This window comes from Aptenodytes patagonicus, chromosome 4, assembly GCF_965638725.1.
Source record: "Aptenodytes patagonicus chromosome 4, bAptPat1.pri.cur, whole genome shotgun sequence".
NCBI classification, from domain to species: domain Eukaryota; kingdom Metazoa; phylum Chordata; class Aves; order Sphenisciformes; family Spheniscidae; genus Aptenodytes; species Aptenodytes patagonicus.
Window position 1 is genome coordinate 11,894,045 of NC_134952.1, and position 60,948 is coordinate 11,954,992.

Genomic DNA, 60,948 nt, shown 5'->3' on the forward strand with positions numbered 1-60,948 from the left:
AACACAGAAAACTCAGCTCTATGGAATTAAATTATTCCTCTTGTCTACAGCAGAAAGGTTGAAGCTTATCTTAAGCTAAAGCAGCTTATATTTTGTCTTTGCTCTCCAAGGCTTCATACTACAAGGCTCCGCAGAAAGGTCTCGATGACTTGCTAGGATCCTGATCAAGCACCGTTGGTTTGGGATTTTCTTCGAAAAGGCTTTTCACCTTCCCAAAACGGAGGAAATCTGAGAACAATTATCAGAGGAGGAAATCATCCACAAACTTAAAAGTCTGCAGGCTGCTTATTAAAGTAGTACTATACATTTGAGGAGCAATGGTTTTGTAGTAAGGCTGTAGGCTAGATTGAGGTGATCTGGGTTCAGCCCTTGGTTTAAACGGTGTAGATTTAAGCAAGCCATCGAGAGCTACAGCCAGTGAGGAACTTAGACCACAAAGAGAGGATTTTGGTAAAAAGAAGGTACCAATGCCCAAAAGTCTCTTCCTAGATGCTGCCTGCCCTGTACCCATCTGGGATACAGGAACAAACCGTTCCTTCGGTTGTGCCCAAAGAGGTCCAAGCAGCTAATTTAGAGAGATTCCTAATCTCAAGAAAACCCTAATTTTGAAAAAGACAGAATACTGTTTGTATATTTAGCACAACTTTTCTTCACATATTCTGTTCAAATAATTTTCAGTGCGAATTTTAGCTGTGCTAGAATGGACCGAAACCCAAGACTCCCCCCTCCACACTAGCCACAAGTTGCATACCCCTTCTGGCTTTGTTCCCTGCTGGACCTTGGACTTCTTTTGGCATGGCGGCAAAGGAGAGGGAGAGCTCCAGTTCTCCGCAGCATAGCCCAGGGGGCCAGGGCACTGGAATGAACAATACTGTCGAATGCCTACATTCAGTGCCTTTCTGGACCAGCTCTTTCCCTGGTAAGTACTTAAAGCATAAAACTGTTATATAAAACAAGGGTACCGCTTTCGTCTTCAAGAGTCCTATTTTTAAAGAAAAGCATGAGTGTTATTATTCCAAAAAACAGATGTAAGTGTCTAGCCACAGCAGACCCTAGGCTCTAAAATGAATGGATACACCATTCTGTAGGCTTGAATCCAGAGTCTATACTCTGGAGAGGGATAGTATTCATAACATATAAAAACCCCGTTCTTAGTTTTTCCTCTTGGTTAGCATTAATCTTCTCCCTGATTAATACACGTGTTATGTATTTTCCAAGACGTCTAATTTTCCCCCTGCTGTTCAAAGGGAGCCTGTGTACTTCATACACACTTATTCTTTGCACTGAAAGGATCGATGAACTAAAAATGCTGGTGTCTAAAGGCATCAAAGTCCTCTTAGGAAACAAAGTCAGAGACCTATGGGATAGGTTCATATCATCAAATTTCTTGTCTGTGTATGTAACAAAATTTGGTATCTCAGTTTACTTGGCCTATCCGAAATATCCACAGACCACAGACTTACCATCAAAACCGAAAAACAATTTATTAGTGTGACAACCAGAATATTTACAAAGCATACTACAGAATCTGAACACTGATTTTTTTGGACACAGAAATGGAGGCATAAAGGCCCTCTGTAGCAGAGTCACAGCAAACCACTGGCTGGAGCATTGCCACTTTGCAATTCCGATTAAACACTTTTCCATCCAACCACTGAAGCCATCCAGCATATTCTGCTGAAGTCTGTGCAACTGATTTGCTAATACAAGTGGATGAACTAGCTCAAACTATAATCACTTCTCCTTAATGTGAACGGGACTACAGAGACAAATACTATTACACTGGATTCATCCATATTTTCCAATTACTGTCCTAAGTGTTACAAATGCCTCACTACAAGAAATGAAATTTCTATTTCAGATTCCCTCAACCACATCAGTTATCACAGGGTCATAGAAATGTCGACTGGAAAGGACCTCTGGAGGTCATCTTGTCCAGCCTCCCACTGAAAACAGGATGGTCACCAATGCTGGATCAAGCCACCTATAATTTTGTCCAGACTGGTCTTGAAAACCTCCAAGAATGAAGACTCCACAACTGTGCAACCATGAGTCAATCTAACCAAAGAAGCCAAGCAATTTAAGGCTGAATGGAAGGTACCATCCCAAAGGGAGAACCAGCTCTGGTTTTGTTAACCAGCATTTTGTCTCCGAGAATACTCTGCAGATGCTTAGGGGGAATATATTAAAACAGGGAGTATGTAGACTGATCCTCTTACAGCAACCAGATAAATTAATGAAAGGGAAGTCTTTTTAGGAATATTATTGCACACAAAAATGCAGATACAACCTGAAGCTCAGATTCCTGAAGTCACAGAGGAATATTTTGCTGGGAAAATAATACAAGGACTACCTATCACTGATAACTTGCATTGTTCTTACTCTCTTTCTTTATAAGATGTTACTGGCCACTCAAAAATACAGGATACTTGGCTAGAAAGACCGTTGTTCTTTCTGTACCCTCTAAAATTCATCATCTGGGTTCTTGTTCTAAAAAACAACAGATTAACCACCACCACCACCACCACCATTTGGATCACAATCTTTAATCTCATACTATCAAGAAAGCTAAATGTTCCAAAGTATGACATCTTAATCATATGGATCAAGACAGAAAAGGAGGCTTAGACATTTAAGGGGGCTGCATATTTTCTGGCTGTCATCAGCTTCAAGCTACTACAATTTGGTTGTTCTGGGTTGTCTTTAAATGTCTCTGTGCCTCTGCTTCACAACCTCAGTAATAAAACTGCTTAGACATGTTTCAAGAATATATACCTAATATATAGTTAAAACACTCAAATATCATACTAATAGATGTCATTAATAAGTATCCAGGTAAAAAAATAGAATTGCATCGTCACACATTTGAGATATACACGTTAAAAAGAATTGCCTAGATCAATTTACACAGTAGAGAATTACAGAAAAAAATAAGATGCCTAATTTAACACCACTTTTAACATGGAGAAACAATAATTATTTCACCTCCAAGACTCTGAAAGGCAAATAACACCACTTTGACAGTGAATATACTGTGTGTTCATGTAAAATTTTGAAGACAACAAATTCCAGTAGATTCTCTTGCATCATTTTCATCTTTCTGCACCCATATTGTTTATACACCCTTTGGTTTCTCTGTCCCTGACTCAGACATGCATCATCTCTATTTCTGGGAAAATATTATTGACATTTTGTCCTTGGGTGTCTGTCACTGGTGGGGGGCAGGGCAAGACTATCTAATGCATGGAATGTAGGTCATGAAAAGCTGGGGGCACTCAAGATGTTTTTGAACCAGAAAACAGGCTTTACTGGAATGGGAAAATAAGAAATTAGACAGCTTCATGTGATTTAATTTTAGATGCTTCACTGAAACACCACAGCTGCTCCGCTGGTAACGTCTTTTCTGGAGACAATGAGACAAGTGTTCTTATGATGGCTTAGTGCTGGTAGGCAAACTGAGCAAAATTCAGCAATTAAATAGAACTTCTTTTTTTGTCTGCAGAAATACTGGGGACTCATCTTTCCTCTCCTCCAGTTCAGCTTGCGCATGCGCAAAAGCTGCTAGGTACATGCTGAAGCTTAGACACTACCTCACCAGCTCCAGCCCCATCCAAGGCAACCGGTAAAGAACATTTCACATTACTAACAAAGGAATTTGGGACAGTTGGAAAGTGCTTCACAAGTTTTTTCCATTCCAGTTCTTCTTTCTGGGTGGTCCTTACCAGAGCCTGCTCTGGGTTTTGGCTCTTCTCTACCCAAAGCTGGCCAGAATAATTTCAGTTATATAACATTTGCCAGACTCTCCTCTATTCTTCAGACTGCTCCTTTTCACCACATTACCCCAGATTTCCAATTTGCCTAATAGCATTTCCTCCCCTACCTACTTTATCAAATTCTCTCCTTGGCTGTCATTATCTCTGGGAATCTCTATGCAGTATTTAAAATTCTTTTATAACCCTAACTCTTACTTATGGACTCCAAAGTTAAAGCATAATGCTGCTCTTTCCCTGACCACACTCGAATGGGTACCTAACAACAAGTTACAAAAAGGGAGATATTCATATCTCAGCCATTGGCACCTATCTTAGGAAGCTCTCATTTCCCACAGAGTCAGTGGAGAATAATGCTTTTCCTAACTTAGGTACAGGTACTAGCTATAGTGAGTATCCTTAAACAACCCAAAACATGCGACACAGAAGCCTTAGAAGCATTCATGTAGGAAACATAATTTCCTTCTAGGAAAGCAGACGCCTCTCTTTTGTGGTTCTGTATTCCAGCTAAATTTTTAAGGAACTAAAAGGAGTGATGACTTGCAAGGTATAAATATAATGTTGTGGTCCTTGCTATTGGTCCTTTTGATGTCCTGCTCCCTCTCTCTGCCCTTATCAAGTGATGTGTGAGGAGCATCTCTTTGGCTGCCAGCTGTCATGCCAGCTTAGGTGTTGGTCATAGCCTGGACATGATCCTGAACCCACATCTCCCAAGTGGTCACTCATGTCCTGAAGTCAGGCTTGTACGTGTAATTTCTAACGGTAGCCAGGTGGTTACTGAGGATTTTGAAGACTACTGGACCTAGTGATTTCCAAACCAATGTTTATATAAATGGGAGGCACAGGATGTTTAACGTCTGTCTGCTACACTTCAAGTGCAGTTACCAGAAACCATGCAATCCTCTATCATTATTTAATAGCTCATTTGAGAATAACAGGGTGATTCCCTTTTCAACAGTTGTGGCCCAGAAAACACAAGATTACATAACTTCAATCACCTATTGACAGCTTTCAAGAGAATAAGTTAAAAAGGTCTTTTGGGGGTTTGGAAGTTTCTGATTGCAGGAGCCTAATCTTAAACGAAGCAGCATAAAACATTATCAGGAAATAAGAGACATTCTTCCAGAGTTACAGGCAAATGTATATTGCAGGTAATTTCTCAGTAAAAATGCCCACTAGGAATCCCCAAGTTTGTCTGCAAATGTAATAATGTCCAAGAGAGGATGCAATGACGTAGATAAATGACACAGAAGGATCTCTGCACTGGCAGTGAGAAAAATGATACCATTTAGTCATTTGAAAATACGTCATGTTTCTCCACCTGATTTTTAACAATAAGGGGAAAGAATTAAGAAGAATAAATTTTAAAGTGCCAATTCAGATGTACATATGTTGTAGTAGATCTAATTAGCCCTTATAAAGACTCGAAGGGAATTGTTGCAAAGGGTAGATCAGATTAGAATGTTATTAAAAAGGAGAAAACAAATTTGCATATAAAAATCCCACCTGAAAATAGCATATCCAAGGCCTAGACATTTCAGATTTTCCTGTAATATCCAAAGTATAAGACAAGAGAATGTACTAAACTGACATTCAGCCCGAAGGAAAAAATTTGGATGGATGCACTGTTTGAACATAATGTAACTCCAGATATGAATGAGGCTGTCAGGATAAGTTTTCCTTGGTAATTAATCCACCGAGAAGAAAAGTTCAGAGGTAAAGCAATTAGGAATGACTGCACCAAACTGGAGAGAGAAGTTAAATCAGACGTTTCAATTACTGACATGGCTGTATTTCATGTGCACTTTATTGCTCGGTTTACTACTATCAATAAAAAATCTAGTAAATGAAACAATGAAGGCCAATACAGAATGCAAGATAAACCTTGATTAAAAAACCCCTTTAAATCCAATTCAGCTAAGGCATAATATTTAAAACTCTCAGCCTGCTAACTTCTATCCCAGTTGTTCAGTTAGAGCCTGAACTGTAACCTTTGAAAATTAACAGACTCCCATAGGAATGCAGAATTTCAAAATATGGTGCTGTTGTATGTCTTTTTCCACTCATCTACCTGATATAAAACTAGTAGATTAAAGTCAGATTGCATAGGAGTTTGAATTTAAAAAATCTGGATATGGTATTAAATGCAGACAATAAGCAGTAGCAAGCACATAGGGAAAATTCTACACTTCAAGCCATGATTTTTCTTTTCAATAACATTTTTGCAGCTCTGCTACAGACTGAGACTCCTCAAGTTCAGTCTGTCCCCTCTGTAATTCTCTAGTGATACAGTCCGCAAACATGCTAAGTACCAAAGCCCTCAAATATACATACCAGTACTTCAAACCCTTTGAAAACCAAGCCTCTTTCAGCTTTTCCCTTGACAAGAGCTAGTGTGACAGACACACCAGCTGCTCAGACCTGAATAAGGGCTTTTTGAAGCAAAACCCATGAGCACACCAAACATTCAAAATGAGACTGTAGCAGATACATACTGCCTGAAAATTAGGGATAAGTCAGAGCTGTGACACCTATAGTGGTATTTGTATTATATAGGTAATACTAGTAATTGGCAGCGTCTTGGCTTAAACAATAAATCAGCCATCTCTTTGACTTGGCTCAGTATCAGGTGACCTAGTGAAAGAAAATAAGTGCCTGCAAGACTGAATAATTCTCAAAGTGATAAGAGGTTTACAATTAAAACCATTTCATGCCAGATTTTGCCACACAATGCTTGCAGTAGATGATAATTTGCACATCTGCTAATAGCGTATGTCATTCCTTGACTGTTTCAGTTTATAGTACACTCTCCTCTGAAGAAAACAATCACAGATTTTTAAGGCTTTATCTCTAGAAACTTTCCCCTTTCCAATGGCTTGATTTCTGAAGAAAACAGAAATCTGGTTTCCACCAGAGAGGAAGGCAGGTGGGACGTCAGTATATGTCTGTGACTCTAGAAAAGACAGGTAACAGTCCCTGAAAGGTGTTGCCTGGTCAGTATTGTAGTTGCTCTCCATTTTTACATGTTTTCTCCATAATAAGACTGAAAGGCACTGAGAAGATTTCTCCCTGGCTGCTTGTTGTATCTATCTGTGCTACAGAATGAATACCATCACTAGAGCAGTGAGATTGGCCACGGCTCTCATGCTGATGCTAATGAGGTTCCTGGTGTAATTTCCATACCCCCTCTAAGCTGATGCTATAAATAACAATCAATGCAGCCTTACATGGCTAAGTCTTGATAAAGTTTCTGATGGTGCCAAAATATCCCATTTCTCTGTGTGCCAGATGCTTTTAATAAGGCGACTTCCATCTTATGGAACTGTGTTTGCATTACCCTCGTCCCCCTGAGCTGCTTACAGTGATGCTTACAGTTGGGTCAACTTTTTTCCCCTGTCTTGCCCTTTTGCCTCTTTATAAGAAATAGGATCATTATTCTCCAGAGCCACCCACGAAGAAGAAAGGATGTGTATGGACAACCTTTTTCTGAGAGCATTTCACATTCATTTAAGACTTAGTTCCATTAGGAGAGCCCATTCAGGGCTCACTTCCACTGCTTTTAGAGAAAGCTCTCTAAAAATCTCCAGTAACTAAGCACAACTGAAAAAAAAATCATGTCAAAGGAAAGAACTCTAAAGCTGACAATAACACAGGGACTTTGTGTCCAGGTGACCTGCTGTGAAGTACCTGCTCCCACAGCTGAGTCCAGAACTCTGTGTTAGGTCCTGAGCATCTGAGCAGCATTCCATTAAAACTGTCTTTGGATAAAATTCATTAAGACCCAAGGACCAAGCCTACGTCACTCTGCTAACTAAGCTAAGGTCATGCTTGTTGATATGCCCTTGTTCAGAAATTACATTTCTTAAATCCTTTTTCTCACAGAAACACAGTTTTTGCCATTTTCCCCAACAGTGACTTAGTTAAGCCAATTTACTAGGAGATGAGAGACGTTAGTTTGAACTCCCTTAACCAATGAATGCAATCGAAGCCTGATTCCACATTTCCTGGGTAAGTGGCAGAGTCACAAGTCTGCTGTATTGAAAAGGTGTATTCCCTCCTAAACATGCTTTTGTTGTTAGTTTATAGAATCATAGAATCATAGAATACTTTGGGTTGGAAGGGACCTCTAAAGGTCATCTAGTCCAACCCCCCTGCCATGGGCAGGGACATCTTCCACTAGACCAGGTTGCTCAGAGCCCCGTCCAGCCTGACCCTGAATGTTTCCAGGGATGGGGCATCCACCACCTCTCTGGGCAACCTCTTCCAGCATTTCACCACCCTCAGCATAAAAAATGTCTTCCTTCTATCTAGTCTAAATCTACCCCCTTTAGTTTCAGGCTATTCCCCCTTGTCCTGTCACAACAGGCCCTGCTAAAAAGTTTGCCGCCATCTTTCTTATAAGCCCCCTTTAAGTACTGATAGGCTGCAATCAGGTCTCCCCAAAGCCTTCTCTTCTCTAGGCTGAACAACCCCAACTCTCTCAGCCTTTCTTCATAGGAGAGGTGTTCCATCCCCCTGATCATTTTCATGGCCCTCTTCTGGACCTGCTCCAACAGGTCCGTGTCTTTCTTATGCTGAGGGCTCCAGAGCTGGACGCAGTACTGCAGGTGGGGTCTCACAAGAGCAGAGGAGAGGGGCAGAATCACCTCCCTCGACCTGCTGGCCACGCTTCTTTTGATGCAGCCCAGGATACGACTGGCCTTCTGGGCTGTGAGTGCACATTGCTGGCTCATGTCCAGCTTTTCATCCACCAGTACCCCCAAGTCCTTCTCGGCAGGGCTGCTCTCAATCCCTTCATCCCCCAGCCTGGATTGACACCGGGGGTTGCCCCGACCCAGGTGCAGGACCTTGCACTTGGCCTTGTTAAATCTCATGAGGTTCATACAAGCCCACTTCTCAAGCTTGTCCAGGTCCCTCTGGATGGCATCCCATCCCTCAGGCATGTCGACTGCACCACTCAGCTTGGTGTCACCTGCAAACTTGCTGAGGGTGCACTCGATCCCACTGTCTAGGTCACTGATGAAGATATTAAACAGTACTGGTCCCAATACAGACCCCTGCAGGGCGCCACCCGTCACCAGTCTCCATCTGGACATTGAGCCGTTGACCACTACCCTCTGGATGTGACCATCTAACCAATTCCTCACCCACCGGACAGTCCACCCATCAAATCCATACCTCTCCTGTTTAGAGAGAAGGATGTTGTGGGGGACCGTGTCAAAGGCCTTACAGGGGTCCAGAGGGACAACGTCTGTAGCCCTTCCCATGTCCACTGATGTAGTCACTCCATCATAGAAGGCCACTAGGTTGGTCAGGCAGGACTTGCCCTTGGTGAAGCCATGCTGGCTGTCTCAAATCACCTCCCTGTCCTCCATGTGCCTTAGCATAGCTTCCAGGAGGATCTGTTCCATGATCTTCCCAGGCACAGAGGTGAGACTGACTGGCCTGTAGTTCCCCGGGTCTTCCTTTTTTCCCTTTTTAAAAATGGGGGTTATGTTTCCCCTTTTCCAGTCAGTGGGAACTTCACCGGACTGCCACGACTTCCCAAATATGATGGATAGTGGCTTAGCAACTTCATCCGCCAGTTCCTTCAGGACCCACTGATGGATCTCATCAGGTCCCATGGACTTGTGCACCTTCAGGTGCCTTAGATGGTCTCGAGCTTGATGTTCTCCCACGGTGGGCAGCTCTTCGTTCTCCCAGTCCCCGCCTTTGCCTTCTGCGCCTTGGGCGGTGAGGCTCAAGCACTTGCCGGTGAAGACCGAGGCAAAAAAGTCATTGAGTACCTCCGCCTTCTCCATGTCCCAGGTAGCCAGGTCTCCCGTTTCATTCCGGAGAGGGCCCACATTTTCCCTCTTCTTCCTTTTATCCCCGACGTAGCTATAGAATCTTTTCTTGTTGCCCTTGACATCCCTGGCCAGATTTAATTCTCTCAGGGCTTTAGCTTTCCTAACCTGATCCCTGGCTGCTCGGACAATTTCTCTGTATTCCTCCCAGGCTACCTGTCCTTGCTTCCACCCTCTATAGGTTTCCTTCTTGTGTTTGAGTTTGTCCAGGAGCTCCTTGTTCATCCATGCAGGCCTCCTGGCGTTCTTGCCTGACTTCCTCTTTGTTGGGATGCATTGCTCCTGAGCTTGGAGGAGGTGATCCTTGAATATTACCCTTCTTTCTTGGGCCCCTCTTCCCTCCAGGGCTTTGTCCCATGGCACTCTACCGCTTAAGCAGATCCCTGAAGAGGCCAAAGTCTGCTCTCCTGAACTCCAGGCTAGTGAGCTTGCTGTGCACCCTCCTCGGTGCCCTCAGGATCTTGAACTCCACCATTTTGTGGTCACTGCAGCCCAGGCTGCCCTTGAGCTTCACGTTCCCCACCAGCCCCTCCTTCTTGGTGAGAACAAGGTCCAGCGTAGCACCTGTTCTGGTTGGCTCCCCTACCACTTGGAGAAGGAGGTTATCATCGACGCATTCCAGGAACCTCCTGGATTGCTTATGCCCTGTCATGTTGTCCCTCCAACAGATGTCGGGGTGGTTGGACCAGGGCTTGTGAGTGTGAGGCTGCTCCGACCTGTCTGTAGAGGGCCTCATCCGCTCAGTCTTCCTGGTCAGGTGGCCTGTAGCAGACCCCCACCGTAATGTCACCTGTCCCTGCTTTCCCTTTAATCCTGACCCATACACTCTTGGTCAGCTCCTCATCCATCCCCAGGCAGAGCTCCATGCACTCCTGCTGGTCATTGACATAGAGGGCGATACCCCCTCCTCGTCTCCCCTGCCTGTCCTTCCTAAAGAGCCTGTATCCCTCCATCCCAACACTCCAATCATAGGAGCCATCCCACCACGTCTCCGTGATGCCAATAAGGTCGTAGCCCTGCAGGCATGCGCACGTCTCTAACTCCTCTTGTTTATTCCCCATGCTACATGTGTTTGCATAGACGCATTCAAGTTGGGCCCCCAGTGAAGCTGTCTTACTGGCTGGTGTTCCTTTGTGCTGCTCCAGGCGCTCTCCTGCTGACCTGTGTTCCTCCTCCAGGCTCTGGGCATCTATTGCTGGCCCTGGCATCAAACTGGTAGGAGTCAGATGGATTGAGGTTCCCCTCCACCAGCATCTCTAGTTGTTCGTTTTTTAAAGAAAGAGCAAACCACCACAAGGAGCCAGAAAATACCATAGCATAGCACCCCTTCAAGAACACCTACAAGAGTAAGCTGTGGAGCAGAGACTCCGACATCCTGCAAAGGTTGTGGCTTAACTACAATGCTTAGTCTCATCACAACTGCATTGACATAGGATAGGTGCAGAGATGCAGGTGTAGGTATGCACATCTTTGGAGTTTAGATGTTTCTCAGCATCGATGGCACCTGAGGAGAGGCATTTCAATATTGCAATATTGGACCTCAGTACCTAATCTCCGTTAAGACTTATCTGAGATAGCTTCTCAGACCCTAGTCCTTATAATCTAATCCAATCAGGTCTTTGTTTTTCCCCTTGGGGCAGGAATCACACAGCATTCACAGGACACTGAGTAAGAAATTCCATTTTTTGCTATTCTTGCTTCCAGTGCAATTAGCTAACGTATTTATTGTGATTCATGAAATGGATCTGTTGAGAGCTTAAAGGTCAACTGGTCTGAATCCATCTCCTATGTGGAAAGGCAGAAATAAAAGACATGGAAAAAACCAACCAACCAAAAAAAAACCTCTTTCTATAATGTTCATGTTCCAGTAAGTACAAAAGTGAGGCAATTGCTTTCCCTTCTTGCTCTTAATGAGTAAGCACATTGCTGACTGCAGCACATCTGCTGTATGGGTTGGACTGACAGATACTGCCCGTAGCCCACACTGGGATAAGGTCTTCAGCAGAACATGAAGGAAGCTGATGGAGATGGGGGCTTACATGCAAGCCGTAGGACTGATCCCAGAACTGCTCAGCCCATGACTACTTACGTTCACTGACTTCTACCTCTGTGGCTCCACTGTTGCACACTGGTCTACATTAGAAAATTTCACAGATGAAGTCTTTTACTATTGATGAGGGAGAAGTAGAAAAAAAAGTGTATTCCCACACTCTTGCTTGTGCGTTAAGCCATATGCCAGGCACGCAAAAAATCTAGACTAAATTCTCGAAGCTTTTGGGAAATCTATCAAACCACAAACCCAGGCTAAGTCAGAGTGAGTGTGTGAGTCAATGCACTTATTTAGAGTTCAGCAGTAGCTGGGCTCTGACTGTAAGCTTCGGGCTGTGCACACACAGAGAGAAGTCAGTTGTTGCTCTGAAGAGGTTCCAGCCCGCAGTAGGAAAGGAGACCCAAATCACTGCAGTACATGCAGCAGTTAGTTAGATGTCTAGTTTTCAGGAGGGATATTTGAATTCCTTTATGCCCCAGAAAGGAAAATCCTAATAATAGTCATATCAGAACTAGGTCTATATTATTTAGAACTGGAAAGTAGGGTTGTAAAGGTTATTTTCTGAGATCTGATAACTCTTTACTAAAGGACAGAATTTTATTACATGCTACTGAGGATCGGATTAAAGCTATTCTATGGGAGTCTTCTAAATCTTCCATTATTGGTCATATTACCTTCTGCATCACCATAAACAGATTTAGAAAAGTAACTGGAAAAAAAGCTGATCTATTTGAAGAAGTAAATAAGTACAGCCTTAAGATTCAAGGCAACAATAAGATGCTATGGGTTATTTTTTCAGTTCTCAGCCAAAGATGTAAGAAGCCTCATTTAAAAAAGTATTCTTACAAAGGGCCTCCACTAATTGGGAGATTCTCCCAGAGGAACAAAACATCTGTTGTAAAGAAACAGTTGTCACAAGTTTGTAGAGTTAAAAAAAATATCCATTTCATATTCAAATCCTGTTTGAACAATAAGATACTGTTGCAAAAGATGTCACGAGAATAATTTCATTGTGCACCAAAAAATGTGTTTCCGGGCTCTAAGAGACTAAGAGTAATCACTGAAGTTAAATCTGTCTATCAGTATATCCAGCTCCACAACAAACATTGTGAGTCTGGCTTTAGCGTTGATTCAAATTTTGTCCTGCTTCAGCATCAGTATTGAAAATCCAACTTTGTTAATTCTGTATTTATGTAGCTGGGGTAGACCAACAAACTCGCACAGTATTAGAGACTAGGACCAGATTTTGCTGTTGCATCTTATTCTAATTATACATTGGATCTGGTATTTTGAATAGAAGCGTAATGATTTTGATTACTGACATATACCTTCGTTAGCCTAGAAAAAAAGAAGACGACATCTAGGCCATTTCGGTGGACCCGTGTGTTCTGTTTCTCTTTCAAGTAATCACAGTTACTTGTGCCTTTGTATTTCTCACTTCAAGAGCAGCAACGGCTATCTATTTAGTCTAAAAGCCTTCAATTTAGGAAATGTTAGTGCAAAATATTGTAGCCCATGTCTTCAGTGACAATTTGGGTACAACTCTGGTTCCTCACATACTTTGAATGAAGCTCAAGGTCCTAATCCCTTTACTTCACAATGGTCAATATCTGAGCTCCACAATGGTCAATATCTGAGCTCAGTATATTTAAAATTCAGGATACACCTAAGCTGTTCTGGAATTCATCCTGATCAGGGTAAAACTCCTCTGATTTGAGGGCAACATTTTCTTAGAGGTTAAACTTACTCTGTTTTATTTAGCTAAAAACTACAGACCATTACATAACCAAACTACTTTTACTGACTCTATGCACCCCTTGAGAAGAGTATCAGAGAGTAACACCTCATGACTGCATAGTCACGTTTTTATTTATTGCCACATTAAGGGCAGGGCAGGACAGGACAAAACATAAAAAAGAATAGAATAGAATAGAATAGAATAGAATAGAATAGAATAGAATAGAATAGAATAGAATAGAATAGAACAGAACAGAATAGAACTGTCCTCCATTTGGTTTGATGTATCTGCAGTTTGATTCTTGCAATGTTTCAAAGGGATCTGAACACTTTTAGCTTTGTTTCTTCATAAGGAGTCAACATAGTAATTTATACAGATCCTAAAACTGTCTGTATATTTTCCAGCTGGCCACTTGGCTCAAATCCAGGTCACCCCTTCACATAAAATTATAGCTGTTTCATGACAAATGCAAAAGGAGTTTGTTGCTCTTAGTCCAGTTCTCAGCAGCTTGTAATTGTAATCACAAAGACTAGTACCTTGTTCATATTTGCAACAAAGATAAAAGTGATTGACTGGTGTCTGGATTTACTCTTTGCCTTCTTCACATCGCTTCTCTGTGTCACCACTGAAAATAGAGTTCATCAATATTTATCAGATAATGTTTTTTCCCACAAAAATAAAAGTTTATTTTGAGGAAATTACTATTTTCCATGCTATAATGAAGATTTCTTATTTAGTATCATTTCATGATAAGCTAATGGATACATCTTGCCTCACTACATCCCCCCTCTGATTTACAATATTTTATATTGGTAATAACCATGTAGGAACTCTTGTTAAAAAGTTAGAATTTCTCAGACATTTCTGTTCTTAAATCCTCCCTTTCTTTGCCTGACGTTTCCCCAAGCTTGTCTGCTGCAACTATTTGGAAAAGACAGTTTGGCAAAAAGCAATGGATGGGAGTGGAAAGACAGGGATCACGAAGCTAGAGGTTATTTAATCTGACAACCTAACCTAAGTGGTGAAGCACACAACATACAGCTCTAGAGTGATTCCTAATGGGTCTTCTGAATGCTTTAGTAGCGGAAAGGCTGGATGCTTTCTTGCATCTTGAGGAATCAAAGAAAGTGGAATAAATCTCATCTTCTATTTTCCTCCTCAAAACTGGCTTGCTCAGAAGCCTTGCCAGTATCAAAATAGCTGCCTGATGAGTTTATACTGTATAATGTGCACAAAGTACTTGCCTTATATTAAAGTCACCTGCTGCTACATTATTCCAGGCATAAAAATAGAGAATACCAGCCAGTCTATGCATATTCTGCTTTCTAACAGGTTTACGAGGAGGCTGACAGGTGACTCGTAGTTAGCCACTTCTAGCGCACCTTAAAACCCTCAGCTGGTTTTCATAGCGCAAATACTCCAACAGCTCCCAGATGTTTCAGACCTTCCAGAATCAAACGCATTGTTAATGTGCAAAGATGTTTATGGGGATTTTTCCTGTTCCTGGTTGTTCAAATGTTGAGTTACTTTGCAGCTGGCTGATAATGAAGGCTGTTTTCAAAAAAAAAAACACCTTTTCAGACAAATGTCTGCTGTCATTGTGCAGATAAGATCTGTCAACACAGGCACAATTTTTGCACAGTAACACATTACTCCACAGCAGAGTCAGTCAGGCCAGTTAGCTGCTGACCACAGGCTGAATTCTACCTGGTTGAACACAATTTGGGAGATACATCACCTTTCGAGCACTGGATACAGCTTATAGACATGAGTAACACCATGGACTTCAAGAACCTGCCCTTACTTGTTACCTTTCTTTTTTTTGTCTTGGATGACAACAGATCAGATTAATGAGCCTATATGTCTAAGTATTAATGCAAATATCTTTCATAAGTTACTTCAAGTTTTTCGTATCATATAATTAAGAGAACAGCAGGTCACATTTTGCAAAGTGTTTCCCATTGGAAGCAAACTTCATTTGGGATTTTTTTTCCTCCAAACCCTATAAAAAATGGAGAGCATCCGTGCCCTTTGACTTCTCCCAGTTTTGACATAAGCACTGGACATTTCATCTCAAAAAGTTACAAGAAAGTGGAAGATCTTCTGGCAAGGCTGAATTTATCTCATTTGATATATTAGCTCTGAGGTTTTCCTATGATACAAAGTATGGCATTAGTTTACAAAGGTTAAAAAAGAAATGTTCTAAGGGATACTTTAATTTTATTTTTACTATTCTGTCTTTAAGTTATAAGAACCTTAATATGCTATGAGAATTTTCTAGTTGAGACTTGACACACAAAGAAAACATATATAAAAGATGAAAAAAAACAAAAAAAACCACCCCACCAAAATTGATTCTTTCTGATAAAGGGGAAACATAGCGTATAAATTTGAGCAAGGAAAACAAAACATGTTGGAGAATGGATGGTGACTTATCAGGATTAAAAAATAAAAAATCATTGAAATTTAAACTTTCAGCTGAATGCCAGTCCAAATTAAACATTAGGATGCTCAGAGACTTCACCCTGAGTAATCAGGCACATTGCCTTTACCCTGCTGAGACACTGAATTCAGACATCTATAAAAGCACATATTCACAGCCATGAACTAAGGTGTCAGTGAAGTGACGGAACATCAGAGAGGAGGCAATGTCCATTTAGACATCTATCTTCTTGCAGACTATGCAGGCTCGTTGAGCTGCTTTTTTTTTAATCACATAGAGACAGCGTTGCAATTTGATAGTATAATCTTATTTGCCTGAGATTTCAGAGTGCTTTATGTTAGGCATTGCTATCAGTTACATCTAATGGATGCAGGAACTGAAGCAGAGGAGTTGAACAACTAGTCCAGCACCAATCACAGTCTGGAATAGATTTGAACTGCAAACCCCTTACTTTTCAAATAAGTTGCAGAAAACATTTTATCTGTATTAAAGTCAGAGCTTATTTACCACAGCCACCTCCTCCCTCACCCTCTTACTGCCACGTGACTCTCATTCCTGCAGTCTGCCCAAAATGCAATCAAAATCATCCTTTTTTCCCAAACATTTCTCATTTCCAATTTCAGTTCATTTTATCAGCTGCAAAGTTACTGGTTTGACTTAAAAATCCCATCAAATTCTACCCTTTGATGCTTATTTTTATGTTCATCAATTAGAAGCCCTTAAAAACGTCAGAGATCTTCCAGTCTCACTTGGAGCTATTCATGGAGCATCACCACAGTGCTAAGGTTTACAGAAAGTTAACATGAACTATTAGACAGTTTAGACAGCTTTTAAAACAGCAACAAGTTATCTGAACCCGATGGTAAATGTATTTACCATAGCAGCTGAAAAATGATTTTTCAAAATACTGTTGCTGCAGCCATGGGATTAGATCTTGGGTTTAACGCAAAACACCCTCTATGCCGCTAAGACCCCCTTTTCTAATCCTCCTAATCTCTGTGTAAGCACACAAAAAAATGAGTTAAATAGCACACCGACTGGGTTTTTCTTTTCTGTTTTTAGGGGAGAATTTCAATCTAAACCAAACCTACGCCGTGTAGTACATTACAATCAATATTGCTTTCTATTTGTTAATTTTGGCACAAATAGAGGTGGGGAATTATCAGTGAGAATGAGCTGAAGTATTTTTGGTACTAACAGCAGAAAGACTTCTGCTACACATCATTAAGCAGTAAGTTTTAATTTCATGCAGCTCTTTCCTATTTTGTATAAATTTAAAAACTGGACATGAAGCAGATTCTCAAAATGGTGCGATTTTAGCTTAAGACGGCTTACTACAGAGTGAAACCGCATTTTTTTTTCTTACTATTAATGTATAGCTGCCATTAAACATTTGACAAATTGTGTACAATGTCAAAATATGCTTGTGATGGTTGTCTTTTGCTTGCCAGGTGTTGGTAAGATTTCTTTGCCTACAACTCATATGGAGTGTGGGATTCGGATATATCATGTACTTAATAACAAATTTCTGTGCTTTATAATATGTGAAATAAAAATGTCATGTCTCGCCGTACCTTCTATCCAGGTTCTCTGTGTGCTCTGTGATGTAAATTATTTTCTTTCTGGCTGAGCTGTTGCTGCGTTTTATGAATGAATATTAAATGAATATCAAAATGTGTCACTGTGATTGGAAGCGTCAAGATAAACCTGCAGGAAATCTTTGCTCCAAGAAAGATGTTTACATTCTGACTTTTTCTCCCCTAAATCGGAACACAAACCAGTGCTGTGGTGCCAGATATTGCCACAGGCATATAAATTTTGTCTTATGGTCAGTCTCTAGGAAATATAGTACCCATGAGCCACACACAGCAAATCACGTAATCTATAAGGTATTCATGGCATACCACCTACGTCTTCTGAAGAATCTGGGCCTCAAACGCCATGGGAATGGGACTGTATAAAGATATAGATAGTTAAATAAACCTCTGCATCATCCAACCACTCCTAACCTCAGGAAGAGCTAGCTGATGCTTCAGGCCACGATTGCTTTTCTCTTCTCCTTCTTCTTCCTCCATGCTAATAGAGAAAGCAGGATGGTGCGTAGCTCATTTTTCACTCTTTGACTACTTCCTTTCTTTTTTTTTTTCTGTAAAAAAGAAAGGACCACAGAGGCTTGATTTCACAGAGGGTGCATCTGCACATGCAAAATGAAAATGTGTCAAGAGTTCCTTTTGTTCAAAATTGAAGATTTTTTTTAACTGCACAACTCCTTGCTACCTCACTGACCTTCTGAAGCTTAAGCATCTCATTGCATTTACCCGCCAAACCTCATTGACCTGAACAGGATGATAACTGTAGCAAAATTTTACATGTTAGAAGAGGAATGTAGGTGGCATTAAACACGAATCAGAGTTTTCTGGAGAAAAGGAAACTCTATATTTTATGCTGACTTATCATCTGCAGAAGCGTGTTCTCAAACCTGGTCAGATGGAGGTGGATAAGGAAGGTCTTTGCTATCAGCAAGCTGGGGGAGATAACTTCTCCCCAGTTGTTGTAATTAATAGCAATTGCTGCAAACTCTCACAGCCTTCAGTTACGTATAGAGGCAAATGTATGGCTGACCTGCAGCAGCCAGCAGAATTGCAGAAATCTACCCAAAGCCCATGGAAGGGCTTTGCTAGCTAACAAGCTAACTTTCAGATATCTTATAGAACCTCTATGCCTTAGTCTTTCATTTCAGAACCTGACTCCATGCCGCCAGGGTTGACAGCATTAGCAATTGACTCTGTTGGGTCAAATTTCCTCAGTACTATGCAAAATAAATGTTGTGTTATGAAAATACTGCCCATTTAAAAAATTATCTTAGACAAGGTTCACATTTCTCTTAAGAAAATACTGGTTTTATTTAATTGCCTACCATGTTTTGGGGTAAAACAGTTTGAAAAGTAAGTTTTGCAAATATTGTTCCAAGTTAAGGCAAATCTGTAATGCCTACCAGTGCAAAATGTGTAAAGATTACTGTTTTTCTTTTCAACACAAATATGAAATAGCTTCAGTGGTATACCTAAGCTGTAGAAAAGCTTGCTTTATTCTAAAGGGTGACGATGATTTACAGAAGTTTGCCAGGCTGCTTTCAGAGGCTGCCCTTTTTCAATCTGCCAGGATTTACTCATGTGTCTCTCTTTTTCTGCAGCTGCTGTTACAGATGTGAAGCAAAAAAACCCCCAAAAACAAAAGCAGCTCCCTCAACTTTCATACCACGTTCAATTTCTGTTTGGGGTTGTTTAGCCTCATACCAATAACACTAAAGATATCAATTAGCAAGAAATCAGATAACTTTTCCTTACAAAATCTCAGCACTCAGATAATTTACTGTGACAAAACCAGCAAAAACGTAGACCATATGTACAGACCTTTTGGGGGAAAATATGAAACAATGGTATATATTTATCATTGCACCTCTCATCGCTTCCTCAGATTCTGCCCACTGATTTCTTCTCTTCATATAACATCTGACATCCCAAACCACTGAGAAGCTGTAAAGGGCTTTTCAAAACATCAGAACTCCCTTAACCTGCTGCAAAATTTTCTCTGCTTTTCCCTAAATGGGGGATTTCATTGTAAGATTTATGGGCCAGAATGGCAATATTTTAGCACACCAGAATGGCAATATTTAATCCCAGAGGAGTAACATATTTCAGATGTTGAAGTCTTTCTGTAGAGGCACAACTGGCAGTTTTATGCCCCTAACATAAGCAACTGCTAGTTTCCCAGTGGGATGTACAGCTTGCAGGAGGTGACCTGCATAACTTGCAGTAGGAAACAGAGTACTGGTGTCTAACCACAAAGACTACCAACATGATGGACTTTCAAGCTCAGATATTTTTGTGTACATAAAAAAGGTATTTGGGAGCATTTCTGGTGGTTTAGGTGTATTTTCCTGTGTTCCTTGCATCTGGATTTATATTCGGGAAAGGAACAGCTTTAGAGGTAAAACAGCTAGAAAGGCAAGTGTAACTAATGCATTTCAAACTCTGATCAGACAATTTCTGGTAGGTGGCTGTGGTAGGCACGTCATGGTGTAGTGAGCTTAACACCTGAGTGAGGCAGAATCCATCATTTTGCTACCTTTGATTGAAAAACCTACCCCATGCTCTTGTAGATGAACCTAGACAATACCATGAAATATCACGTATTACTACACACAGAAAGAGTTCATTTCTCCCATTGTCCCAGAACTTTATGGATTACTTCTGCTGGACACGAGACAAAGTTGAGATTTTTTTCACTCGTTCAAAATTAGGACTGAAATTTAGCTAGTAACCAACAGCAAAACCTTTATTATTCTGAAACGGGCTTAAGATTGTAGGGTTGAAAGTCATCTCACCTAACTTGGGATCTGTACAGCACAGACGTGTACATCAATTCTGGTCATCTGAGGCCCTCTTTACAGGAAGGAAGCTTTATAGTAAATATTTTTAGGATACACCTTTTTGGACCTGTTTTGAACCTCTATGAGAAGAGGAAAGCTACTGTTTTTTTCCCTTGATGCTAAGGGACATCTAGACAGGTAGCTGAGATGAAACGACTGGCAGTCTATGTGACACCGACCCTGAGGTGTACTTCCTCCCACAGAAGGACAGGCCAGTTGGCACTACTGCTATAGCGCTGCACATCTTGACCAACCGACATGTTAGCAAGTCATCTTCAAAAGCATTAGCACTATACTGTCTAGCTTCACTGTCTCCCTTTGACATTTAGAATCTTACTGAGAAGACAGTTGAAGGCTTCTTGTTTTCTTGTTGTGTGTTGGGTTAGTTGTTAGGTTTTGGTTTTGTTTTTTTTCCCAAGCTGCTTCTGGAATTTCAAGCAGCAAATCATCGTGCCCAGCTATTTATGGTTACGGAGGTAGAAGATCATGTCATAGTGGAACACAACTTCAGATGGAGGCAATCGAGAAGTCATTGAACTTAGCAGCTGTGCAGCTGCGTCGCCAAACCCCTCGTGCTGCCCAATTATTTTCCTTGGCAACTGCTTCGTCTAAGAACTTGTTTTTTCCTGACTATGCCTCAGTTGGCTGTTTGTGAGGGCCTGGCCAGTATTTGTTGAAGAAAGAGAGCAGTTGCTTCTGTTATTCTCCGGAGATCTTTATAGGGAAAATGCTGTTTAATATTGACATATTCTCACAGTCTCCGGGGGAGCCTTTTGACAGAAAGGGAGGGGAAGAGGAAGGGAGGATGGAGGGAGACCTGCTCTGTCTGACCTTTCTCCCCAGAGGATAAAAATCAAAAGAGAAAAAATAAATATCTTTTTCCTCTTTTTTTGTTTGTGACTGTTGCAGCCTGAAGCTCCACTCCTGTATCCACGCTCCGTGATCCCCAAGCATTAGTTCGCTGCTAGTGAATATACTGTTGAGCATTTTTAGTAGAAAAATGCAATATAACATTGCCTCGCATGTTTGCCAGAAGATAAAGAATTGGACCAGCCAGCAAGATCTTCTAAGTAACTCTGCCTTAACTTCTGGTGGTTCTTCTTTCTGCTGAGGTTTACACCCCACGGCATGACCTGGAAAGTTCTTCTACAGCAAAACCCCACCAAGCTGTGTCTGCTGACACAAGCACTGGGAAGGTCTGGATAAAAGACCAAATCTACAATTTGCAGAACACCGAAGTTGCAAAAATAATCTCCTACTGTGGGAAGAGGGATGGGAACAAACACAGACCTGGATGTTTTCCCCAGGCATGTCCAGTTAAATGAAGATTACAGAAACCCAAGTAAATAAGGGGAATAAAATAAAATAAACATCCTACACCCCCCTTCCCTTTTTAAGTTTTCTTCCTACTTCAAAGCAATCCTCAGACTTTACTCCTATATGTGTGTACAGAAAGCATACCCATACTATCCATACACACCCTTTCTGGGATAAGCTTTCAACCTTACATGTCTTTGAACACCAGTTCCTGGCTGGTGGTGCCTAAACAGAGGCAGCATCACCTTCTATACCCTGCAGTGTCTTGCGGTGAAATAAACTTTTCATCAACCTACTGCCCTAGCATTCTGCTATGGACTTGAAATGCTCAGCACAGCACTCCAGACTTCAGAGCTTGGCAAGAAAAAGAAAAAATTCCTCTTTCTTCCGGATTTCTGCTAAACTAACAAAGCCTCAAGCAAGAAACAAGGAGTCAAAACAAAATTAAAGGAGTGTGAGACTGCTGTCTGGGATATATGGTGGTACAGAACAGCTGGTGCAAAACCAGTGGAGAAGAGCAAACAGAGCAGCTGCTGCGGGGAGCAAAATGCAGAAGTGCAAAATAGCCACTGTGGAAGAAGCCGTTGCAGAAGGGCTTTGCACAGACTAGCTGGTGCACAGGCAGTCACAAGAGATGTACAGAAAGGAGGGACTGCTGGTTGGGTATGTGGTTGTGCAGAGTGGCTCGTGCAGAACATACAGAACAGGAAGCAGAGAAGACATGATGCAGAAAAGCTGCTGTGCACTGATTTTATGTATGTGTGACATTTCTGCAGCCTTTTCAGGCCTTTTCAGATCCCCACAGGCCAAAATTCATGGAGCTGCAGCAGGTACGACTGCTGGACCATGAGAGTGCTCTGTGCAGCACAGCAGCCACAGCCTGCAAATCACCAACTTGCTTTGCCAGCCTTTTACATGCAGGCAAGCCCCAAGACTCATGCACCTCTCGTGTGATGTCCAGTTCCCTGACAGAGCTACAGGATCCCCTGTAAGGGAAGGAATTCTCTTGGTTTTCCTTGCTTGCAAATAGAAAGTGCCTCTCTTTCCAGTGACGACATATTTTCTAACTGATATCAGAGGTACAAGTGTGATGGAGCACTTGTGTAGTCGGGGAGCAGATAGCCACAAATAATCAACCATAGGAGCTGCTACGTGGTGCTCAAGGAAGATGACAAGGTGTGTGCCACACTGACTGCAGTCTAAAGGCTCTTGCTCCATTATCAGTTCCTCCTGGGGAGAGTCACTAGTGTTTTGGGATGTTACTCTTCCCTCCCATCCCAAACTGCTGTGAGGGTAGAGAGATAAATATAAGATGCCATCCCTGCAGAAAGGGGTCGTCAAGTACCTGGCAGCTGTACAGCAGTCTGGCCCAGTGTCATGCCCATCTAATTATATAAAAGAAACTAACAGACATATCTTCTTTTCTTTAAAATCTATCTCCTAAGAATATACATTTTTTCTTGTTATTCTGCGCTGTTTCCCTTTCTTGTTTTCTGCTTCACCCATACCTTGTCTTCCTAACAGCCCCCATCTCTGTTTACAAATGGTATTATATCATGCATGGTGTTACCTCATTCCTGTCTTCTTCTACTGTACACTGAGCCTGAAAAGTTGTCTTTAACTTGCTCAGCCCTGCAGCAGGCACAGGTGGGCAGGACAGGCGAGAGGGAGCTCCCCTGCAGGGGTTAGCTTGCTGGCAGTGCTGCGCAGCTCCCACTGCAGACCCTGCTGGGCTGCAGCGTAGAAACACCCTGAAACGCTCATGTCTTTCGTATTGTCATTGCTGAGCTCTCTCTTCCCTTATTTTGCTGATTAGGCCTTGCAGAAATAATGAGGAGGCTTTAGAAATCTTCGTGGTAGTAAGAGTGGTCAGACTAATGAATATCAAAAACATTCATCTTGTTGACCCAACCTTGACTTGGAAAAGCTGCAGCTGCTAGTTTCTTTGAGAGATCAAGATCACACTTTTGGCACTTCTTTTTTTTTTTGCCTGAGAGACACAGCCAGTAACTGCTTATAACAGAAAAGTTGCCTGAACATTTTGTTTTAGGCACCGACTGCCATTTTATTTTATCTTGGCCAAGAAATAAAGAAAGCAAGGTTGTGTTACAGACTTAATGTTAACTGTTGGCATCAGCAGATGCTGACTCTATCTTAAGACCAAGCAATTAACCTTTGCAGCTCTGGCCAATGTCAGGGGGACGAGTAGCAATTAATAAAGCCTACTCTTGTATCTCAGCAGTTAAGGGTCACACCACAGCTGAAATGACACAGACACTCCTGCGGCCAAAGGAAGTGACAATGCTTGCTTTCTAAAAGAACCTCATCTGACCTTTATTCCCTCAGTGAGATCTGCTACAATGCAACAGCACTTGCAGCCTTTAAGATGCGCAAGCTCCACAAGATTTTCAGAGAAAGCTTAGAAAAAAGGAACTGTTGGTAGAACACAACAGTTTTTGATGAGTAAGGAAACAGCTGTTCTCCCCTCCATACAGTGTCACGATTAAACGTGCAAGACACTTGACCAGTGCCAACAACTGTATTGTTTTAATTTTAATGCTGTTACATCACTTTCAGACTCTGTTCAGTATTATTGTAATAAGAGTTGTTATGCAATTTATTTCAAAATCATTACTGTGTTGTCTGGAAGTCAAAAAGCTTCTCCTACAATAAGAGAAGCTAATCACTCTGTGGGTCTTCTTACCAATTTGTTGGTCAAAAATCTGAAAAATTAGCAACAGACTCATGGAAATATTTTGTCTAATATTAATCAATAGACAGAAAGAGTCAAACACCCCTCACAAAATGTAAAATGGTAGTCCTAACGTGGTACACACGTATGGATAGCCTTGACTTTAGCCATGACAGCATCCTTCTGCATGCCACGACTATCCTAAGTTCAGAACATGCTTTTGCTTTTTGCAAGCTTGGATGCTAAGGTTGTATCTTAGTGGAAAGGAGTTGATCCCTCTGAATATGAAATACTCAACAGGTACAACTAGGTATCTTTTGTTGGAGGGGTGAAAACAGCTCTTCTTTTAGTGACAGCATGGGCGTCACGCCATTATTAAAGACATGGGCGATAATGTGATGGAAAGAAACAGTATTCATTTTTAGGAGGAATGTACCCCATCCACCTTTCAACCATACAGTTGCAGTCACAGCCAGCCAGCAAATAATGAACAGAATTTCAGCATGCCTGGCGTTGTACAAACCCAAAGGTGAAAGGCTTGTCACACAAACAAATCAGTTGGTACAGCCAGAAAGTCTAGACGTGATGGCAACCTAAAGGTTCTAGCTGCCCCAAAGATACACTTTGATGCAAAAAGGAGTTAAACAAAGACACAAGAACCAAGTCTCGAAAGCACAGCTTGCTGTAGAAAATGCTCCAGATAGAGACACTCCTCTGTCTCTTTGGGAACGGTAGCAATATTCGCTAAGAAAGAAGATAGTTGTGTGGTTTAGGGTACCTAGGAGATCTGGATTTAGCTCTTTGCAATTTCTGTCCTGGGTTTATCACATAAAAGTCTCCCACGCTCTAGCTGTAAAACAGGGTTAATAGTGCTTCCTTTCTGCTTCTTGTCACCTACAGGCAGAATTGAGGACAACAGGATCCCAACTAGACTCTCTCTAAATGACATCAAAACACAATTCATAAATATGAAAAAAGTGTAAATAAATGACTTGTGTGCAAAGCATTTCTAAACATAGTCTAAATAAGGGTAGAATAATTATACCATAGGGCTGCAAAGGGTTTTCATAACATCAGGGCCCAATTTTCTGTAAGAAAATTTTCTCTTGGGAGAGTCTATTCCAGTCTGACAGAAAGGGGAGGGGAGACATACTTCTTTAAAAAGAGGTTTACACCAACGCATTATTTGTGTAAACTTTAATCTCCTTACAGTAGAAACATACACAGTACAAGCCAAAAGTAGTATAACAATTTTACAGCAAAGCTTACCAGTACAATGCAAAACTAATTTGTATCAAATTCTTAAAAAACTGTGCACTTTCTCAAACTTAACTTTGTTCAGCACATCGTTTTGATTTATATATAATAAGGCATTAATTCTATAAGAATCATTTACTATATTCCAAAATCGCATGACCTAGGTGTAACACTCTATAGCCTGATACCATTTTTGTTCCTTTCGATATTTACAGATTTAATCTACCTGCATTGACATGTAGCATACAAGCAGTAAGAACAAATACAAGCTCTGCCAATACTAGTTTCACATTGAAAAAGTTATATAAAAAAAGCTCAATTGTGCATTGCAATAGCTTGGTTCTGCTGCAGCCATGACTGTAGTTTAAGAATAATTTCCCTTTTCGGCACGCTTCCTCACTTCCAGTAGTATTTTCATCTTTCAAAACACAGAACTGAATCTGCTCTGAACCTGCAGGAGCTGGAAGTGGACCCCATTTCTACCAGCTACGCAAAATTTGTTTTCCTCCTCCCCCTCCCCAGAACAACACAGTTCTTAAATTTCTTTGAAAATTAAATCTTCTATAAATGGCATAATTTAATTCATTCTAGCTACTATGTACAGAAATGGCTCAGGCAATTAAGTTAGTCCACCTTGTCATTAGTCAACAGGAAGTATAATTACTGTAGCTGTAAAGGAGGTATCTAGTGTTCCAGAATAAGTGAGTTTAATTATGGTGAGAGCTTCCTCAATTCTATTTACATGACAACTTCAGGCTCAATGTTAAATAGCAAGTCATCATTTCCTCTTCGAACTTCAAGTAGTAGAGGTGATTCATTCATCACAGCCTCTTGCAGGTCACTGGAAGTCACCAAAGGACGCCCATTGACTTTAACAATAATATCTCCATCTTGGATCCCTCCTCTGCAAAGACAAGAAGAAAAAGGCAGTAAGTATGCATTCTATGCAGAGAAAAAGTACAAAGACTATTCACCACCTCTTTGGCTGATGTGATAAATTTTTACTTGTTTTAGTTTCCATTGAAGGGAAATTCCACCCTTCTGACTGCAACAGAATAATCGGTAGTACTCGCTAAATGCAAAATCAGACTCGCATTATTTCATTGAGGATTTTCTTCTAAAACAGCAAAAACACACCAACAGTAAAAGTAGTCTAGCTTTCTCTTTGTCTTCCAGAAAACTACAGCAAAGGGGAAATAGAAAAGACTTTTAGCCATGACTGACTCACTCCAGTCCATCCGTTTGCAAACATGCTTTTATCTCTCCAGTATGTGTTTTAAGCATTGGCAATTAAACCACTCTCAAAATTTCAAGACAAGCAAAGTGTACCCACTGAACTACAGATAAATTATTTCTCTCTTGCTGTTCAAATGTAATCCAGAACAGCTGCTTTTATTGCCTTTGCATTTCCTTAATAATTTCTGAAGTAATATTTAGAAGTGTCGTCTTTATTTTCCAACTGTTCTGTAAAATAGGCTCTTCCTCTAAGATAAAGCATTGTCTCAGATAATAGCTCTGACAATGTCTTATGTGAATGCTATCCTGTTTCCTATTTAAACTCAATCCAAGTTTCTATTCATTAATATTTAACATACTTTTCAGAAACAAAATTTGGTTCATTGTATTTGGGGTGTTATTTAAATTTGCACTGTTAGTGTTTCATAATGTCATTTAAAAAGTTCTGATATTGAAATATTTCACTTTTGTAGATGTGAGTAGAATCTTAGCACAAATATTTTTAACTTTTTTTTTAACCTAAAGACAAAATTTTTAATTGTTTAAATACAAATCAAGACTGGTACGAGGAAGTACTTGAATATAAATAGAAATATTACCTACTAGTATCTATTTGGAGATTTATTTACCGTGAGGAAAATAATGTGCTCTACATACCTATGAGAAGGTGAGTTTGGAACAACTTCATGTACATAAATTCCACTTCTGACATCAGGAAAATCAGCATTACTGTGTTTCAGTTCTTCCACCAAGCTAAAAGAAATTATATAGCATTTGATTCCACTACAAAAGCAGTAGCATTCAAAAATTCTTATTTATTTATTCTCAATTTTTTTGTGAGCAAAAATGAATGACTTAACAGTTAATTGTTTGCCCCTTGTTCTTGCGGTAAGAATGTAGGGGATTTGAATTTGGATTAAAACACGTAACATAGATTTTAAAAGAGCCAAAACTATTTACCTGTGCAAAACCTGCTATATTATTTAATGGTCTCGTACATCTCCTGCAAGAACCTGACTTTTCCTATTTGTAGCAGTAGCACAGAGGGCACTGTAGAAGAGTACAGGGACAGTACCACAGAGAGCACAGGGACAGTAGCACTCTCTGTCCTAGGTGCTGTACAGGGACGAAAGATATTCCTGCCCCAAAGAATTAATGCTGGTGATGGGGCAGAAATTTGCTAGCGATTTTGCTTCTTTCTTTTTGCAAGTCATTCTTAATTTGTCTTTATCTAGAACAATACAACTTTTGAGAACTTCAGTCATCAGATAGATCAGAACTGTGAGAGTTTTCCAAGGAAACTTCAGCTTCCTCAAGTTTTCTTGAGGAATTGTTTGTGTATCCCTTTCTGAAGAAAGAAGACAGGAACCAGCTGCAAAATAGAGACTTTAAAAATATCCTCTCATTTCTGAGGAGATGACATAATTTCAGGTCTGTGTACAGTGTGGGTTAAAAGCCATTAAGAAAGGGTTTTAAACTAATGATGGATTACTCTGCTGTCCGCCATGAAAACCTGGGATCCCTCGGATGGAAAGCAAGCCAAAATGGCTGCACACAGCTTCACTTCATTTGATTTTGTACTTAGGAAGCTAATAATTAAACGACTAAAGCAAACACACCAAGGGAAGTAGTCTTTTCCTGAAAACAGGCCTAGAGACATCTTACACTGCTTCATTAGATGCCACAAAAGCAGTAAAATCTCACATCATGTTCACTTCACAATTACGTAGAGAAACATTCTGAGTTTCTCTCCATAGGTGGTGCCCCGGTGATGTTAATGCCGTTACACTGATTTGTTCCAGCTGAGGATCTGACCCTTTGGGAAGGATTGCAAGAGTGTAACTCAATAAACAAAGATGGCTTTACTACAACCCCAGCTGGAAATCGTCTTGTTTAATTTTGTAGTCTACTGCCACATTGGAAACGTGCCTACTGCTGGGAACTAACACAAGCATAAGAGCCCTCATTTGTTATCCCAGAATATATCCGGGTAATGGCAAGACAGAAAGCAATTTGAGAGAGAAAAGACAGTAAAGAACTGGAGGAGGGTGTCCACATTCTGGCTTTGTTAACATGGAGGCATGAAGCTTTAGTTCTGCACTTTAGCAACTACTTTCTTTCCAGTTAATGGTTAGGCACCAAATCTCACATCATATGGCCTCCACTGGCACTGATAAAACTACCGCCAAACCCTCAGGCAGCTAATCTGTCACTGGCACTCACGGTCACCTGAAAGCAACAGCTTGTTTAAATGTCATCTAAAACCTGGTGTAACTCCAGACATCCTCGTCAAGAACTGAAATCAGTGTTCAGGCTCTTCCTTATTTCCCTCAGCTAGCAACAGGGCATCTACCATTATCAGTATTTAGAGCATGACTGACAGTGATTTTCCAGGTCTCAGAACACATATTCCACCAATATCATTAAAATATTTGCAGACTTCCTACAAGCTAACGCACAATTCTGGATTCTCTGGAGATTTGTAATAAAAGCTGAATGAAGTTCTGAACCGCTATTGACCACAACTTGTATGCATGATCATACAGATTACCTTTCTAAGATACTTACGCAGGTGTTATTGTCAGCATTCTGATGCCAATGAAACGTTTCTTCCCATCTGAAAATAACACAGAAGATACTTAAGAAATTTAGGTGAACACTGACAAAAATAACTACTTTGATGACCAAAAATACCTGTCAATTAAAACAGGATGTATCAGCTTTTAACAAAACTAAACGGAAATCATACACATCTACACTGAGGTCATTTTTTATTTTGGTTAGCCTTGGTGTACAGAATGACAATCTCTCTCCCTGCAAGTGAGGGTAAGAGAGAAGCTCATTTACACTCCATAAGAGTTCTCCATAAGAGTATTCCTTCAGGAAATTCAGGAAAATGTCTCTGTTATAGTGTCACATGACTTCAGTAAATGGAAAATTTCATAACCAACTACCATTTCATCTGAAACTCGTCAAGAGAATTTAATCATATGGTGTTCTCATTAAAATGTAGAAATGGGATTTAAAGAAATTAAAATTTCCACCTTTCAGAGAAAGGACAACCAAGAGGCTCACACTGATTCTAATGCAAATGGTTTGTTATTTCTACCCCAAAGAATGAAAAGCAAGTTTTAAAAAAACCTCATAGACCTTAACCAAAATGATCACAAAAATGATCAGGGGGATGGAACACCTCTCCTGTGAAGAAAGGCTGAGAGAGTTGGGGTTGTTCAGCCTGGAGAAGAGAAGGCTTCGGGGAGACCTTCTTGCAGCCTATCAGTACTTAAAGGGGGCTTATAAGAAAGATGGGGACAAACTTTTTAGCAGGGCCTGTTGTGACAGGACAAGGGGGAATGGCTTGAAACTAAAGGGGGGTAGATTTAGACTAGATAGAAGGAAGACTTTTTTTGCGCTGAGGGCAGTGAAACACTGAAACAGAGGCAGTAGATGCTCCATCCCTGGAAACATTCAAGATCAGGTGGGACGGGGCTCTGAGCAACCTGATCTAGTTGAAGATGTCCCTGCTCATGGCAGGGGGGTTGGACTAGATGACCTTTAGAGGTCCCTTCCAACCCAAACTATTCTATGATTAGCCAGGACTCTACAGAATTTTAAATGGTGAAAATTCACTCCTTTAGGAACAGCACCACATTTCTGTAGTTGGCTTTTAGTAGTCATGATATTGCACAGCTGTCTTATGAAAAAAATACAGTCTAATGACTTCTTGAAGCGAGTGCTTTAGTAGTTAGATATATCCGGTATGAAGCAGTATTTCCCCTTACTTGTTCCAGCATAACTACTTCACAATTTCGTTGAGCTTCTCCATGTTCTCATGTGAGGAAAAAGTTTGAAAAGGACATGTACACAGTCTCCTCTAACTCTTATTCTGTCCAAGAAAAATAGTTACAAGTAAAGGAATTAGTCCTGAATCATACACATGTCCAATATTCCCATTAGTGTCAGTGACATGTTGACTACTAAACGTTGGATTTACTACCCTCTGAACAACCGTACATCTGTAACTGTCATCCCTACTTTTTCCTAAAATGTTCTGGCTCTCCTCTATTTTAAAGTGAAACTAATGAGATCAAAACCACCTATAGTAAGAGTGTCATGAAGAAGTCCAATTACTCAAAATTGAAGTCTCAAAAACTTTGGGCATGGCCGTGAACTAGTGCACTCACTAGTGCTTCTCTAGTCTACATGGCATAAATGTAAGTTTTCACTTTTTAAAAATAACCAAACATGATAATTCTCCCACCTGAAAATAATCCCCCCATCCCTGCAATGTGGACAGTTAAATGATGTTGTCTTCATGAGACACATAGATGACAGACTCTCTGATGACAGTTTACTGTTTGCATTAAACAGTTTGCTGCTGGTCATGGCCTGTGTGATGCAGAAATAGGCAAAGCACAAAGCGTAGGCTGGGGGCCGAGTTAGGAATGTTTACATGAAAGAAAAATTAAAATGAAAGAAGGGACAAAAGAAACTGATCTGGAAGAAACAAAACAGCAAGGAGGAGATTGGGCAAGAATGAAAAACCACAGCAGAAATGCCACTGATCTAAAAGGGAATTATTTCCCCAGTGGCTAATGATACACGTAAAAATAAGGCTTTGGGGGGAAAAAAAAGTATCTGGTAACTACAGACTTAATCACAACTAGTCCATTCCATTCAATTTAACCCAAGTCAAACATCTTGCACAAAACCCAAAGTTTTCATCAACAATGATTAGAGGGAATATAATTGTCCAGTTTATTAGAAGTATCAGCAGAGACTGAACAGGCACAAGCAACCAGTTGCAGTGTTTTACCATCCCCAAAGGATACGCATTTTGACGTCAGGGTTAAGTCACATTGGCAGAACAGTATGTGGCACCTGGAACTACCACTGTCATATTACATCTGCTCTGTGAATAAAAAGTCTCAAAACCTGCCATTCTGGCAATTTGTGCAATCATGAGGCAGAAGAAAAAATAATTAGGAGAACTGGAATAAAGCGAGGTCATAAATCTAAGAAGCACGTCACCAGGGTGAAGTCCCAGCAGTAGTTAAAAGAAGGTTAATATGTTGGAACAATCAGGTTGAACAAATGTGAAACCATTGCAGCTTAAAGCTGGAGCAGAGCACAACAGAGAGAGATATTCAAATTGCATTTCATTTTTGTAAATACCAGGCCAGATTAAACACTGATTCCAGTGGTACAAAGTCAAGCAAACCAGCCTCAACCACTAGTTTAAACTTAAATCCGTTTTGTGTTAATAGAAAGTCACAAGCAGCTGACCTCAAGTATTTAGAAGTTCACTATTTATGGAGATTTCTGTTCCACAGTAAGGAAAGCATTTGCTTTACTGTTAAACTTTTCTTTTTTAATTGATGCTTGTAACAGTAGAGATACAAACCAGACAGATAAATACAGGCTGAAGGCACGAGTGTTTACGACTTATAAACTGTGGCAAAAAGAACTGATAAATCCAAATTAAGGGGTCAGGCACTCAGACTCCTATGGGCATGAGTAACTCTGGCACATGAGTATCCCCGTTGCAGTTGATTTCAGTGGGGCCAGGATATCACCAAGATCTCCGAGTGAAGAAACGAATCCTGCACTTTTTATTCAAGCAGCAGGCAAAACTCCTACTTCTCTGCTCACTCCTTTTGGACTTGGATCGTCTTGCAGATTGCCTGAGCAGTCCTGAAAGCATTTAAGAAAGATACTCCACTGCCAAACAGAAACCATGAAAACAGCTCAAGTCTATAATGCTGAATTATGTGCAGTGTACCTTCCATAAAAACTGTATAGCTGAATTTAATCAGTAGTCTGAATCTATACTCAGCACACCTCCTAAGCAGCCCTCATGACTATTGGTAATAATTATCAGTAATAATCATACAAATACATAGGTAATCATATAGTTTCAACACAACTAATAAAGTCTGCTGGGGATGTAAATGAGGATTCATATAAATGACTTGTTGGGTGTGGCCAATGCAGAACTGCCCCACTTCTCCTTGCTCATCTGAAACAAGGTTTATTCACTTTTCTGCTAACATTATATGAGAGGCCAGGCTGACCTCTTAGGCTGGATTGTCTCTTTAATATTTTGTCAAATCGCTAACTTACTCTCTTCCATCCTAGAGGATCCATGTCTGAACATTTCTAGTTTTACTGTTCTGCTCAAGTCTAAACTAAGGAATAGATGGCAGAGCCAAGACTGAAACTGAGAAATTCCTATGGGATACTAACAAAAGACTGAAGTAAAAAAATCAGTCAATGCTTAAGTATATAGATGACTTCTAGAGGTAAAGACAGAACACACAGATGGTTAAAACTGAGATATAGATGGAGACACTTAACTTCATGCACCAGTTTAGGAATTTCTAACTATCAAAGGAGGTTAATATTATTACTGATAAATCCAAAATTAGCAAAGCCTTTCAGACCATTCAACAGATTAATATCTCTATGCAGAGTGTGGTAAATCTTTGGTAAAAAATACATTAGGTATTATTATGTATTACCCATGCATTAGGTAATATAGAAAGTTTAGATAATAATAATCAGTGGAAATAATTCATTCAAATGCCATCCTCTCCTTCTTTTTTCCCCTCTCTGCTCCTGTACTTCAGTAGATCATATATTTGCAGTTATATACAATGGATGGGACTTCAAAAATACATGCCTTCTATATAAAACTGGTAGTTATCTGATCAACTGAGATTTAAAAGACTAAGGGCAAGCTTATTAAAAAATATACTGAGTATCTCCTATATGCCAGAGTAAATCTGGAAAGAGAGGTTTCCTAAGGGAATTTTATCATCTTCAGGCACTATGATATTTACAGCAAAATGGTAATACACTTAAACTTATTTCTATGACCTAATTGTACCATAAGGGCGGATCCCACTGAAACTACTGAAACGTAATTGGAGCAAAAGAAAACATGATAAAAACATCCCAAAAATCCTGCTTACATAAATTCCTTATGTCAACAAATAACGCCTATACAACAAAGCTGAAAACTATTACTAAAGGCCTAAAAAATGCAAAGTAAGTCTCAAATATGGTGAAAATATCTCCTAGAAATTCTCTTTCTCTATGCATCATGGGCTTTAAATGACTGTTCTTCTGCCTGCAGCAAAAGTACAAGAGGTACTTCAGACAAGCAAAAGCAAAAAAATTTTAAAAAATAAAAAAAAAATTAAAATTGCCTGTGCCCAGGTTATGCCAATCAATGGCGGTCACACTGATGCTAAGAGTAAGTATGAATCCTTTTCCCTTGATTAGGGGATAATGAGAATGGTGAAAAATAATCAGACAGTACATCACAATCACAAGCTAAACTTGAAACTTCCTTTTTTTTTTCCTTAGGGTTCCATAGGCAGTTATCTCTAGGCCCTCTAGCTGGGCTCAGCGGGTTCATCATTCCCTGGAGGCAGAGGTGTCTGAAGGAGCAAAATGGTTGATTTCAGTGGTGGCATCTCTAGCCTTCACTGACTTTCCAGCCCCAGCTACCAGGAACCCCTTGGCAGATGGTGGGCTTTCTGCACAAGGCTGGTGTTCATGCCTCTAGAGCCATGTCTGCAGGGTGAGCCATCACTCCTCCCTGTTTTGCGATGAGCAGTTTGGTTCTGAAGGGTAACATCACTAATGATACAGACCTGCTTCTCTCAGAAGCCAACAAACAGTTAGTAACCTGGGTGAATAAATAGGTTTTTTGACTTGTTGGCTGAAACAAAATTATGTCAGCTACTTTGAAATGTACTTTTCAGCACATAATTAACTTTTTTCATCAACTCCCCCACACACACACCTCAATCACCAAGTGAAAATAATCTTATTTGGGGAATTCAGCAAAACACAGATGAGGGGACCCATCAGAATTGTGACGGTCTCAAACATACAAGGTGATGCATAACTTTAAAACCTCTGACTAAGGGAAGTTTCTGCAATAACGGTATTTGAGAGAACACCAAGAGGACAATGGTGTCGGGAAACAACCCTGGCATCAGCAACTGGATGAACTCAGTAGAAGACAAGATTAATATCAAAAAGATTCAAGAGAAGCAGCAGCCAACAGTCATGATAAAAGATGAGTAGGGTGTGGACAGATAAATTGGCAAGCAAAAGAGAAAGGAAGGTTTGGCCTGGATGAAGCATCACTAGATCAGCTTTGGCTGTGCAGCACATAGTATGACACCTAGTACAGTGTGACAGATATGAGGCAGGCACATAAAAAAAGTCCAGAGTACTGCAGTTGTCAGTTGCTGGTATATTTAGATTTATATGCTCTTTGTTGCAGAGGCCTTTCTTTTTTTCTGCCTCTCCTCCCCCGCCCCATGTATTTCTTCAGGAATGAGTACACAAGTCTTCTTCCACTGGGGTCTGAGTGTCTATCACAATATCCAATTATACAGCACTGACATAGATGACCATGGCAAAATAAAGATCATCCACTGGTAGTGCACACACTACACTCCATCCATGGATAGGTGTTTTTAAAAGTTTTTACCTTGTTCTCCACAGTACACCTTAATCTCCTTCTTGCTTGGACAATATGTGAAAAAGGAGGATAAGACTCCTTGAACAAGTCACCATCTGTTCCAAGATCATTTGAGACTATACTGACTCATCCGTGTCCTCACTATCCTCAGAGGCCCTTTTTCCCAGGTTTATACAGATACTGTCTACTCACTGGGGGGTTGAGTAATAAAATGTCTGTCCCACCTCTGTGAAGTTGTTTTCTATTTCCAAGTCCATGGTGTTCTATACTGTAAAATAATGCTGCTCCTTTCAGTAACAGCTTCCCAGGCCCGTGTCTTTTGGCACTTCACCGATAGATCAGGATAATAATTGGAAGATGTCACTGTTTCTTGCTGACCTTACCTTTACTTTGTTTGTCATGCGACTCTGTGAGAAACTGGGTGATGCGGTCTGAAGGAATAGCAAAAGAAATTCCAGCTGTGACCTTCAAGGTGTTAATCCCAATCACTTCACCATCCTGTTGAGAGACAGCACCCAATTCATTTGCTCCTAAGTGACAGGGTTCAGCTCACTGCCTAGCATTTCATGTTAAAAGCTGGTGTAAGAAATTTTAGAGCGTTGTAATCACTCAAGAAATAAACATTACTTCTAAGGGAGGATCTGGGCTCTGATTCACAATCCCTCTCACATTTAACTGTGATGGCCAGAGAGATTACCGTACAGGTTGTTCATCCAAGGTCCATCCCACCACTCGGCAAGAGATTCCCTCTGCCGAGTGAGCAGTGGAGTCACTACTACCACTACAGCCACAATTCACCGACCTGCAAAATCACTGCTGGTTTAAAGAAATCTATTTTAAAATCAGTTGTGCAGATTAACCAGGTCCCATCTTTGCCCTGCATCCCAGGTTTTATAGTGCTGTTGTGGTTTAACCTCAGTCAGCAACTGAGCACCACACAGCCACTCGCTCACTTCCCCCCCACCCCGGTGGGATGGGGGAGAGAATTGGAAGAGTAGAAGTGAGAGAAACTCGTGGGTTGAGATAAAAACAGTTTAATAATTGAAATAAAATGATAATAATAATATGATAATAATAATAATAATAATAATAATACACAAAGCAAGTGATGCACAGTGCAATTGCTCACCACCTGCCGACCGATGCCCAGCCAGTCCCCGAGCAGCGGCCCCCCCGGCCAGCTTTCCCCCAGTTTATGTACTGAGCATGACGTCCCATGGTATGGAATGTCCCTTTGGCCAGTTTGGGTCAGCTGTCCTGGCTGTGCCCCCTCCCAGCTTCTTGTGCACCTCCAGCCTTCTCAGTCGGTAGAGCATGGGAAGCTGAAAAGTCCTTGACTAGTGTAAGCACTACTTAGCAACAACTAAAACATCGGTGTGTTATCAACATTGTTCTCATCCTAAATCCAAACCACAGCAGTGTACCAGCTACTAGGAAGGAAATTAACTCTATCCCTGCTGAAACCAGGACAAGTGTGAACAAGCATAACTGCTCCTACCAAATCCCATTTTCCACACTGCTGTATAAAATTTCCTCTGCTCTATGGGGAAATGTTTTTCAATGGCATATGAACTGAGACATAATTTGCATAGTTTGTATAAGCTTCAGGGTATCTGCCTACCATTAGCTTGAATGACTGGAAGCTAGTATGACCTATGAATCTTTTCAAAAACATATTCTCCCACTTATTTCAAACTAGCTCTTAAAACAAAACAAAACAAAACCAAACCCAAGTCACCTGGACTTACCAAATTAACTAGAGGTCCTCCAGAGTTGCCGTACTGTAAAAATAACATAAGGGAACAATAAATGGGTGCTTCACTGTAGGAAATGCAATTTTCACTTCAAACAGTATTTTGTTTGTAAGTAAATGAAAGAGAGCAGGTCATTTCTTAGGCAGCACTGAAGGACACAATATTGATCACAGAAGAAGACGGGTAGGCCTTACCCTACCCATTCACAACTCTTATGATTAGATTTTTTTTCTTTTCAGAAACAGGCCTTAAGTTAGGAGCAGGAACTTACCACTCCAAATAGTTAGACCCTAAGTTTAAGAAGAATCATTAAATAGTTAAAATGAGTATTTTGATTCTTCTAAAGACTGTCAGAACAAGGTTTTGAAATAACTAATTGCTATTTAAAGTTATATTTCAGTGAGGTGCACATACAGTTCTTAAGTAGTTTTATTAATCACTTTGGTTTGTAACACTGTTAGTCTCTCTTATTCTCCACCAGAGAAGAACATGTTTAATCACAGCGTATTGCTATGAGGTAGGTACTACGTAAGGATTGATTTAGTAACCACAGACATGCAGCCCCCTCTAGGGAGGGCATATAGCAGCTCTGAGCAGTCTGAAATTGCCTAATACCTAATGGCCTTCAAAGGAAACATCCAACAGGCCTACAGGAAATAGGAGTTGGAGAAGTTCCTTGTCCATCCTCATGTTGGCTCAGTAAGTTTGTTTTTGAGTGAGGCCAGAGTTTTCAAGTAGGTCTACTGAACAGCCAAGAGCAGCAACTTACCACTCAAAATAAACAAAACCTAAGTGATGCATGACAGCAACATGAGCCATATAAACTGTTTACACTTAGATAGCACTGGGCAAACCTTATAGATTCTCAGAAGAATAAAAAAGACATTAAAGTTTTTAAAACAGCGTCGAAGTTCGAGTTTAAACAGAGAGATCCGTTTCTTGTGTCTTATCTTTTCAGTGATCAGGGGCTACACACTTGATTTTTATGTCTGATTGACACAAAGGAACCAAGATAATGATTCTTCAGCCTTCCTCAGCATATCATCTTTCATTCACTTGTCCTCTACTTGAAGGATGTGATAATGAAAGAAGTTCAGCACATGCAGTATAGCTCCATTTAGGAATGTATGGCCGTTTTCTCCTGCCCCATGTTCCTGCTGTTCTAGCATTTCTCAGAAGGCAGCTGCATGCACATTCCTGCAGGAAAGTCTTGGCTGAGCCACAGGAATGCTCTGAGTAGACCAGCTCTCAAACTCCTCCCATTCTCAGGAGAAAACTAGTGCATTAGCTAAGCACAAAGCATCCCTATGCCAGGGACTGTCTTCATATTTTGTGGTCTCAAATGGCAAAGCAATTCAAATATATTGTCATTTTCCTTACCTCCTCTGCTATCACTCTTCCATTTGGTCTAGCATTATCTGAAACACTCTCCTATCCTTTTCTGAACTTGCTCATTAGCTTTTGAGGGCAGTGAATGCCTAAGTATATACAAGGAAGCAGTTTGATCTTGACGAATGTGTATAGGCGTGAAGTCAAGAATCCCATGTTCTAATTCTGTCTCTGCCATCAATTCAATGTGTGCTCCCAAGTAACCCATTTTGCATAAGTTTTCCTATTCTCCTTTTACAACTGAAGAAAGTAATTCCAATTAAGTGTCTTAAGAGGTTCAGCTCCTGGATCATATAGAAGCTTTTTGAAAAAGCTCACTTTTATGTCATACCTTAGCACAAAAAGTAATTACTCTCTTTTTTCCATACAATTTGTCTCGACAAGTCTGTGACAATAAACATGTGTGAAGCGCCTTGCGTGTGTAAAACACTAAGCGTTATGACTGGTTATATCAAATTTGACATTGAGGTCCAGCAAATAAATGCTGAAAATATTTTCCTTTCAATGTATAACAGATTTAAGCTGTAATATTTTAGGCCATTTTCTACCTCAGATATGCGTGCAGTGCTCTTTTTAGAATCACTACAAGTTATATACACACCCAAGGACTTTACTTAAGCTCTTTGGATCCCTCCAAGCTGCTCTGAAGGGATATTATTTTCATGTATTTCTATACAACATGCAGTGTTAGGACCCTTAACTCCAAACTGTATCTCAAACTTTATGTTATTTTACATCTAGATTCTTAGTCGGAGTATGTGATGTGCAAAGGGAAAAGAAGAAAAACAACAAAAAAACCAATCCTCTCCTTAAGTTCTTACCTGGGTGTCCTGTCATTAAATTCAAGCAGATATTATCAACTTGACTACTACATCTGGTTCTAATGTATGGAGATGACAGAAACTTTGGCTCTATTCTACAGCTTGCTTGGCCAGATCAGCTGAACAGAGAGAGAAATTTATTCATCTACTGCTGGTCTATACAACCATGTGTTACTGCACGAGATCTACAGAATGAGAAGGGTCTGTCATCTGTAACATCTTCATAGACAACCCCAAAGAGGGCAGTTGTATTTAACGTACCTTCCACAACATTAATGTCTGAATGCAACTTACAGACCCTGCACAGTCTTTTATAAAAAGAAGAGCCTATCACTGATTTTAAACAAAGCTGCTTTTATTTAGTGGAATTATCCTTCAGAGCACACACTTCCCTGCTGAATAGGTGGGGAATTCAAGGTCCCAGGACTGTGAAGCTCAGCTCCTCACATACCTAGTACTTACATTGATAATAGCATCTGTCTGAATGTAATCCATATCTGAGTCCCGCAGGCCAAGTTCTTTGCCATCTCGCTGAGCAGTGCTGACAATACCTGTTGTCACCGTGTTCTGCAAGGCAAATGGACTTCCAATCGCCACCACAAATTCTCCTGGCCTCAGATCAGCAGAGTGTCCCAGTAACAATACTGGTAGTTTTTTCTTAAATAAACACAGAAAGAAAGAAATAATCATTAGTTTATAACTGAAAATAACGTCACTGGAAAGATCAAAAACTAGCAGGAAGTTAGGAACATACACTTTCCATTACATTAATGAAAGAGCCACCCACTATCATATACCCAAAACTTACAGTAGGTAAAATTGGTATACTGCAGGGTGTTACCGCTTTAAATTGTCTTCAGAAACAAACCACTAGCAGCAGTACCTTTCAATTTCATCCAGAAGAAAAAGCCAGCAAGATTCTGAAACAGATTTCCCCGTTTTCCAGCAGATTGTTCCCTCTTCCTCCTCAAAATAGCGTACAAACCAGCTATTGACCCACCTGCCACTCTCCCTACACTATGTACTATCTTGCAGCCCATGTATTGGCACAAAGCTAGAAGAATTACCCAAAATAGCTTGGGTCTTCAGGTAAAGATAGCAGAATCTGGCTACATATTAACTGAGCTGCATTTTTTTCTTCTTTTTTAGCAGTTCCTAGCACAGAAGACAAAGTAATTTAATCCTAAGAAATGAAAAATTTCCAGGCCTACAGAAACAGTTTGTTCAGTACATTGTTTTCCCCAGATACATTTCCAAGGAATCCCTAAACATATATTCCAGCCAATCACTCTGTGCTAAATGAAACTGAAATATGGTTCCCAAATTAATTCATTCATCTGTTTATGCCACTCACCTTAGGGTGAATCTTTATTGTTGCAATGTCAGATTTCTTGTCAATGTCTTTGATGGTTGCTTCATAGGTATCTCCATTCTGTAGCTGCACTTTCAACTGTTGTCTCCCTGATATAGCATTGGTGCTTGACACCACGTGGGCATTGGTCACAATTAAACCAGAATCAGACATAATAAACCCAGATCCACTGGAAAGTGGGACATTTCGACCAAAGAGAGGGTGCCTGTACAAAAAGCAAGTAATTATAACTCATAAGGGAAGCATAACTTAGAGAAGATTACATTAGAAATCATTTAACACCTTTCACCCTGAGAAATAACAAAGCATTTGATGACCAATGTTACAACCCTTTCAAAAATTACATTAAAAAATTTACAAAGAAAGGATCCTTTTCTGAAAATTGTGACTGCTTTTAGTCAGTCAGGGAGATAGGAACTGAGGTTTTCAGACAGCCCACAGGGTCCTTTTTCCTTTGGTTTCCAATTCTATCTTTATAGGCTTCCTTGCAAAGAGGCTAGGTGACAAAAAGGGAAGGAGGAGGAGCCCATCTGATTTCACTGGTTGCTGCTTCTATACGGGAAGAAAATGACAGGAAATAGTAGGGCTGACAAATGGACTGATCCTCTAATGGGCAAAAGGGAAGAAGAAGGAACCTTGCAGCTGGACAGAGGAGTAAAGGAAGAGGTGACATCTCAGGGAATCATGAAGCCCAAGTGTAGACTGGCAGGAAAAAGCATGTGTGGAAACTGAAAGGACTGGGAATGTGAAAGAAAAGAAATGAAAAACACTAACAATGGGTAAAACTTGGTAGGAAACAACATTTGCTGCAATACAGACAGTTAAAAGACTTTATAAACTGTTTAAAGTATTATGACTTTTCTCTATGAACAATTGCTGTAATGACCTTAGATTTGTTAGGGGAACAGAAAGTGCCTGGGCAGTAGAAGATGAGAAAAGGTCCACAAATTCTTCTTTCTTTCAAGATGTGGTCCTTATTAGGAAATTGCTTGAAAGTTTTGGGCTATTCAGCAGTAAAGAATTGGAGCCAATCCCAGACAGAACATAGTATCACAATTAGTGCCCAGCAGGCTGCTGGACAAACGTTTACTTTTCGGGAAAGAACAAACAATCTTAACTACATATGCAAAGATCTTAAACATCTTCAACTGTAACGTTCTCGAAAAAGACCAATCACCATGTGCATAAAGCTATGTTTCAGAAAACCTGATTATCTTGATTTTGCATATTAAGAAAGCCTATAAAAATTCTCCAAGAAATTCTTAAGCCTATGCAAAATTAAAGTACCCCAAGCAGAAAGGTATTCAGGTAATGGAGTACATATAATATTTGCAGTAATTTGTTCTGACAGCAGGTTGGTTTGAGCACTCAATGTTAAACCTGCCTCCCAGGTTGTTTTGAGCACTCAGTGTTAAACTTGTCTCCTCAGCTCCAGCTTCAGTTCACCAATTATTGGTTTGTTTTGGTCAGCACATTTAGTACATTTTTTCCTATCAGAAATCATTTCTGTGTTTAAATAGGTTACATCTTGTCAACACGTTACCTCTTAATGTTCTCCCTGCCAAAATAAAATCAACTCTCATTGAACGTGGAATAAGCAACAAGAAGCTATGTTTTTCCAGCTTACCTTCTGGATTTGTTTTTTTTAAACTGAGACAATAAACATAATCCAACAAGCAACACATTTTAGTGAAGGCTGAAGTGACCTCCAAAGATGAGATAGACTTATTTTATGGCAAACAATATGTATTGTAAAGTACTGTAAAGACTCTAAGCCCAATAAAAATAGATCTACGAATCAGGAACAAAACACACAAATGGGTGGTTCTCTGGACAAATGAGACTGCTGTAAGGTTTCAGAGTATGTTGTCAGCTTCAAGAACTCAAAATGAAAGTAAGTACACTGAAAAATCTTCACTGACCTTTGTTAAACAATGCAATTAAAACACAAAGAATTAAAAGTGTTACCTGAGGAAAAGTTCAATGTGCACAACTGCAGGTGCAATCTTTTCCACCACATCTGCTATGAAGTTGAATTTGTATCTTGGGCTGCTGGACTGTAGGTGACCTATACTAGCAGAAAGAATTGGATATGTTAATAAGACAATACCCTTTTTTACCAAGTAGGTGAGATAAATATACTTCAAATTGGTCTGTTTCTCCTATTGGGATAGTTTCCAAACAGGTATTGGAAAAGGAATCAAAGTAATTTGTTCAAAACTTACCCAGCATTTTGCTTGCTTCTAAGAAAATAAAACATCAGCATCACTTGGCTATAAATTATTTGACTTTCTTAGAAGTCTACAAGCCTTGTCTGGAGTACTTTTCTCAGGACAATTACTAATTCTTATCCAAAACACAAAGGGTCATAGGATAAGTCAGGTTGGAAGGGATCTCAGGAGGTCTCTAGTTCAACCTCCTGCTCAAAGCTGGGTCGGCTACAAAGGCAGACTAGGTTGCTCAAAGGCTCTGTCCAGTTGGGGCTTGCAAACCTCCAGGGATGGAGACTCAAGAACCTCTCTGGGCAACTTGTCCCACTGCTTCACTGTCCTCCATGAGGTAAAAGTTTTTCTTATATCTAGTCTGAACCTCTCTTGTTGAGACTCATGTTTCAGCTCATGCCCATTGTCCCTCATCCTCCCGCTATGCACCACTGTAAAGAGCCTGGCTCCATCTTCCTGATAACTTCCTCATGAGTACAGGAAGGCTGCTGTTAGGTCCTCCTGAAGCTCTCTCTTCTCCAGGCTGAACAACCCCAGTTCCCTCAGCTTCTTCGCACAGAAGATATGTCCAGCCCCTCCACCCATCCTCATGACCCTCTCCTGAACTCACTCCAGTTTGTCAATGCCTTTCTTGTATTGAAGGGTGCAAAACTGAATGCAGTATTCCAGATGTGGTCTAACAAGTGCCGAGTAATATAGCTGCAGCATTTGGGAAACGCATTTAGAACCCAAGTTAGGATTTTTTGAAGTAGACACATTAGAAACCTGCTCTAAATGATAACCTTTGCACCTAAAAAGTTTTGCAAATTCACATTTAAGCTGTCACAAGCAGCTGGGCATAGTGATAGATTACTAAATACTAAGCGTTCTGATAAAAGCCAGTGCAGTATTATGTTAAACAGCACTATACAGAGCATTTATGAATACTGAATATAATTCTGTGGAATGAAGATCTTTGAAGAGAGGGGGAAAAAAGCCCACAGCATCCTGGCTTCTAATGTCACAACATCACAAAGTAGTAATACTACTTGTGCTAGAATGTCATACTTATCTGCAATCCCTAATACATGGGGACATATCACCACACTCAAACAGCAATCTTTCATCTTCACAGCCTGATGCTTTAAAATTAACTATGGGATCTAGGGAAGGGAGTAAATGAGTTGTAATCAGATACAGCAATAACATTTTTGGCTTTTTTCAAATCTGGTGCGACAGCACACTGTTTATCCCAGGAGATATAATTCTTTTTCTGCCATTTAGTCAGGAGGGAGAGGCTCTAAGTTCTAATTTCTAAACAATATCAGCTCTTCAGAAGTGATGCTTTGCACCATCACGATTTGCTCTAAGTTCAACTCATGCTGAAGGATGAACTTACTCCACAGTAGCTCTTGCGTACCAAGTCAACACCTGGTCTTAAGGGTTCCAGATTTGCCTATTTCTAGATCACATAACGTAGTTATGAGTCCAGATACAGATTCTGTCTTTTGAAAGTATATACTTTTCTTTCATCAGCTGCCCTTTACCCAAGTCTTTAAAAGGAAAGTAGGTAGGAGGCATCACACAAAAAGGAAAGATACACAGAAGAGAGAAGTTTAAGAGAGTTCTCATGCATTTTGGTATTCTGTGTAGTTCTTAATTCAAAGATCATTTTCACCAACCCTTATCTACAGGTGTTTTACTGACCATTAAACCTTGTAACTTGTAAATTACTTGGGATGAATATAAAGATGGAGTCTAACCTATTTACAAAAAAGATGTCTCACTGATCTATTCTTTGAATGAATTCATAAGATAGTGGGTGACAGAGAACTAGTTTTTATAGTTCCTATAGTCTCTCAGAAAGCTTTCACAATACAGTGTTAAAGGACCTACAGAGTCAGGAAGTGAGAGGCCTTACATTACCACAGTATTCAAAAGACCTGAAGCAAAGACAGGAACTTATGGAATGGACCCAACACTGGTACCAAGGAAGAAAGTATTGAAGAAACCAGATCAAGACAATTCAGCATTTCTCCGTAGAAGTCCGTGAGTTCTTTTTCCTGTTACTGGACATGGGATTTACTTCTGAGGGGAAAGAAACCGTGCTTACGTTTAGCAAGCTGAATTTATATGATACAGTATAAACAGAAGGAACAGCTTGGCAGGACTAGATTCGGTCTATTATTTTTATGTACATTTCTCACGCACTCTGAAAAATCCCTCTAACCAATTGAATATGCTTGTCTCAGTACTTAGTTTAAAAGAGACACCGCAAACAGGAATCACAGAGGACAGTCAAATGTAAGCACAATATACTGTTATTTATTTTGCTTACTGGGCCACTGAAGATTTATCTTACCTTCAGTTCACAAGCAGCTTGCCTGATTATGTAGTATATCCTTTGAAGTCTGCTAACATGACTTTGAATGCTTGCACACACAGGAGTGTTCACTGACGGGATGTAACATTATCATCACATTTATCTTAATAGAAATGACTACGCATCTATGAAAGACAGTTGGCTAGACCCTCAGCTGATGAGCTAGCATAGAATTGGGGGGAAAAAGCATGGTGAATGCAGGCTTTCAGTTGGTGTAAATCAGCGTAGCACTATGTGAGTCAGGGCAGCTAAATCCCTTCGCATCGGCTGAGTGCTGAACTTTTCTGCCCATGCCAAATTGTCACAGCATTGCACATGGCCAAAAGCAGAGAAGGACGCCAGCCAAAGAACTCACCTTTGCACCACTCCTGACTAGCCACCAGGGAAACATCATGGGTGGCAGTGGCTCGCCAGGTAAAATATGGGGTAGGCAGACAGAAAAAGTCTGAAAGAGGTAGCGGATGAATGCAAACGTGAAGAGTCAAAGAAAATAAAATGCAGCAATACAGAGAGGAGACTGTAAAACTGAAGCAAAGCTTGTCTTCTTTCCATACCATAATGAAAGCATTTCTCAGTCTGAGCAGAAGTCCAGAACCTCTCTGCTGGGGTCAGAAGACAAGAATACTCAAACCTGAAGGTGAATCCAAATCTGCACTATTATTAAGGGGAAATTTGAAACAAAGGAGGATCAAGAATAACAGACATGCAAACTTTTTAAGAAAGGTGTAGCTGAAGATCTAATGGCCTGATTAGAGATGAGCTGTTCTTACTAGTGTCTGGTGGGGGACTAAATACTGGTGAAAACTGACTTACAAAGTTGAGATGCCTTCATAGAAACTGATCTCTCTTGAATCATTTTCTGCAAGATGGGAGTGATAAGAACCTTTAAACACATTATATGACATCCCAGGAACTCAAACTGTGGACTTGGAAGATGTAACTGCAAACTAACATGTACTCTCACACATACAGCCCTATTTAAGTGAACTGAAATGTTAGTTATTATGACTAACATTTTAGTGCACAATTCTTAAACTGTTGGCTTTCATCAGAAGTTCTCAATATACTTTAAAAGGGGGGAATTGCAGCCTGAGAAACTGAAGAAGGAAGCAATATCCAACATTGTATAAGGTCACCCTGAAAACAAGTGTTATAACTGTAGTAGTAGAATCAGGGCTTTATGTCAGACCTTCAATCTATCCTTTAATTTGCATTAGTTGGTAGACACTAGCTGCTGCTACTGTTCTTACTAAAACACAAAATTAAACACGTATATTTTTCTTTCTTGTCGTCGTCCCCCCCCCGACACTCTTGCTGTCTTGCAGAGTTTCACACAGCTCTCAGACCTCTGCTGGACTGTGAATGTAAAAGCTCTGAGTTTACAGCAGCTTTGTGCATTTCGACCTATTGACCTACTGAGATTTGCCACATATTTTTTCAAAGGTCTTTCAATAACATCCATTATTTTCCATGTTATTACTGCATGTTCAAAATCATCTCACACTAACCAAAGCTAATTTATCTTGGCAAAAAGCCGTAATTTAATCCAATTAACTATCTGTTGTATAACCAAGATATCAAAGGTGCTGCAACCAGCTTGTACTTGAAGCAAAAACAAATTTATACTGTATGAGTCTTTAGCTGTCTACACATTTCTTAATCAAAAAACCTAGATTTTCCCAATCTGCTCCATAGCCACAAATCAACCAGATTTTCAGCAGATCTGAACTCCCATCCTATCATTTAAATTAAGTGATTAGATCTTCAGAAGCTCTCCAGCTCCTCTCACAGAACACTCAAAATCCAGATTTGGATGTAAGTGCATAAACTGGAGTCAAAGATGTTCAGCCTGTTCTGTAAAATTTGATCTTACGTTTCCAGTTCTATGGGCTCCTACTACATTGGATTTACATGGCTAAAGCTAAGTGCCTGTCAGGTAGGAGTATCCTTATTATCAGCTTAAGACTTTTCCTGCATAGCAGTGTTATCTACAGGCTATGAGTTCATTTAATAGTGTTGTATTTACTTTTTTTCAGAGACAATAGACTCACTCCAATCTCATTAACACTGCTGTAAATCAGGAACAACTCCAACAAATTTGTAGAGTTAACCTAGTACGAAGAGAACTGGAAAAAAATTTCAGCAGAAATAAATCATCATAATCCCACTGAAGACAATAAAGCTAGACCCATTTACATTTGCAGAAGACTGAAAGTTTCTGAATATCTGCCAGTTTACTCCTTGTAGTATTAAATCAACTCAAATGCAATGCTTTCTTAAAGACAATACATTGTATTAAAAACCACAATTTTATATTCATTAAGAATTTGTGAACCTGGGAAACTCATTCTTTTAAGGCTGTTCCCCCATCCCCCCTTTTAAAACCAGCTTCAGAAAAGATCTGTGTGTTCAGCAAAATTATTATGTCTAAGGGAGGACTGCAACCTGGCAGATCTGATCACCAGGGATAAACACCGTCCCTACAGTGCTTTCATGGAAAGAAATGAAAGACAAATAAAAGATTATAATGTCTCTGCTTAAAAAACAGAAACATCTGCTGGAAACATAGGTTCATGGGCAGCTTTTCTGATGAATTCAGCATTAAGATCAAGTTGCATAGCTGTGCACTGACCATAAAGCCTTGGTGAGTTTAATGCCACATTATGGTTCAGGCAACTTGTTTATACAATGGATGTCTACCGTGCACAGATGAAAACAATTTGGTGAACCAACACCAAAGTGGCTTTCTCGTGCAGTGCAGCAATCACAACGGCCAGACAGAGACAGACTGGCACAAGCCTTCCAGCACAGACACCTCACCGCCTCACTGACTTCAGATGCTAGTTATTCCTCCTTCCCAAGTGAGTCTCATAAGGAGACGCAATGAGAACATCTCTCTCCTGTTAGCTATCCTATACAAAGCAGTGAAGTACTATACTCTGAATATTTACCAAACACTGTACAGTATTCATCCTCACCTGCAGGAACTCAAAACAAACTCAGACATAAGGAAAACAATCAGTAAAGGAATGTGACTAGAGTTTGCACTTCCAGCCAATACCTTGCAGTGCATTTCCCTAAATAAAGCTGGAGGCTTTGATGACAATAATACCAGTAGGAGACTTCAGTATCTCTTACTGGGCCAATTCCTCAGAAATGCAAGTAATGATATGCTCAGTTGTTCCTCTGTATCTTCAAGGCTATGTACAGGCACACTCCAAACACCCCACGTAGAACTGTGTGCAATGACTCTGCTCATGCATTAACCGTATTTCAAATATTTCTTTTAGGAAACTGAACTTTTAGGCTCATATCTTGCAAAGATTTGACTGACATGGGTGAGGCTTTACATCATGACCGCTTTCTGAGAGTGACTTCAGTTAAACAATGCAGAGGACAGACATTCTCAGGCAGAACCCTGCAAAGGATCAGTGTCAAAGCCAATGTACTTGTTTTCTGGAATTTCTTTCCTCAGAGGTTTTCTAATCAATCTTCTAGTTTTCCTTGTTGCACTGACAAAATAGCACCCTTATTTTTAAAAAAAAATAATTTTTTGCTTCCACGTCCTAGCTGAGAAAATACAAAACTTTCGCCATCTGAACTGTCTTCACAGAAGCCGTTAGCAAACTAACATTGCAGGGAATTATTAACCGTACTAGGAAAGTTGTACTGAGATCATAAACAGCCCTTTGTGCAAGAAAGAGTCTGACATAAATTGGCCACAGATTGCAGGTGACCTTGTGAATCGTTTGAGTGAGGAGTTTGACACTTTAGTAGATCGATGTGTGGCATTGTTAAAACTTAAATTTGCTGCAGTGAGAAACAGGGCTCTGTGAGAACCGAGCCTTTGATTACAGAGGTTGTCTTCCACAAATGTTTATGCCATTACTTACACACTAGCCTGTAATAGCTTGTCTTTCTCACAGTAGGTGACAGAAGGCAGGAAAAAGCTAGCTGCTTCAGAAAACTCCCATATATTAAGTATCTAGTGTTGAAGAGAAAAAAAAAATATTTGTAGCATGTAGTTTAAATTTGCTTAGGAGTTCTGCAGACTGCTCCTATTAGTATCTCAGAGAAGTCCATGGGTCTGTTCAGATGCATAAGGCTAACTGTACGAGTAATGGTTTCCAGGGCATAGACATATTGAAGAACACCAATGACAGAGTTCCTGTATTCCATGCAGTACACACCCCCTTTACTATACTGTATCTAAAACTTGCAATTTGGCACGGTGTTCTTCAAGCTAATCCAGGCCTTCAACAAGGAAAAAAATATTTTAAATTCTGTCACACTTGGAATTATCATCTGGGCACCTCTTTCCTCCCTTCCTTTCTGCATCCTTTACTATCCTTTACTACTCCTTTTTCATGCATCCTTGTTCACCAGACTTCTGTCACTAGGAAACCACAGCTAAGTTTTCTCAGCCTATCTTGGTTTATCACAGCCAGAATCTAACCTAGCATCAACATAAGCAATTGGAAATGGACAGGAGTAGATATTTCAAAAGCTGCTCCTCAGGGCCACTGCAAGTTCTGAAAATGGCCTAAGTCACGCTATGTAAGGCTACCGTTATCTGAGATTGTTTTAATACATGTATGGTTAAGTAAACTGGATTTACTTCATAACTAGCTTAGCCCTTCAAACTCTGAGTCATCTGAGGCCAGATTTCTTTCAAGAACAGGGAAAAGAGAGAAACTTGACAGTAATTTTAAACTGTCGACTTTCTTCTAAACCTCTCATTACAGCCATTGCATGTTATTGTTTAAAAAAAAAAATACCATAATTGATTTCTATTCCTGGCTCAACCACCAACTCAGTCTGACCTTGGGCAAGACACTTGGTTTCTTTGAGCTTCAGTTTGTGCAGCTGTAGAATTGAATAAAAAAATTAAAACTTAACAGAGAACCAGATGCTTCATCTAAGCTGAGGTTTTCTGGGACAAAAAATAAAGCCAAAATAAAGTGAGCACTACAATAGTTGCTTGGAAAAAAAAAATGTTACCTCTACCTCACGGCTCCAAATTCCTAAGCTAATTAACAGTAGATTCAGGAGGAATCCTTAAAGAAAATGTCATATATACCAAACCCCAAGCACTCAGTAAGCCCTTAGATGCAGGCTAGCTCACTCATTTTGGTTAAACATTCTGATTGTTTCACGTGGATCAGTTCCAACCAAGTGTTAGGAGTACTAAAGCTAATGGATGCTGATGTGAAAAGGAACAGGCAAACAGCAATTTAAAACTACAAAATACTGGAGAGACTGATCATTGCAGCTCCAGGCAGGCAGCTGGAGCAATTCTTGGCTCTGACAAGATAGTCCTAAAGTAACTCCAGGAATATCATTTGACCTCCTCTCTGTCTGTGCCACTGTCACCTTCTCTCAAGAGCGGGATATATGAAAGGTCGCCTATTCATGGAAAGGTTACAACAGTAGCCCTTTTCCCCCTGACTCCTCCCAACAATTTTGGCAAGTTTGCTATCTATGAATACACAGGATGGTTAGTGGTCCACCTGACATACTGGAAACACTAGTGCATGATTTAAAACTCCATTATGCGTGAGACTTTTCTTCCAGGAACACTATGAGAAAGGTAGCAGAAGCAAACCCTTAAAATAATGTAAGTATATGAAAAGATATTAGCAGCATTAACACAACATTAACCATTTTAATACTAAAAAAAAATTACCAACATAAGTGATTACTAAGCTTTCTGAAGTTAAACCACCAAGCCTGAAGTTACCATAGCATATCACAATATCTGAGGTCAAGCAAGGGCCTTAGTACGTTATTGCAAACAGAAGACAATTTGATATCCTGAGTGTCAGTATTTTAAACTGTAAAGGAGGTTTGCAGGCATTTTGTCCCACTTTAGACTCTACAAGACTACAAAACTTCTTGTAAAAAGAAAACAAAACATGCAAAAGACTATGTTTCAGGTGTTTTATATGCTACTTGGTGCTTTTTCTGCCCTGTTTGAGCTACATGGCTTTAAGGGGCATTTTCTGCCTAGAGATACCTGTCAAGTAAATCCAATTAACCTCCCATACACCACCAGGGAAGGCTCCAGAGCACAAGCGTCCCGAGGTCTCCACTCTGCTTGTGCAGGCCATGGTGCAATGGATCTGCAGTGCAACCCACGTGGGTGATGCCACCGAAATGCCTCAGCAGTAAATGCCAACATTATGAGAAGAACACAGCGTTGGCAGGACAAGAGCAAGCTTGTACCACTGCCCTGCCAGCGCGCCCTGCCTTGAGAAGGGGCAATGGCTGAGGATGCAACCAGTGCCCTGCCCTGACAGCCTAACGCCCTCCACCGTGCTTGCTTCCATGCTGTCAAGCGCGTTCGCCTCCTGCTCACGGGAGCGCTGTGGCAGCGGCGTACACAATGAGGCGTCTGCGGCCGTGCTACCGAGAGGAAGCCCTCCCAAACCTCAGCCCAGGCTTCTAGCCCACACAGATCAATGAGGGGAATTTTTGCTGTTCAGAAAGGACCTGAGCACACCTTCCCCATGCCACAATGATCACTGGCAGCAGGGCGAGGTGCCTTGACGCTGTAGCCTCTTACACTCCCTGGAGCCACCCAGCCTTCCCAGGTCACCGAAAATCACAACTCTTCTTAGCCTGGAAACCAGCACACCCCGCGCCACCCACCCGCCACCCTCTGCCCCAGGAGGCCGTCACCCCACAGGCAGGCCCCGCCATGCTCCTACCCGATTCACAGGCTCCCTTCTGGACCTGGGCGACGGCGGGCAGGCCGTGCTGCAGCGCCTTGCGGCTCACCGCCTTCAGCTGGCAGATGTTGTCGTAGGTCCGGCCGTCGCTGCCGCACACCTGGGCGCTGAGCTTGCACTGGCAGACCCCCTTGGCGAAGCGCTTGCCCATGGGGTAGCGGCAGTCGAGGCTGTCCCCGCAGGGCGGGTCCTCCTTGCGGCCGCAGGAGTCCCCCTCGCCCGCGGCGCAGATGAGGCAGCAGTTGCAGCGGTCGGGGACGTAGCCGCTGGGGCAGCTGGGGCTGGGGCACTTGGAGACATCGCAGCGGGTCGGGCACTTGGCTCGGGCAGCCGAGAGCTCCGCGGCGCCTGGGCTGCAGCTGAGGGAGAGCAGGAGCAACGGGCTCAGCAGCGACACCCGCATCCTCGGCGGGCTGCCGGCGGGGAGAGCAGTCGAGAAGGGGTGCGAGCCCGCCCGGCCCGAGGGGAGGAGGCGGAGGAGGGAGGAAAGGTGCAATCGCGGTGCAGCGAGGGAAGGGAAAGTCGGGCTTTATGCACACACGGGTGGGGAAGTCCCTTCTGCCCCGAGCAGGGCTTCTGCAAGCGGAGCGGGAAAGAGCAGCAGATGGAAGGAAAGAGGCTGGAGTATAAAGCCGCAAAGTCAAAACCAGCTCAGTCCGTCCGAGGCGCGGCAGCTCTGCTGCTCCTCGGGACTAGCTCGCAGGGCTGAGGCGCCCAGCCATGGCCAAGCTGCCGCGCAAGGTGAGCGCCGTCCCCAGGCGGCCGCGGGAAGCAGTGAGGACGGCGCCGAGCCGAGCGGCAGGGTTATATGTGGGACGTGCCCGGGGCCGCCGCCGCCTCCAGCAGCAGCCGCGGGAGCTCCGCGGCGGCAACGACGGCCACGCCCCATCCCGGCCGGGGAGGGACGGCTCCCCGCGGGCGCGTCGCCTGGCCGGGGAGGGCCTGTGTGAAGGGGAGCCCTCAGCCGGGCCGGGCTGGGCAGGGTCCCTACTACGGGCGGGCAGAGCGGGGAGGGTCCGCTCCCCTCAGCTGCGGGGCAGCTACCGTCCGTCTGCGGGTAAATCACTGCCCCGAGCAGGGAAGAGCAAGAGGGTGAGCCGACTGCGGTGATCCACTCGACGCCAGCAGCTGTGGGGAGTGGGGTGGGCTAAAAAAATGCAAATATATACGTGAAAGAGAATTTATGTGAAGGGGGTGGTTGTGACCTCTTGAGAGCTGGGGGTAGAAAGCCGGCAGCCATTTTGTCTTCCCTCATGCTTGTCTTTAATGTTGTGAGCAATAATAAGGACATTTGTCACCACTGCCAAAGGCTAATTGGGGTTGGGCCCCTGTTGTGATATTAAACACAACGACACTTGGACGTGAATCCCTTTTTGCAGGTGATGAAGCTGAGACACATGGAGCTGAACGTACCCCGGTAGCCACTCGCTCATACATGGCACCACGGCAAGTTGTGTGAGACACTTTCCAACAGCCAAAGGGAACCCACTGGGCTCCCCACCGTCATTTACTTCAACAAAAGATTTGGTAGCTTGTGTATAATACTAATTGAAAGTATTGCCAAAGCCTTAACTCTTGAGGTTTGGGGGTTTTTTTAATCTATTATTAATCCCAAAGTATTCAGTAACACTGTCAGGTGGAACAGAGCATCTGTTGAGCTCCGCTAACTAGTCAGCCACACAGTCTTCATAACATGCAGAGTAGACCTTGCCCGTACGTGCCATCCTTATCAACAAAACACTCACATTTGCTCTGAGGTAGCGACTAGTCATAACTTTCAAATTAATTAATCTAGGTATGGGTTGAGCTGGCTTCCAGAAAAGTTAAGCTGACTTACGGAGAAAGACCTCTGACATAGCTCACCCAGAGATCGTACCAAACTTGGCAAGTCTTGCTGCATATGACACTTCCAACCTTGACTTCTGCCTGCAGTTCCCCCTTCCCTCTTTTTCATGCAAGGGATAAAACTCACGCAATCCTGCAAGGTACTGCCTTGGGCTCTGTCCTGATGGGATCCCGTGAAACAGGTTTAAGTAGGCGCGATTTGCTGACCAGATGCATCTGGCTATAGGGTCATAAAAAGGGAGAAATTATGATGCTGTCTTCTAATTAATGAGCTCTTGCATGCAGTAGGCAGCATCCAGAATCCTCCCCTACAGTTAGTGTTTTATTGTTTCCTCTGTTATAGGGACAGAGTTGGTCCAAGACTGGATTCTCCAAACAGCTGCAGTCTCATTTATGGAAAAAGAAGGTATATGTGATAGCTAAAGACATTACATGTCTTGTGATGAGAAAACTGTAAAATTTTGCTGTAGAACACATCTTGTCACTTTTTTGAAAGGTAAGGTTTACTAAATAACTTTATTTATAGAGCAATATCTAAAATATGGAAAATGTCTATGTTTTGATATAAACTGGCCCTTTAAGGAAACAGGAGACTAATAAAAATGAAAAGTGTTAGGTCTGAAACATGGGTCAGAAACAAACAAAAGCTCTGTGTATGTAATGCGAATATTTTCATTATTTATGATGACCTTAGTTACAAGGAAGAGGTTGGGGAAAATGTTTCAAATTACAAATAGCAGTCTGAGTTACTGCTGTTAGACTACAGAATCCTTCATAGCTGTATTGGTATTCCTATTAGTTATCTCTTTCTGTAATCACACTTGGAGACTTCAAACAGCTTGTAGGAAAACAGGATGAATATGGACAGATAAATAGAGCAACCTTGACTGAAGAGTTTTCAGTCTAGGATGAGGGTAAGAAGTCTCACAGAATCTTTCATAATTGGCTTATCAGTCTGCATCTCATTAATTTAGGATGATAAAAAAATCTGAAGGGTATTTTCAGATTATGAGACTGTTGTCTCATAGCCAAAATAAACAGATGACATAATTTCTCTCAGATAAGCATATATATAATATTGCCACTGCTAGGACTGGGTATTGATTATATTCTGAGGGGTACTGATCAGGCTCCTGTTTATTATAGAAGATAAAACAAAGAAATATAAGGGATACCTCAGTCTCTGCCACTATTTTTTTTTTCTTTCAAAATTCATTATTCCAAAAGAGAGTGATGCAGAGAGTAAAGCTAGGGAAAAAATGGAAGTCACACCAAGTATTGGATGTTCCTCTTGGGAATAGTGAGTAAGAGTTCATGGCTCAGTGCTACTTGTTGAACACTTTTCACTAGAATTTGAATTCATTCAAAATTCAAATGTGGCACTAAAAGCTATTCAAATGATAATTCGTTCAGTAATAGTTCTCCATCGCTTGGAAAAACGACCGTTTCATGGGTTCTGAATCACCTCCATCTGGTGGAAATGATGCTTACTGCATAGCTGGAAGGGAGGTGCCTCAAGACAAATCCAAAGCAATGCAGGAAATGTTGCTGGTGACTCAGTGGGTCTCAGTCTTCTCTCTTGAGGGCCAAATTGTGATTTTATGCAAGTCCCGAAGGACAATGAAGCATGAAGTCGCCATGCGCTTTAGAGTACATCAGGAGTTCACTCCCAAATTCACCTACTGCGTTCTAAACTTTTACTTCTAAACTTTTTTACTTTTTTTTTCCTGTTCTGAGAAAGGGAAGAAGAGAGTCATAGAATCATAGAATTCTATGATTCTAAACTCTCTTCTTCCCTTTCTCAGAACAGGAAAAAAGTCCTTGTTGGCTTTTTATGAAGTTAATTGTCCTGTTGTGCCTGCTCATTTGGATCTCCTGGTGTACATGCAGGGCAGGTTTATGGTCCCTGGCTGTTCCTACTTCTGCCTGACTGCGTAAGTATCGTCGGAGCCGTGGATACTGGTCTTTTCTGTGCTGTGTTGTCCACATAGCCATGACAGAGAAGTAGGGTGGCACATGACACTGCACAGAATTAATAGTGAAATGATGCCTTATCTTAGTGCTGCATTAGGGATCTATATGCTGCTGGTAAAAGAAGTGCCATTTGGATGATGTATAAATCTAAATTTATGACCCCATAACCATTAAAATGCGTACTTATTTGCATGAGTATAAGAATATTTTCCACTCTGTCTTGTCCCAATCCAAACTGGGTAATTTTGTATCAGCTGATTTAAATCTCGGTGTGTGTGTCTCAATTTAAATCTAATATTTAAATAATATTAAATTAGAATAATTAAATATTCTAATTCACACACTGTCCTAAATCCTATTACGCTAATTCATCTCTATGTATTCGTAAGTCTTATAAGTTTCTTTGGAGTGAATTTCAATGTAATTCAAATTTCTTGTTATTGTTTCTTTGTTATGGTTAAAGTTCAGAAACACTCATTTCTGTTACAACCTCACTATACAAGTTGTGAAAGTTAAAGACGACTCTGACCTCGCCATTGAGGTCTCTAAATTAGGAGCACATGTTTAATATTCATCCTCAGTTCCTCGTAGGAGTATTTTGAAAAGAAATCCAAAGCACACTTTAAACTGGAGTAATAAACACTGTTTATTTATCAGATTGTCTGCCTCTCATTTCCTGAACTAAACAGCTAAAGTCTGTTTGCACTCCTGACATTGCAAGTCTCACAAGCTGATCCAAGAGAACATCTGTCAGTTTGTTTTCAAGACTGGACATTGCAGAAGAAAAGAAGGGGTGGGGGAAGAAATAAGACTTTCACAAACACATCAGTTCAAACAAAGTGAGAGCTTTCTCGGCTGCCTTCATAAGCCAGGCAAGCTGTGCCTTAGAAATATACTTTCTTTCTCTTTCTCCTGTCCCCTAACAGTAGTTGAAAAGCAGGGGTCATTTTTCTTCTCTGTGTTCTGCTCAAACTGATGCCAATAAATAATTTTAGGAAGTGTTAATGAGTCCAAAAATGTATTCAAGAAAGATGCTCACAGTATACTGAAAGCAAATTAAAAAAATCAAGAGCTTGTTCTCCTCTAATGTGAGACACGGCTACTCTGAACTCATTGCATTTGGTGCAAGAGAAAAAAGGTAGGCTTTTGGCACAGAGACAGGATTATTTGACGGAAATGCCACAGCCTGCTCTGTTCTTCGCTCTGTTTCTAGCCAAAAGAACAGTTTGTGTTGGTATGTTTAAGGGGAGGAAATTCAGACCGTTAATAACAGAACTGGCCTAGAAATCATATGCTTTAAATTCTGCCACAGTCTTAACAGGCCTTTTTCTAGCTGTAGAAGGGGGAATTGTTTCTCCAACTTTATCATTAAATATAAGGTTTGCAGTGAAAAGATGTGTATATTTGAGCAGGTGTTTGGGACCAAGAAAAAAAGTTTATTTTTTTATTAGAAAATACTGTTTCATAAAAGAGAAAGGTATCCAGAGGAACAAAGCATGACAACTTGTGTGTGGGAGAGCTGTTTGATGTGTGAGGGTGTGTGTAAGGAAACAGGTAGATCTGGTCAAAATGTGTGTTTGAAGAGGGAAGAATGGAGAATGAAAGAGTAAAAGAAAAGACCCCTTTGTTTTTGCCCCTCCACGAGATCCAAGAACTAAAATTTTAGTAATTTTTTCTGAGCTGTAGAAGACACATTCAATTTTCTGATCTTTCTGGTCAAGAGCAGGGACTTGGCTTTGGTGTTTTGGCGTTGAAGGTAAATACTCTGTCTGCTCTGGAAGATTCAGTTTTCTTATATAGAGTGTTAGAAGCCTTAGTTTTGTGCAGAAGCAAGACGACAAGAAATATCAAACTCATTGTCGTATGCAGATTTGCTGCTTTGCAGCCCACCCTCCTGTAGGGGCTTCCATGCTGTTCCATTAATCGGCCGCAAACGTTGCGTGAAGGGCCATTTGGCAAGAGCCACCAGCTCTGAAGTTGCAACATGCAAGCTCAGCTAGCTGCTGAGAGGGGTTAGGTGGACTGGGCAGACCCAAGGCCAAGTCACTGCTCAGCAGGATACCCAAGTTTGTAGTTCTCTAAAAATAGTGCTGTACTGTTCCTTACCTCCTATTAGCTCTCCAAAGAGAGCAACAGTTGACACCAACTGCTATCAGTTCGGGGGGGGGGGGGCTATCTGAGAGAAAGATACTTCCTTCAATTCAAACCACGCTTTTGTGGGTTCCTCAGACAAGACATGTTGCCAGACCTACACTGCGTCTGCTCTAGCTCATAGATTTGTGTGTGTGATTCAAATTTGTGGAACCAACAGTTGCATGGAAATGATCGTGAGTAATAGAAACTCCTTACACTTCTAATAAATGGCTATAGTGAATCGGAGGAAAACATACAAATGTAAATGGGATTTTGCTTCTCTCTGCTCCGTGCTTTGCTTTGCTGTTGAACAACTGCCTAGAATCTCAAATAACCTCATCCCAACTGATGTGTCCCTGTGAATATACATATCCTGCAAGATCCTGCCACATGCAGAAAGGATACAGTGCGTTAAAGAAAGAGGAATGAATTTGAATGGAATGAGTTAAAGGGAAAGAGTCACTTTTAGATGTTTTCTACTTGTCTGGGCCCAATATATTTCACCTTAGGATGCTCTTAATGAACTGTCAGAAGTAGTTGTCAGAAGTGCAGTTCACAGTAGAGTGAAACTAAAGTCAGCTGATAAGCCTCCAGAAGACCATAAAGTAATACTTAACGGACATTATGATTAAGAATGTACCATGTCTTACAAAACTAATTTAATCTATAATAGAATAATAGGGATTGTAGACTGAGTAAAAGCTGTGGCTGTCATATAAGCACATACTGACATTACTAATATTTTTATACTGTCTTTGATAATATTTTTGTAAGCAAACAGTGAAATTAAAGTCTGGGTGAAACTTCATGATGTATAACTTCTTGGAATTCTGCTGTCCAAAAAGAGTCATTAATCCTTCATAGTCTACCTGAAATTATGTCAGGCATTTCCATAGGAACATATCCTGAGTCCAGCACTGTTCTTATTATGACTGCAGCTGGCTGCAAGGCAAAAGAATAGAAAAATTGAAATTTTTTTCTTTTTTTTTTAATGGAGAAATGTTTCCAGTAAATAAGATGCAATTCAATAAGGGCAAGTGCAAAGTACTATGCTTTGGCACAAGTAATGAGCCATCCAGTAATGAAACGGGGACTGACTGGTTCCATACAGTTCTGCATACAAGTTTTCAAGATGATGAGAGACCATCAGCGTACACATTGAGGGGGAGAAAACACACCAAAGCCACCCAAGCCTCTCCCCCTTGTTGAAATACATAGAACCTTTGTATATCTTACAAAAAAAAACCCCAAACCACTCTTCATATTTCCCCTTTCCTCACTGCTGGTAAGGTCTCAGTTGGAATTCTGTGCCTAGGTTTGCATTTGCTGCTTCAAAAAAGGTGTGAATCAGTTGGAGAGAATCCACAGGAGTGTAAAATCATTAGAGGTTTAAAAATATGCCTTACAGGCTAAGCTTGAAAGATCTGAAATTGTTTAGTCTAAAACAAAAGAAGACAGAAAAGGGACATGATAAGAATATTCAAATATGTAAAAGGTTGGTGAAAGAAGAGGGTAACAAGCTGTTCTCCATGTTCACTGGGGTAGCTGAAGAAGAAAAAGACTCAGAATGCTGCTAGGGAACTTTAGGACTGATACTACAAAGATCTTTTTAAATATAAAGGGACTGATATTTTAAAATATAAAGGTAGCAAAGCACTGGAATTGAGTTTTATGGAGAGGATGTGGAATCTCTTTGGTTTTCTAAGGCCTTCTTTATAAGAAAGCTTAGATAGTTATTGTTCAGAAATTACTCTAGAAAGAACTGATCCTGCCTTGGGTACGTAGGATCTTGAACTCCCTTCCTATTTTTTTTCTGATTTTGTGACCGTAATGCAGACAATCTGCTGATTAAAGAGTATATAATCAGATAGCAGAAGTCCTAAAATGAATTTAGGAAGCTCACTCAGGATTTCAAGAAAAAAGAAAGAGGTGGATTAGAATTAGAGATGAAGAAGGATTCAGTTAAGACTATTGCAGACTAGTAGTTTCAGTAGCGTGATAAAACCACAAGGCAAAACCCAAATAGAAATACAGTGAGATTGAAAGTGAAAATGGTTGTACAGCTAGAGTTTGAGGTCTAGGGATGATCAGAGGATAAAGTGCTGGGGATGGGGAGATCAAAGAGAAATATATAACAGATGGGAGGGTGGGGGAAAGAAAAACATTTCCTCCAGATGGCATGTATTATCTACTGGAAAGATTGGCAAGATTAGAGAGCCTTGCCAAGAGGAGGATGTACTGTGAAGAGAGGTATACCAAGTGTATTATATTAAATTCTATTCAGCAAGTAAGAAAAGACTTCTTGTAAATGAGTTACTCTTTTAAATGTGCAGATTCCATGTATTAATCCAACTTGGTCCCTGTGTACTATCGTTATTGCTATCACTAGGTATTCAGTATATAACCATGGATATTCTCCAAAATGTCACAAAATCAACCTCCTTCTGTCTTCCATCTCTTCCCTATTTTTTCCTGTTGATACCATCCCATTTTCTGTGGCTGTTTTTTTCCTTGCTGGCAGAGTAACAAGATTCAGGGGCCTGCAGATTTTATGAATCTTTTTATGGTGGCTTGGCGTTGTAGAAGGGTGGTGTGGATGTCGCTGGATATCAGCCAATCTTTCTGTGAGAGGGTCTGCACAGTGGGTGCCAAAGAGGATGAGGATTGGAAGGCTGAAACAGAATTGTAGAATTAATTACAGAAACAAATATAGAATTAATTATGGAAATCAGAGTAAAAAGTTTAAATTAATGAAGAAAGCTTCATTCTACTTAATCCATGAAAGGACAAATTGTTCAATTTCACTTGGAAAAGGTTAGGGGATTTACCATAAAAATGGTGCCTGCTGAGGGTACACGATGCTTATCTCATCAAATTTACCTAATTAAACAATCAGTCCAGAGGAAGACTGCTGAAGAAAGCTGGGTTTAGGAGTCTTGCCAACCTCAAGTTTTCAAACTCCTGAGCCTTTTTCTAATTATGAATTTAAAAATTAATAATCTATATTTTGTCTCTTTTTATTGTCTTCTTTTTATAAACCTGGGAGTTGTGTTTTTGAGCT

At 40.8% G+C, this 60,948-nt stretch overlaps 1 protein-coding gene across 1 annotated transcript; it reads right to left on the minus strand.

Annotated features, from left to right (window-relative positions):
- Nucleotides 1–25,474: 25,474 nt before the first annotated feature.
- HTRA3 (HtrA serine peptidase 3) lies at nt 25,475–52,673 on the minus strand. The gene is made up of 9 exons (XM_076335871.1): nt 51,915–52,673; nt 42,589–42,688; nt 40,603–40,825; nt 39,711–39,905; nt 37,033–37,065; nt 35,668–35,782; nt 29,350–29,398; nt 27,439–27,534; nt 25,475–26,449 (listed from the first exon to the last, which is right to left on the minus strand). Exons 1-9 carry the CDS (start codon nt 52,336–52,338, stop codon nt 26,284–26,286), a joined length of 1,401 nt encoding a protein of 466 aa, XP_076191986.1. The 5' UTR covers nt 52,339–52,673; the 3' UTR covers nt 25,475–26,283.
- Between the last annotated feature and the right edge of the window lie 8,275 nt (nt 52,674–60,948).

Coding starts and splice junctions, on each gene's coding strand:
- HTRA3 (XM_076335871.1), bottom strand. CDS start 52,338: ATGCGGGTGTCGCTGCTGAGCCCGTTGCTCCTGCTCTCCCTCAGCTGC. Junction 42,689..51,914: donor GAAGGGAGCCTGTGAATCGG/GTAGGAGCATGG, acceptor CTGCTAGTATAG/GTCACCTACAGTCCAGCAGC. Junction 35,783..37,032: donor GAGGACCTCTAGTTAATTTG/GTAAGTCCAGGT, acceptor GTCTCTCAACAG/GATGGTGAAGTGATTGGGAT.